This window comes from Diadema setosum, chromosome 5 (assembly GCF_964275005.1).
Source record: "Diadema setosum chromosome 5, eeDiaSeto1, whole genome shotgun sequence".
In the NCBI taxonomy this organism is placed as follows: domain Eukaryota; kingdom Metazoa; phylum Echinodermata; class Echinoidea; order Diadematoida; family Diadematidae; genus Diadema; species Diadema setosum.
In genome coordinates this window covers 27970113-28040195 of record NC_092689.1, presented here as the reverse complement: position 1 = coordinate 28040195, position 70083 = coordinate 27970113, and the positions used below count along the sequence as shown (strand labels likewise).

At 38.8% G+C, this 70083-nt stretch overlaps 1 long non-coding RNA gene across 1 annotated transcript; it reads right to left on the bottom strand.

The window, feature by feature from the left end:
- Positions 1-24458: 24458 nt before the first annotated feature.
- Positions 24459-26407, bottom strand: LOC140228386 (uncharacterized). The gene is made up of 3 exons (XR_011901239.1): positions 26223-26407; positions 25060-25231; positions 24459-24560 (listed from the first exon to the last, which is right to left on the bottom strand). It is a non-coding gene; the product is annotated as an uncharacterized lncRNA (long non-coding RNA).
- Between the last annotated feature and the right edge of the window lie 43676 nt (positions 26408-70083).

The following is a 70083-nucleotide window of genomic DNA, read 5'->3' as shown; positions in this document are numbered from 1 at the left end:
GGTAGATTTGTTGAACGAGTAGCTCATCTTTATAAGTTCAATGACAACCAATAAAATCGTTACAGCTCACCAATCATTCCAATAACTCTTTGTCGTAAACTGATATTAATGTGCCCAGTATTCAACATCAGGTCTATGTAGGTTTCCGACATTATCATATCATTCGTATTTCAAACAAAGACAGTGAAAACATGTTGTTCTATATTCTGCACCGGTAGAATTTTTTATGCATTTTTGAATGTTGCCCCTATATACTCCAAAAGCCTAAAAAATACCCACGGTCTATACGTAAACGAAATTTAGTTGACTCGTGGCGATTCGGCCCGTCATTATAATCAAAACACTGATGTAAGTACATAATGTACCAAGTTTTGCTGTGGCACGTAACTGTTACGCGTTGATTTCTTCATTTCATTTCATTTATTTCATTTCCAACAATGCAAAACTGTTTACATACACAAAATAACACATTATCAATACAATTAACAAATACAAGTTACAAAGAAAAATATGTGAAATTAACAATATTACGCATCACATAAGCAGATGAAACTGAATTACAATTAAAGTTGCAGGAAATGGAGGAGACGTGCTGAAAAGCCAAGCTTGTATTTTGCAGTCTCCTTGTCACATCATGGAAGGTAATAGGGGTTACTGGATATAGCACTAACGCACACATGTACACGCACATTTATACACACATACATACATACATACTGACATACTGACATCCAAAATCACACTTACGATCCAACACATTTTCATGAAGATTCAACATGTTTCAGGAACCTCATTTGCTATTTTGAAAGATAGGACGAATCTACTGCTACAATGCAACGTTGGTAAACGATAGTACCAGACCTCATCATTTAAATCCTTCTCTTTTCGCAATAGCAGCGGCAACAAAAACGGGCAAAAGGAAAAATAAACACGAGGACAACATGATGCATTGCTCTATACGTGTGCAGGCTGAAAAGCCGTCTTAAAAGGTCGCCCCATTTTCTAATCCCCAATGATCTAAGGAGCGAGGGTGGTAATGTGGATTCATAATACGTGAAACGAGAACTTCGGGATAAGCCCATCTCTATTTCTGACTCTTTCAAACTGGGCTTACCTTTTATGTTTTCGTTCCTTTTGTCAGATTTCTCCCTAAAAGCCAGCTGACTCGGGGCGATCCCAATAGCACGACTCCTTTGAGGGTATTCCGCCACCAAAAGCCAGCATTTCACCCGTTTTCTCAATAATGTAGTCATCTGCTTTCTTATCATGTTTGTCGCATATGTGTGTGTGAGTGTTTCTTCCCCTCTTGGCTGTAAGAAGGTTTAGCATGAAAATTACTGATGTCCCCCGGGGGATTTCTGCATTTCCTCTCCTTTTTTCTATTTCTTGAAGAAGAATGCATATCTTTAGATGGCATACTCTGCTTCCTCGATAACAAGAGCTTTTCTTGGTTTTTGTAAATCTCTTTGTTGGTGTTTCAGGAGGGGATTTTGTTCAAGAATATTATCATAATGCCGACCCATGAAGTCACTGTGTCAAATCTGGGGACAGTGGCTGTGCGAGATTCATGCGCGCTCATTGCGCTTTCTAAAGGATGCTTCAACAGGTTGTACACGTAACATTACGTGTATAGATTTAAAATAACATAAGTTTATTAGCCTTCTGTTGTGTTACAGATGCTGCATAATGGTGATGATATAATAAGTGCTCTGCTCAAAAGCACATCAGTTTTACGATGCTTCCAGTTTTGAATATCCCGATGGAATCCCATTTTCTTTGCTCATATTTCCAGTTTAGAAAATCTGAGCTATACGTTATACGTGTTCCTTCTTGCAACAATTCAGTCTTTGATAATGTGTAGATAATGAAGCTATATGACCAAAAAAAAGATTGAAAGACACTGTAAAATAAATGCTTACACCCCATCTGAAAACCTGTGACTGATCTGATTTATCATACCCAATAGCCCGATATCCAGTAGACAATATACTATCTGGATTATCCATATCAGTAAAGCTTAATTAACATGTTGATAGTTTTTCATAGATCTCTCGACATCCATCTTGAAAGCCAACTTGAACATGGTGATGAATTGAACTGTTGAATAAAAGTGTTTCTGACTTGAGTAAGCTTGACCAGAACACCTGTGGCTGCTCCGTGGCTATTTTCTCATGCACGTTCGACAGTAAACTGTCAAAGTAAATGTACCACCACCGTCCCCGTAGCATATTTTGAGAATCCTTATCTGGCTGATACCATTTCCTCCTATTGTCTTCCAACTCCAAGAGATCACTCACCATTTCTGTTCCTGTACGTTGGTATAGCGCTGGGAAACAAAATTTGAGAAAGTGGTACCATATATTTTAATTCGTATTCTCCGTTCCAGAAACAGAGTGTCGTGACTTTGCCTTTAATTCGTGAAAGCTCCGTCGAGCGAGCAATCGCGGAAAGCGACGGAGACGTATAGCAAATGCGATCACGCAGGTGGAAGCAAGCGTTCACTTTATCACAGACGATGAATGTTTAATGACCACTATCCAGGAATGGATATTGATTCTCTGATACGAATACTCCGAACACTCTAAAGCTAAGGCAACGTTTAATGCAACGTTAGAAAACTTCAGGATGGAAATTTCTGCCATATGAGACGTTTTTGTTGTTGTTGTTGTTGTTGTTTTATCGCAGTGATTTCTGTACAAACAAATACGGGTGGAATACCATAAAACGCAACTGAAATTCCATATCAATCCGGGAAAGAATTTCGATACATTTTAACATCATCAGATGATGAATGTGGATCTACGGGGTATGTTTTTTTGTCGTAACAAGAATAGATCACAATCGACAGTGCTTTTACTCATGTTGGAACAAAAAATTGATATTTTATGTCTTTTCAGCATCAGGTTTGTTCTCGTGATAGTGCTTTCAGTCTATACGGCATGCACATTTTCTTATCCCGTGACGAGGCTGATGCACCGATTTCGTGTTTTCGTTATCTCTTCCAACTGTTGGCACGGCTCAATCCTCCGAACAGGGACATCCGTCACCATCATTCATTTCATTTGCTGCTAAGGGAACGATTTATCATCTATTCACAGACGTTGGCACGAGGGGGGAGTCGCGCCGAACCAGAGCCTTTACGGGACCAAGTATGGAACGCTATTAGGACAATCTCTCGGCGATATTGAAAGTCGCCATCTGGGTAGATTGGGCAGAGGCAGCGCGGAATAGACTTAAGTGACAGAGATGTGCCCACGAGTAAGAATTCGGCTATAAAACCACATTTGCTCCAAATCAATTGATGGAGAGGCATAGAAGATTTCGCCAAGGCTTTCTATACCCAATGACAACGGCGGAGCTTTATATCGCTCGTCGATATTGTCCGAAAATAAACTTTCAAGTCGAAAAGTGAAATGTTCGCGTTCTTATTACGAGATCCTGTTGACCGGTCGAGCCGCGCTTACTATGTCTTGCCTTATATTTCTTTCTTTTTTTCTTTCTTCGAGCCCAGTTGACCATAAGAACAGACGGCTTCACGCTTGATGTAGTCATATGCAATTTAGTCATTAACTTCTGACCTTCTAAACTCCATCTACTCTCATTTCTTTTCTTTCCCCCCCCCAGTAACATATATCACAATATTTATGTGCATTGCTCCAGTTGCAAATAGTGTGGCCATCCACCTACTGGAAAGCACGATTCGAGCTTGGCAAATTGTTATTTTCAGGGAGAAAAATGTAGGCTAAGTCTTGAAAATAATATGTTCTCATGTTCTCATATCAAGATTCAACAATCTACAAAATCCATAAAGTACACGAATATTTCAGTGTACTTCGTGGTTAGTATCCAACAAAGCAATGAACATATCTATCTTCAATCTTGAAACTTGTCTTGGAGTGTGTTCCCCTCCTCTCTCCCTCTCTCTCTCTCTCTCGATCTCCCTCTCCATCTCTCTCTCTCTCTCTCTCTCTCACTCTCTCTCATCTTCTGCTCATATGTCATTTCAGGAAGATTCCGATTTCATTACTCAAAATATTGTTACATGTTTCAGGTATCATCGACAACAAAAAAAAAAAAACACACACACACAAAAAAAAACACCACATAACTTAACAATAATTACTTTAAAAAGAGATCAACCTGCAAATGGAATGTTGGATTTTGTGTATCATTTTTTTTTTTATCAAGCTGAAATTCTTCATTTTCTCAAAACTTATCCGGTACGACATGGCAACATCGTAACACAGCTAGTATGCTCCCATAGCTTCCGGTGTGAAGTTAAGGATACACGTTGGTTGAAGTACCATTGTAACCACTGCACGAGTTTAACAGTAAGGTTAGAAAATTATGTAAACTGGTATTATTTTGTGAATGTTTGATGTGCTACCTGCCTTAAAAGAAATGGCGTTATTCACAAAAGTTGTGCACTATTATGAGACGGAATTGGGGAAAAACAGGAGGGAATGTTGAGAAAGAGGGTGCGGAAAAACGGGAGAGAGAGAGAGAACAAAAATAATGAAATACGCAAGTTGGTCTAGCGCCATCTACCGTCCACTCAGACGAACGAGTTGTCATCAGTCGTGTCAATGTGCATCATACAACTACATGTATATGAGGACTCTTTGGATGAACTTCTTTTCTTTCCTGTGATTATCCTGTACTCTGATGTAAAGATTGTTTCAGAGAAAGTGCTTTTAAACAAGCTTTTTAGATTGTTCTTTTAAATAGCTGGCTTTTAAATAGGAACAGTTCAAGAACCCATTCCCCTCTCCCACCACCACCACCACTACCGGCGGCCGCCGCCGCCACGACCACCACCCCTTCCAGCTCACTGGTATTACCCCATCTCTCGCCGGATCAAGTTCATTGCGGTAGGTGGCCTCATTCTGTCCAACTCACTGATCTGTATTTATCGTTTGGAGATCAGTGCTCTAACTGCAATCAAACGGACATGTGATGGAGGCAAGTGTATGTACACAGTCGCGTAGGAAAAACACAGACAAACAGGCAGGAACATCCTACATACGGACTCGAGATAACAACTGGTATTGGAACCGTCCGTTTTTTGTTTTCTTTGTTTGTGAGTCTCTTGAGTTTTACTACATTCAGTGGTTAGCTCAAGACGGATGTGCAAGACGGATGTGCATTGCAATATTGAATATTCATAGCTACAAGTAGACCTAATATACAAATTTGCATGAAATGTCAAACAAAGAGTATGAATTTCTATTTGCTATTTGCTATTTCTATTTGCAAGAACTATGGCTATTTTTTCCTCTTTACCGGAAGTTCATGACGAAAGAAGGCGTCATCATGGAAGTTATTATGCACCTACCACTGCTCATCATGCGTAAATGATGAAAAGAAAATTATGAATGGATATTCATGTATATGTCAAACTCTCTTTCTTGGAATTCCACCTCCCTGCCCCCCCCCCCCCCTCCCAAAAAAAAAAAAAAACCACAACCAAAAAACAAAAAAACAAAAAACAAAAATGAAGCCAACAACGCTACAAAAAAAAGAAGAAGATGAAAATGTGAGTCATGATTATTGTGACGAGACAACCGACGTTCAGTTTATGATGTCAAATTATCTATCAAAGCTAATACCACAAGTTGGGAGGTACATTCAATTGTTAATTAATAGAATAGATTAAGATTTTCGTTATACGCAAGGAAAAGAGAACTCGGTAATTAATAATGCTAGAAGGTATTTCATGTGAATGCATGTGATCACTGATGGACTTTTGAAGATAATAAAGTAGTGTTCAATGTTTTAGTACTTCAATTACTACTGAAGAGCATTCTCTTTTTGTGTGTAATCTAATATCAAACACATAATTATGCACACTGAGGTGGGCTGTCAAAGTGATGTTGAGTTCATGACATGCTTAAGACGTCATTATTCCTTTTGTAAAAGGAAGAAACGAACAATGCCTTGAAGGCATTATTTGCCATTTGCAGATGAAACAAAAACCCAGCTTTCGTTCTTCAAAATAGTTCTAAAATGCGAGTTAGGGATTGAAACAAACAATGTAAAAATTTGAATCAGTATAATCAATGTTAAGTATTGTTGAATATAGAAAATGTGAACAATACTTCACATGATAGATAGTATCATATAATCAATGTTGAGTATTGCTGAATATAAAAAAAAAAACTGTAGACGGTTCTAACTAAACCGTCTACAGTTATGGTTTATCGAGAAAAATGGTGATATCTCCTTATATTTTAGGCTTTATTGCGAAATTTTTATATGTAGGATGTTTTGCGATACTGATCTGCACATAGTGTATGCATCAGATGAGATATCTGAAACATTTTTTAAATCACTGCTCCCGATGGTAAACAGTACCTTTAAAAACACACCCACACACCCACCCCCCCCCACATACACACGCGCGCACACACACACACACACACACACACACACACACACGAACCCACAAAGACGCACTCTTCATATAGCGTTGTTCTCCTTATAGTATTGAAGGTGTCCTCAACACGGCAAATAACTACTTCATTTTCAGATCCCTTGCCAAATATCACCTCTGTTAGTATATATTTTCACAATTCTTTTTTAGCACATTAACCCTTTATCACTATCAATCAAACAGCGTCTTTGTTACCTTCAAATATTTGCATCAAAATAACAACATCGCTGGAAGCAAACGCTGACCGAAAGAAGCGCACTATTGATGATTGCTTCGCAGGCTGAAACTTGAAGATTGCCAGATTACATCCACATGCAACATGGTATGATATCATATATTATGGGGTGTGATCGCTATATAATCAGAAAACCAAAATCACTCGCAGCCCCAACGATGCAAAGACAGCGTGAAAATCTGGTCCGATGTTATGAACATATCGCGAATCAGATTATGGGTCAAAAGCGTTTCTCATCTGTATATTCGCCGCCTTTCTTCAAGAGCCTCCATCTTGTTGCGTGCGACGAGGAAATAGAGGCGTAGTAAATAAGCACTCACATATGCATCAGTTACTCACACTCGAATGAATAGCTGCTATACTATTTCGCGATACAGATCATAGTGCCGAAAGCGCTGATGAGGACCTAGTAAAAATTTGATAGCGGGTTGCCTTTGATAATCAAAGTAATGCTTGAAAGATCGAACGATACAACGTATATAGGTCTACTCATCTACATATTTTGAATCAAGAAAACAGCGGATAAGCACAGGGTCAGAGTTGAACAAGTCAACCGCTATCTCAAGCCAAACTCGACAAGACATCATCTATAGGCCTATACTTCTAGTTTTTCCTGACCTGCCTCGTTCCGCCCTTTATACACTAAAATCTGATTCTGTGCGAAGTCACACACTATAACATGGGCATTTTGCCGACACCATTTCAAACCTTGGTGAATTCACGTAACTATCATGCTATTGTTCTTTTTTTTTCACTGTATCGTCCATGGAACCCTAGCTGTTTACAGACCGACCTGTGAACAATTGAAGAAGAATATATTCATTTTTTTAAAGTGAACTGTCGCAGATTTTGTCCTTGTCTTCAAGCAAAAGATGAAGAAGAAGGAGGAGGAGGAAGAGCAGGAGGAGGAGGAGGAGAAGGAAGAGGAAAACTCGAGGATACGAGCTTAGACTACGGTGGGGGGGGGGGGGGTGTTGGATTGAGGGGAAACCGACACCATGGAAGGATGGAAGAAATATCGTATCTCCAGTGGCGCTTGCGGGTTTGATGCTATTTATCGTTACGCTATGGCGGCAGACAACAGAGGACTTGCCGACAAGCCCCGTTGGGGTTAAGGCGGAGACCGGGGGTCAAGTCCCCTGTAGTGTCCCGTTGCTCTGCACTGGGAGGCCGCTCAGCCGCTTATCTGCTACCGCTCTGCCAGTCCCATGCTCACAAGGGTTTACTGTTGGCTGTGAGGCAAATTGTGTTGAAAACGGTTTTCTACAGTTTCCTTCGGATTCCAGCTGTGTTCATGTCAAGTCGGTAGATGGTTTTATTAATATTTTCGTCCCTTTGATATGTGGGTGGGATATCTTCAGTTTGTGCCGTCGAATGAATAAAAGTTGACAGCGAGCTGCGCTTGAACGAATCGTTTGTTCCTCTCCCAAGAAAAAACAGAAATGTATTCGGAGAGTGTCGTAGTTTGTTTGTTTCTTGGGGACATAATTTGTTTTTCAATAAAGATGACAGCAATATGGAGGAAGGAAAGTTCTTACTCCCACGGAATACAAAGAGTCAAAATGCAATTGACATGTTAAAGGGATGGTGTAGCTTTGGCTGAGATAGGAGATACAGATTTAAACTTTGTGCGAGATAATTAGAAACCGCTTATGAAATATTAAAGTGCATGCAATTCTAAGAGGCATTAAGAAATTATTAGATGAAAATCGGTTTGAAAATGGCTGAGATATCGAAAAATGGATGTAAGGGATGTGTTCTCTTTGAACTCACTCTGAGCAAAGATAATCATAAGAATAGCAAAGTTTCACATGCGTGACAATGGGAACTATACGTGAAGCATGCAGAGGCATCTTCACCCAATTGATTTGCAAGATTTATGAGGATTACTGAGAGTCAAGCAAAAAAACAGACAAAAACAAGTTAAACTCAAGTTTCCCAAATCTTAACTACATGTACCATTATTCTGTTCGCTTTATTTTTACTCTATGCTTGGAGTGAAATTGAAAACAGTTTTTCTCCCTATAGTTTGACCATTGACTGATACGAGTCTTGACTGGCACTGGTTTTGTTATAGGGCTATATACATAAAACTATCAACTCGAGATATTTCAATGCATCGAATTCAAAACAAAGTTTTAAGAATTGAAAACAGCCGATGATTTTAAAATGGAGAGCTATGAACACATTATTTTCAGATATCTGGTTGTTCAAAAACGGCATATTATAAACATGTGATGACATTCCGTGTGTTCCATGAAGTTAAGTTCATTTCTTATTTTCTCCATCGCTACATAATCAATGACATATATGTACAGTGTACGTGAAAGTAAAGAATTTCAACATAAGTAGTCAATAGAAAAGGGGGTACATTATACTTTAGAAGGGATCAAATCATACAAACAAGCATTATAATGATAAATAAATCAGACGATGGAGATGGGAGAACCCATTGAAAACGAAGATTGTAAATTGATTGTCCACGAGTTGCAATAGACAACGTACCTACGAAAAGGAAAGATATTCGTGGTCGTCAAACCCAATTCATGTTGCTTGAACAATCAACCAAATTAAACATAGATACATACATAAGTTTGTATTATTTCATACAGGGCTGATACACTTAATGAAAAGTAAAAACTCAGCAGAGACTACAGCAAAAACAAGCAAGATACAAGACAAGTATATCAACTAAGACACACTGAAGTACGAACAAGAACACTACAAATGCAACAATGCAACGAAAATCGGGACGGGTGTTGAGAACGAGAAAAAAAGAAAGAAAGAAAGAAAAGAAAGAATGTATTACATGTATGATAATGCACACCATCTACACTAGGTCTACCTGCGAGAGAAAACTCTTTGTATAATTTGCATGGAGGAATTATGAAATCTCTAATTAGAAAAAAAAAGCCAATATATAAAAAGTTGTATTTCCAATGAATTTAGTTCATGGTCTATTTCATACGTATAAAGGTACGTACAGGCGACATCTTAACTTGATTCTGCCCAAGTTTAATTGGTTTCTATAGTACCCCTATAGTTCAGTGCATGTCTCCATGAGCAGATGATTGACTGAAGTATGAAAGATCTCGTGAATCTTCTCAGCTCTCAAGCCCTCCCCCCCCCCCCCCATTTAAACCCCAACTCACTTTTTTTTTCGTATTCCCTTTTTGAATTTCGTTCAATGATTTTCATCAAGGATTTCTTTTAAATCTAATTTTTTTTTTTAATAATTTCACATCTCAAAATTCAAATAATTTTTGTTGTTTATATATGAAGTATATACATAACGCTTACAGGAGTATACATAATTTTTAAAGGAATTTTAAGTCACACAAGCAAAAACAATGCATTGTATACAATTATAAGTAATAAAAAATTTGTATTTCGATAAATGAGCAAGTAAGCAACTACTATTTTTTTAACTGTTTATAGAAAAGAGGAATTCATAAGAGGGGCACAGCTTGTAAATTTTGTGAATTACTCTGGGAGATGAGGGCATCTCAAGATCCGTCAAGACGAAAATGTTGATATCATGACGTCAGGCGAAACGAATAGAAAGTAAGGACTATGACAGGGACAAGAACAACAGCAAGGACGGAACAGGCAGGTCAACAAACTAAAATGGGCGTAAAGATATAGGGAAACAGAAACAGGTGGTCTACAATCATTATTTTATTTTTTTTTTTTACGAAGGGTCGCAAAGGCAAAGGTAAAAACTTGAAATTCAACGAAAATTTGCCAAATAATGAAACGCGCACTCTTAATTGATATTGTTGAATGAAAAAGAAACAACAACATTACTTATTATCTATTTATCCATCTATTTATTTATTTATTCTTTGTGAGGATTTTCAGTTTTGATTTGAAGAAAGGAAAAGTCAGAGCTGTTCAAAAACCTCGGGCCAGTGAAAACAAATGTATTTTGAGCAGAGGACGTTGTTCTTAATAATGGTAAATGTTATTCACTTGTTCAAAGGTCGAGTAGGATTTATTGTGAGCTGTATCGGTGAGACCAAAAAAAGAATGATCTTCTATTTGTGGTAGTTTTTTTTTTTTTTTTTTATGGCCCCAGCTGAAACAAATATAAATCATTTACCTTTAGTACTTTATCATCACAAAACAAAATCTCAGATTTAAATTGAAAATCATTCTCAATGACTTTTTTTTTTAAAGTAATAATTGAACTTTTTTCCCCACACTGAAATTCAATAATTTAAATGTGGTATAAAACTGGAGTAAAGCATAATTAACGTGGAAGATGGTAAAGAATATTATGTCATGTTTAAATAAAACAAATTAATTTGTGTAAGATCTCCTTTTTGCCTTCGAAGAACTTTTGTAAGAGTATTCTTATAATTAACGTATTTCAATCTGGTTTGCTCAGTAGAATCATGCTTAAATTCATTAAAAATATATATATATATATATAATTTTCTTGTTAATTGATCTAAAAGTCGATTTTGTATTACAAGGAAGTCTCGGAATTTTTATCATTTTTCTCTATCTTACGTATTGGAATAAATCTCAATTCAAATTTATTTTTTGCACAAAATTGTCTTGTAAGTTTTTTTTTTTAATATTAAATTATCGAAATGTTTGTTGATACTTCTTATATTTGACTGTAAAAGTATAAGATTTTCAACTGACTTTTTTTTTTTGCTTTGTTTAAACTGATTTTCTGTTATACAAGATGGGTGATGCATCAGAGTCATCTTGGCCACGATTATAGTAATCCAGATCGGGTGAGGTGTCAGTTGTTGTTGTAATGAAAACTTCAAAGCTGGATAAGTCATGACAAGTTTCGGTCGTAGTGGAATACTGCCTAACTATTTCAAAAAAAAAAAACCAACAACAACAACAACTTCATCACTATTCAAAAAAAAAAAAAAAAGGGGGGGGGGAATTTAGGGCTTGAGCCATGCTGGAAGAAAACAAATATTATAGTCTATATTGTGCCATTGGTGCGAGTTCGATGAACCAAGATGTAGACCTAACGAGAGACACAAAAAGGAACAACAACTTGACAAGACAAAACATGTAACAGAGTAGTCAAGATGTAGAGCAGTGGCAAGGGAAGCCGAGAGAGAAACACGAACAACACATGCCGGACGTTAGGTGCTAAAGTAGTGAAATAAAGAGGTATTAGCATATAGTTAACGACATGGATAATGGGTAGGCCTATACTGGTATCTTGCTATCTTGTAGTAATATGACTGGAATCCTCAACGGAATCCCGAGACACAAGCAAAAATACACACACACAAAAGAACAAATGGAAAAGGAGTAACATGATACATAATTGTGGTGTTTGCTCCAGTGACTAACTGATTGGAAATTTCAAATCGAGTATGCACCATTTGGTATCTTGACTGAACTAAATCTAAAGAACAAGCTCCATCAAAACCAGCGTGTGAGCATATGATACAATCGGTAGAACATACGACAAGATATAACGTCGTAATCAAGAGAAAAGACAATTTTTGCGATCATGAAATGTGATCAACCTTCTAAAAAACAAAGCTTGTATTGTTTAGGTCCCTTGTAGAGGAGAATGTCAAAGTGTTATTAAACAAACAATATATAACAGGAAAGGAAGGAGCGGGACGTCAAGAGAGCAAGAAGATATACAGGACAGAATTAAAGCAAAAACGACGATCAGTACTACGCTTACAAAGATTCCTCGTCATCCAAGCAATATAGTTATGTAACAATGTGCAAATTACACACAAAAATGCAAAATACATTCAATAAAAAGAAATGATAGCAGGTAGATATCCACTCTTTAATGTAGTTGGATTACATAGATGTGTTCATGCAAGAAAATAGATTATACAGCAGATTTTTTTTTTTCAAAGAAGGAGTTATCCAAAGACCTGAAACCATAATATACATGTATTATGTTTATAACTCCGCAATAATTCAAGTTCATCAACTTGATCAAATTCATTAGCTCCGCTTGATCACACAAAATGCATACATGCAAAGAAGAAATGCATGTATGTATTAAAAAATGTTATTAGTGGAAAAATGCGCAATGAACATGAGATTCCATTGGGACTCGAACCCGAGACCTCCGGATTCCTTGGCAGAATGGTCTGAAGCTGTCATCGCAGTGTGTATGTGTGTGACACACACGCACACACTTAAACATGACATAAACCCGAAGGATAATTCAACGTGAGGGATCACCGAAGTGATGCAGCTTTTTTGATTATGTAACAAACGCAAACAGAAGGAAACTGACTAGAAATTAATATAATTTATTAATGGGAAAATGAGCAAAGAAATGAAAAATTAACCTATGCTTGTCGTAATTTAATTGATCAATCTAAATACTTTTTATTCTATATCATTATGTCACCCTTTCCCTCCCCTTATCTCTTTAGATATTTTATTAGAGATAAAGATACAATGTTCGTATGCGTGTGTGTTTGATTATTACTTATTTATTCTGTCATATTTAAACAGGGTATAGTCCCCTCAGTTTCTCTACTGCTTTCCAGGGGAGCCCTTTGTACAAGTACATAATAAAAAACAGATGAAACAAAAACCCAGATTTAGTGCTTCAAAATAGTTTTTTGTTAGCTTCAAATGTGAGTGAGGGATAAAAACAACGAATGTATTGTTAAATATTCAAAATGTAAACAATAGTTATGATAAATGCTTTGCATTAAGATTGATAATAAGTGGGTGAGTTTTAGGATTTTAATGTTAAAAAAAATACTGATTTTGTTTGATTAAGTTCAAGTATGCTTTAAGAGATTTTAGTTTACTGCAGGTTTTCGTGTCATGCTGTCCTTTAATTTCGTCTATTTTGTGTTTTTAAAGAAAGTTGATGAAGGTGATTTTTGTTTTATTTTTATTGTAAGACTAATTATGTCTAATTTTGTATTGTATCACCGTTGAATACAGATTTTGTAGATTTTTGTATAGTTTTTTGTTTGTTGATATGAATCTACCCGAAATCATTGTTTGTACATGTATTTGTTTCATTTTGAAAACGCTGGTGATATTTAACGAAATTCGAATGAAAAAAAAAAATCATTAAAAAAATGTATGAGCGTGCGCGTGCGTCTGTGTGTCTGTGTGTGTGTGTGTGTGTGTGGGTGTGTGTATTGTAAATTATGTCGTTGGTGGTGGGGGTTTGTGGTTATGTGTGCTGTGTATGTGTGCATGGGTTGGGTTAGAAAGGTGCCTTGACGGCATTTCAGTTTGAATATGCATCATTCGTAAACTACAACATACCTACATGTACATAGCCAGCTGTCCCCTCCAATGTTTTCGACAGCAATATTGTTTAGCGTACAAATAATTGATAGGGCACGCGAAGAACATAGTAAGAATTGTACCTCTTTTATTGTAAAATACTATCAAACAAGTAAATACATGCAATAGCCAATTACCTAATTCGAAAAATTGAAGTACTAAATTTTAACGAACATTATTTCAAAAAATGTCCTTCGACCACGGTCGCCGCCAGAGGGCAGCGCAGAACTTTGACAGCGTGCTTCCGCCTCGTACCAAGTCGCGTTTTGACTCAAGTGTCTAGAAACCAAAGCGAGTATTTTCCAGTGAATATTAGTCCTTGCAAATGGCTAGCTTCTCGTTCGTTACAGAATGATGTGTTCAAAAGGTATGAATGCTTACAATTGTGGTTATTTCAATGTGCCCCCTCTAAGAGAACTCTTCAATAATTCAAATTGTGACATTTGAGAGTAGGCATCTACAATGTATTTCACTAATCTTCTGTTTTTATGAAACGTACACCTCCCTTGACTTGTTATTATGATGAGGATATAAATTACAACAATTATTGCCTGTATGCTTCTTAAAGAGTTGGAGAAAAACCCCATAGAAGTGAAAATACACTCCAGAAAAAAGCAAAGGAAAACAAACAGAATGGTGAAAAATTCATGAAATCCGTAGAAACGAATAAACATACATTATTTTGGATAAATTTCGTTCACGAGGCCTTTTCGGAAGCCTACATGACAAAAGGAATTCCACTTTCACCTGCACAATATTACACGATGGGTATACTGCGCGTTTATCATAAAGGGTACTCAAGCCCTTGCTCAAAGTGAGAAAAAAATACGAATTCAGGAGTAGGCCTGTACATAAATTTCAAAATAACTATTATGCCCCACCATCCTCTACATACTTGGTTAAAGTCGTTATCTCAACAAATGAAAACAATTTGAGGAGAAATATGAAAAATAAAGACTTATTTTCCACAAACCTAGTTTAGTAGATTACAAGACATCAGGTTAGTTATTTTTTATCATAAAAATGTACCGTTAGAAGCTTCCGAGTTCAACGAGTTTATTGCTCTGAAACTTATTTGCTCATGCTCATCCGTGCTTGTCTATAGAGTTGTTAATTAAAATTAGGTTAAATGTCAAAGAAAAACACAGAGAATCCAAATTTTTGGAGCAGTCTTGTAGTATAACACATTGTCTTAGTACAGAAGTATGACAAGTTTCTTCGGGGTCACGAGACCGACATCAATAAAAGGTCCATGAGTCATACAGCCCACGAGTTATACGGCTCAGGAGTCATACAGCCCATGAGTTCGACACTAAGCACAAAAGGCTCACGAGACCGACACTAAGCAAACATAGCCCACGAGATCGACACTAAACAATAAAGGCTCACGAGACCGACATTAAGCAAAGAAAGCCCACGAGACCGACAGTAGGCAAAGAAGGCCCACGAGACCGACACTAAGCAATAAAGGCTCACGAGACCGACACTAAGCAAAGAAAGCCCACGAGACCGACAGTAGGCAAAGAAGGCCCACGAGACCGACAAGATAAACAGCGCCATCTACATGTCAATTACCTGTACAGGGTGTTCCATGAACGGAAAAATAACATACTGGCGGGTGCAATTTCGTCACGCTATCAAGTGAAAGATGGCGACCATCTACATTACTATGAACGACATCAAATATGTATTTCCACATACGTCCAGGGGGCAGGTCTGTCAGGGAGCGACATTGTTATCAATCAGAAAAATAAATTGCATTCTTCATGCCCTTCCCCCCCCCCCCAAAAAAAAAAGAGGAGAAGACAAAAAAAAAAAAAAAAACACACATGGTCAAATGAATTGATGAAAGAGGACAAGAACGACGTATGGATTAATTTTAGAGCTTTGATAATGCCACCGTGCTGCTTTTAATAGGCTTTCCTAGTTTTTAGCTAGAAGATGGACAGGATGTACTTTTTACCTCTTCTCTTTCTCTATTCACTATTTTCTTATGCTATATTAGATATCCTACCCCCGTGCTTAGACGTTTTGGAGAAAGATCTATTTGTAATTTTCTCTGTAACTATATTGTATGTAATTCAACTGATTAAAACGTTTTACATCGCAGGGAGTCACCTCGATTTGTGGCTTATGTTATTCTCCTCCAAAACAGAACATTTTTCGTGAAATACAATAGCTGTTTTCATGGATGCATCTTTTTTTTCTGAATCCGAATCGAATATATATATATTATATAGGACCTATATGAGAAATTGTCATTTTTTAATCATTTACTGCCATCACATTTCCGTGATATTTTTTCCTTGATAATCTGATTCGTCGAGCCAATGCAGATTAACATCATAGTACAACAGTATCTCATAAGATCCCAAAATTCGTGAAGTATAGCTAAAACCACTTATCTCTAATCAATCCAATGTATTGTATTTGCATTAAAAAAATGTATATGCTTTATTTTCTTACTAATTCGTTGACATGTATTAAATTCGTGTCTGCAGCTCTAATCATGTAATTTAAGTGATGTTAATTTGCCAGTTCTGTGACGAGTTTTCCACAGGCAACCACCTACTAAGAATAAAAACGTACTGATTTTGGTAGCCACTTTGTTTATAGAGATTACATTGAATTGCACTAAAAAAATTTCTTACAAGCCGTTTTTTTCTCTATTCAACCCATAAGCATACTCGAATCATGCCGATTTTTACTCTATAAAATGCCTCCCACTAGAATATAATAACAATCACCAAAGGCAGATCTCTTTCTCTCTCTCTCTCTCTCTCTCTCTTTATTTTTTTTTTGGGGGGGGGGGGGCTGGGAGTAGGAATAAGAGGTCAAAGGGTTAACATGCAAACGAGGGTGTCTTGGCATCTTTAGTTAATGTGGAAAGATCTGCTGCACACTTTTACTGAATTTTGTTCACTTTTTTTCACAAACACACACCCACGCAAACACAACTAAAGATCCTGATCATTTGGGGGGGGGGGGCAACTGATGGGGTAACACCCTGGCAACTCTTCTTTTCTATCTCTCATATCTTCCTTATGCCATTATCAGGACACCCTATACAATGTATTGGTATATAGGTGGCGCTGTTCATCCTGTCGGTCTCGTGGGCCTTCTTTGCTTAGTGTCGGTCTCGTGAACCTCTTTTGCGTAATGTCGGTCTCGTGAGCCTTGTATGCGTAGCGTCGGTCTCGTGGGCCTTTTAAGTGTAGTGTCGGTCTCCTGGGCTTTGTTTGCCTAGTGTCGGTCTCATGAGCCTTTTGTGCGTAGTGTCGGTCTCGTGAGCCGTTTAACTCCTAGGCTTATTTTACTTGATGTCGAACTCGTGGGCTTTATTTACTCAGTGTCGAACTCGTGGGCTGTATAACTGGTGGGCTGTATGACTTGTTGGCTGTATGACTCGTGGGCTGTATGACTTGTGAGCTGTATAACTTGTGGGCTGTATGACTCGTGGGTGTCGGTCTCGTGACGTGCACCCGTTTCTTCAGTCTATTTCAAACAAAGTAATAATATTCATGTGCACTTCCTATAGTATTTTCTTTCGATTCGTACTTCCATTTTATTTCTGAAGTGAACACGTAGAACTGGGAGAACAGTGCCAGGTCACTGAAATGGCTACCCTCTATGAATGAGACTAAAATAATGATGATGAGATCTCGAATTTTGTCATCTCCACATTCTGTAGACGAGATGAGCATAATATTATGAGATGTTCGATCTCGTCATCCGGATCTTGTAAAACAGATGACAAGATATCGAATCCCGACATGTCAATATTCTGTAGAACAGATAATCAGATGACAAGGTCTTAGATCTAGTCATGTCTACATTTTTTTTTATTATTGTTCCACATTCCACATTTCAACAAATACATAAAACATAAACATCACAATACAAAAGTATGGATAAATAACATTGTCAAGTACAGCTTATAAGACAATAAAACATGTGAAATATGAGGAATCTACATAGAAGCATTGCTTGTAGGGTGTAGATTCCCAGATGCGGATGTGCGAATATTTCTTACTTGGTATATGTAATCAAAGGAATGACAATTTGTGGATTGGAGAAAAATAAACGCCAAAAAGTAAAAAAAAAAAAAAAAAAAAAAAAAAAAAAAAAAAAAACAATGTCCGCGGCGCAAGACTTCTTGAGAGTTGCGTGATCACCCGAGCGAGGTACAAGTCAGATGCAGTGTACAATAGCAGAGATACCAAATGTATACAAAGGAAGTTCAGGAGATAATACAGAAATCGCGAGCGAGACACATGTTACATAATCGATAATGTCAGTAATGTGAAGTATGAACAGAGAATGTCGAGGAGGATTGAAAAATAGCTATAGATATTAATTCAGAAAAACTAGTTTAAGTTTATGCTTAAATGAATGAAGAGACTGAGATTGGATTATTTCTCTATCGAACTCATTCCAAAGTTTAGGTCCTGTAGTGGCCATTGCTTTTAAAGCAGATACGGTCCGTGCAGGAGAAAGATGAAAAGAATCTTTTTGTCTAGTAGGATAAGAATGAACTTCAGTATTTTTGACAAACATCGAAGAAAACACATCAGGGAGACCACCTGAGTTTAATTGATACATAAATGACCCGATATTGAAATGATGTAAATCCTGGATCTTAAGTATTCTACTGGAAAAGAATAAGACATTTTAGTGTGTTCCAAAAATGTGGCGAAGTTGATTATCCGTATAGCTCTTTTCTGTATCAATAATAAGGAATTAAGTCTAGTTTTACAGCAGTTTCCCCATTATGTAGAATAAATGATTAAGAAAAGATCTTTGATCTCTATTTGTCTACGTCTGATAAGATATATGATTAGATGACAAGATCTTATAGATCTCGTCATATGTATATCCTGCACAATATACTAGTAGGTGATTAGATGACAGTATTTTGATATTTTTATTCTACACACTAAAAAATAGGAGAGCAAATATGTACCCCTAGAGGTACAGATGCTTGTCCCTATACAAGGAACCCTAGCGGCACTTATATGTACCCCATACAGGGGTACATATAAGTACCCCTACCTGGGGTACAGATATGTACCCTATGGAGTACTTATTTGTACGTTTAAGGGTACTCATTTGTATCATCATAGGTACTTATATGTTCCCTTAGGTGGTACTTATATGTTCCTCTGTATGGGGTACATATAAGTACCCCTGTATGGGGTACAGATGAGTACTTCTAGGGTTCCTTGTATAGGGACAAGCATATGTACCACTAGGGGTACATATTTTTACTCCTATTTTTGGTATGTGACTGCCTAAGTAAACAATATGACACACACACAAACACGCACACAAACACATGCATGCAATCTATGAGAGTAAGTTCACAGCATACAACTGTATGTATAAGACATGCTAAGGTGTTTTTCCTTGATATACAATGTACAAATTATATGCTTTATTTACTGGAAACTTATAACAAAGCAAAAGCATCCACGTGTTGAAATTGCACTACAAACACAGAGGGCTATACATACGAATTGGGGCAATTCCGCGGTTAGTAACGTTACATTTGAACAAATTTAGATATTTGTTTTTACCACTAAATTACCATTTATTCATTTCCAGTCAAAATTATGTCAAAAGCATGTTCATCCTTCCCAGGTTTATGATACAGAAAAGAATGCACATAATCCAAGAAATATTAGAATTGCTATAGTAACTTAAAGGGCTGGTTAGTAACGTTACGAAAAAAGGACATGACAAAAAAATCAATGTTTTGTAACAAAAAGTGTGCAAAAATTCAAGTTACTTCAAACAAAGTGTTGCATTAATTTCAATTATTGCATCATGACAAATGTTCATGCAAATTTTTTTTAGCAGTTCGACTGATAATTTTTTAGCTAGACCCCCAAAAGCATGGTTAGTAACGTTACGGTTAGTAACGTTACATTTGTCCGGAGTAATTCCGCAGGTCATTTCACCCTTTTGTAATTGACAAAATGTCACATGACTTCTGGAGTATTTAAATGTATTCATCTTTTACCCTTTAGCAAAAACTTTGAGGAAAAAAATTCAAAGGAACCCACTGTAATTTGCATTTAAGTGAATTTCAGCGTCCCCAGTCCCACATGTACATTTTAAATGATGGTTTTAGATCTCGCAAAATCAATAAATACGAAAAATAAAATCTACAGAATTTGAAAGACCCTAATGATTGGTGAACATCCATGGCATTAGTTGATACCTAGATTAAAGGGTAAGATAAAGAGGCACATTTCTTTTATCCATGTCATGTCCACCTAACTGCGGAATTGCCCATAGGGTTGTTGCATTTAAAAATATACATGTACACGATGTAGTAGTGCATTGTACCAAATAAGTTGCCATTTTTGTGAATTTGTGAATCATTTTTGGTTGGCAAATTTACCAAGCAAAATTCTTACCAAGCGCTACTGGGGTATAATATTTAGTGCATTTAAGATGGTCTCAGTGTCAATTCACGAAAATAAGATCTTGTGACAATTCCTGTGACCTTCTCATTCACAAAAATATTTATGTAAGCAAAGACGAACAGCTTATGCAGTACAGGTAGTTGAGACTGCTTATCTTTGGCACAATGTACAACAGTGTAGGTACCTACAGGAATACATAACAATTGCACAACAAAGAAATATGTCATAATATACACTCAAATATTGAGATTACACAGCCATGAAATCCATACATGCTCAAAATTCACATTTCCATAATTTCTCATGAATCATAAGTTGGCTTGAAGAACATCTTTCACTTGTCCACACATTGAACATCCTACACAATCATATCAAATGAAATATCACTTGATTTAATTTGTTTGTAAATCACTTCAGTTAAAATTATAGAAACAGCTGTTCATAATCTTTAAATCAAAGGTAAAATCTTTGACAGAAAAACACTGTGGCACTTATAGGTAAATATGGAACGAAATTTGGCATCAAACGGGCAAAATGAAACAAGTATATCAGAATTGCTCTGAATTAAGAAGGGTTTTGTTTTTGAAATGGCCTTTTTAAACCTTTACCTTTGAATTTCAAGAGAAATGGAATACATGTAAAACTAGAAATATTGCTATGGTAAGTGGTATACATCCACCATAATGCACGCTTCTCCCAATAGGTCTATGTTATGTCTTGATGTGTGACGACAGTTTCACATAAGTGGCAAAATAGTAAAATGAAAAATGTTACAAGTGTCACAAATATGTTGAGTGTTTACTTTCCTTGAACTAATTTTAATTGGATAATAGCTAAGAGAGAGTCTTATAGTCTAAGAAAGCAGGTATTTGGGGATCGAGGAAAGTTCTTTGCTTTCATAATGCACATGAACAGATTTTATGTCCCATGTGTATATCCACTTCTTCGCAGTAATAGATACTTACTGTCAATACACTGTTAATGTCTGTCTACCTGTGCTTATCAAAATTCCTCTTACTCTGTCACGAAGAAAACTACATTCAACTTGACGCATTATAAGACAATGTACAGTGAGTTTTGATTAAACCAAAGTGATACCCCTTGCTCTTCACACAAGAAACACATTTGTATCTCAGAAAAAAAGTAAACAGATTATGCACCATTAAGAAATGGGTAGGCCACAGATATGAATTGGATGGCGGTAGTAGACATACTGCATGTACATGTATTATTATCGCACTGTTTGTCACCATCAATTATATTTTAAAGTACAATATTTCTTCCTATAGAACACAATTTTATATACTGGCGCATTTAGTGAAAGAGATTTGTATCTTCATTATGTAACAGCACACTGGTCATATCATAATGTAGTATCAAATCCATGTAGTGAGTGCTTGTTTTGCACGCTGCGTAAATACAGCTTTATATCCGACTGGAGAGAAGTCATGACCCCCCCCCCCCCAAAAAAAAAAAAAAAAAAAAAAAAATGAAGATGTGTGAACCCGCTGAAAAGTCGTGAGTATACTGAGGCAAATGTCTATGGGAAATGTGTGTTGTAGCAAAATCAAACCGTCCTCAATGGGTTAACATGGTCTTCTCTATCAGTTCACCACTGAACAGTAACTTTTGGATGAGGATCACATTTCTATAAGTAAGTTTTGACCATCAGGCTAAATCTAATGGCAATCTCCTTACAGTTCTCCCATCTGTTGAGGTAATCTCACTTTGCACAACACTGCCCACTGGCACTGGTAAAACAGTCCAGGACCAGTGAAAATCACCGTTGGACCAGTAACTGTTCGGAATGGACCATTAAAGATGGACAAACTGGGTACCTACTGGTCAAACAGATGGGTATGGCCAGTAAAAAAAGAAAAGAAAAAAAGATGGGTTAGTGTGCAGCCATGTCATGCAAACCATTCAATTGTCTGCTCATGTCTCGTACACCGCAGGTACTACTGTATGTACATGTATATCAATCTGTTCGAACATACTACAACACACTGCTCAAATGTAGTGAATGCTCTCAAGGAAATAAATAACTTAACAGAATATCGCTAGATCTACGCAAGGTCAACTTAAGCAAGGTTGATTGCACTTCATATTCATTCTAAATAAGAAAATATAGATTTAGAAACGGCAGTGGCAATGACAGGAATCTTCATGAAAGTAAAGCTCATGCTCATGTATTTTTTCAGATTACTGGGAAACACGTAAGATCCTATTGTACATAGAAGCTATGTTGAAGTTTGTGTTTTGCTTTTGTGTGAGCTTGGAGATTTAACTTCAATATAAGTAAAGAGAGGGCAGGTATATGATTCAAAGTGACCAAATCCTCACCCTGTTACTCACAATGTAAAAACCTCAAGAGTGATTTAGTTTTCCACTACCATCTGAACCTTTAGAAATTCTTGACTCTCCTTTGGCTGTAAAAATATACACTGCAGTCAACCTATATTTGTATGGTCAGCACTTGGGATTAGTATCATTTTGGTGAACTGCTTCAGTTGCCAATATTCCTGTATCAAGTTAGTAGGCTCCGCCTGCAAAGAATATGTACACTACAAACACATTTTATAACAGATTTTTCAATTGATACTGCATCTGGTGCATGTGTACCTCAAACGGGGAAGGCAACCTTTACTATGATTTGCAATGAATTCAAGTAACATGAAAAGATTTCCTTGCTCATAACTATGATGGAAATCACACTTTAAACTCAGTGTTAAGAGGCCAGAGACATACAATCATTGTAAGCAGCAAAACAAGAATTGTATTTAAGGATATTCTTTTAAATTCAAGTTAACATACTTGAGACATTAAAGCTCCAAATGAGAATTTGTTGCCTAAATTCAGCGGAGGTAAAAGGTTTCTGTCCTATCAATGGGCCAGAAGAAGTAAAACCACCATGAATTTATTGGGATATAACGTTAATCAACTTTCCTATCTTAAAGAACGAATTGCTGGAAATATTCAAAGCAATTTCCAGAATCGACCTGAATCTACTGGGATATTTAAGTTGATCAATCTCTGTACCTGGAATGGTAATTACTTGTAATATATCCTAATCTTGTGAGACAGGGTTGGATGAAATATTGGTGCGCTCTTCGTGTTGGGATATTCCAGCCCAAATGTGCACTACACAGCCAAAGTTGAAGCAACCCCTGCAGAAATGTTGGTGCAGGTGCAGACGCGAGAACTGTTCCTTCCACCTCCATGAGAAGGCCATCTGGTGCAAAAGGAATCCCACATATTACTAATAGGGACTTTCTGATTGTGTGGACATGGCCATCTTTCTTGTACAAGAGTGGTTCCAGATTGCTACAGTTCGTTTGTCACATCTGGGATGATATTGCCCATTTTGATTTCCAGTGCACGTCGTTCACTACGTACTGCTACGACGTCATGGCTCCCTTCCCTCCAACAGGCTGGCGAGTGGTTGCACTAAGTGATGACATCACTCGTGTTCTGAATATAGGTGGCCATGAGATCCTTGGCAGACGCGTTTGCAATTCAGGCGTTGGGATGTACTGGAGAACATGGAGTATGCACAGTTCCTTAAAACGACGTCATTACTTCGACGTCGACATTCAGGAGGGGAAATCGAAAAGTCCCTATCGTTGGATGTGGTCCCGCAGGTTTCTGGGCAAATAGTGAGGAATGAATTCACAACAAATTTGTTAATAACAACAAACAAACTTTTATTCACATTTTATTAACTGCAATCAAAAGTGCAACATTCAAAAACATTAAATTATCAGTTAGTTTCAAACCCTGGTTTACATTGAAAATGTTACTATATGTATTATCTATGCTCAAAGTAACCATCACCTTTTATATTATTTGAGGTTGATGTGAAAAAAGAAGAAGCAGCATAATTGCAAAACTTATCACATTTGCTTCAATAATAACTATCAACCCCTTTTTTTTGGGGGGGGGGGCGCAAATAGTTAACTTACAACTCTATAAACATTTACTTTCCACAAAGCATTTGGAATGTACAAAGGCTCTTCTTATTTTGTGACAAAATATCCAATCAAATATAGACTCATTCCCTTTCAAATCATATTTCACTTTACACAAACCTGTGGTATTACAGCCAGGGTCTTCCAAGATGGGGGCCCTTTTGATGAGAGTCCTTGCAGCTTCAGAGTATTGTAAGGGTGAAGAGAACCCAAGTGTGAATCTATGGACAGAGAAAAAGAAAACAGGAAAAAAAGGGGACAGTTTACCTCATTTGAGATAAAGGAATTGGTCACTTTATCTGATTGATTATTCATAGGAATTACAATCATGTCATATACGTCCTACATATAATCTAATAGGAAAATCATAATTTACAATACTTGCAAAGTCATTCTTTCTGCAAAGGTATTATAAGAATTTATAGTAATTCACAGCCTATCATGGACCACACATACATGTATCTTGCCACTTGTTAACTGATGCTACATCCAGCAGTCATGGGGCCATCATGCCACTGCCACACAATCAGTAGTGCTGATAAGTATAGGCCCTACCCAAAAATGGACATGCATCTTCTGGTGTTACAAGTCACAATTTATCAAATGATAGCAAGACCCAGGGCTGAACTCATGTAACTACGTGTACATCATGTAGTATTGTGCTCTGCATGGTTCTTTCTCGTTTTAACTACAGTACTTATGTGTCATTAAAAGACTTACCATTACCAAGTATGCTTGATAACGTCCTTGAAGAATTCTTGAATAATCTTTGCTCTCCACTGACTTCCAGATGGTTAGAACAGATGTATTCCTCACCTCTGTCACATCCATTCACATGTGACATGAAGTTATCCACAGCTTGGTAGTGGAACAGCTGCATTTAGCTGCTTGTCTAAATAACAACAACAACAACAAAAAGAAATGTGTAACTGGTAGCGTTATAATGTGAGGTTTAGGTCTTACATCAGTTTCTTGTAAGTGTTTATTGCCTTGTAAATTCAGAAAGGGAAAATGTTCGCGTCACAACTGCTTCCAATAAGAATAAAAGTTTGCGAAGGTAGGAATGCACTGATGAATATTGCAAGTGACATCAACAATAGGTTCATACATTTTACTGGAACTACCCTGTCATGATCCTGAATGCCACAGTCCGCAGCCCCATTACGCTATGCGTATGGGGCTGCCGGTCGCAGTTAGCACAACCCTAACCCAACAAGACGCCAGGCAAGGCATGGCGTTGTGTAGACTACAGCGACAGGACTGTACTCTACCTCACCGATACATTTACTAGTATTATAGCAGTCCAGCCAAGTCTAGCTGTGTGCAGCTGCTACATAGGATTAGACATGTTTCAAGAAAGATCAAGGATTGATGCTGTGAATTGAGATCAACATAATTAATACTATAGGTTAGTCATGTTTGTTAGTTGTCTTTGTTCTGACATCAGATTCTATACTAATCTAACAAAACAAAACAAAAAACTGTTAGATGTCAACTGGCATAATTTTCAAGCTGTGGTAGTGGTACCATTATCATGTAGTACCGGTAACTCACTAACCTAACTTAGTAACTGCTTTAAATTTGTGACATGCACAATTGTCTCGATAATGGTGTACTGTCACATAGACACGGACACTATACAATACAGTACAGTGCAGTGCACTCCCTCTGACATGACCTGTATAGTTTACTAGTTTGGCTGTAGTAGTGTTATTGTTGGGACTTAGTATAAACAACATTTCGACAAACAGGCCTTAGAACTGTTAGTGGTCTGCACACTATATACTAAGAACATTCTAGCTAACAATGTTTTTAGATCCTCAGACAGACTCTAAGTCAGTTGTGATCCGTCAAGGCGTCATGATCACCATACACTCACTCACCGTGACATTACGAGAAGTGGTCAACACGTCTGGTCTAGTGCCGAAGTTGTGCATCAGTTAATGGCCTTCTGTCGACTGCGTGCTTGAATTGAAGATCCTTACAGTTGCACGTTTTTTACCAGCTGAAGCGCGATAATAAATGTTTAATCTTGCTAGTCAGCTTGATACACTTGATGATCGACACATTTTGGATCAATACAAAAGTTGCTCGGTTACATTCGGTTACGTGTAAGCTGTATGCAGCGCGATCATCCTGCGTGAAAATCTACCGCTCGGCGACACGTACGTCGTCGCCGCCGCTCCAGACATTTGAATGAGTGGCCAATTTGGCTAGTTGTACAGATGAGGGAAAAAAAAGAATAACTAAAATAATCATACGTAAATTTTTAAGTGAATAAATCATTATAAATATTTTGTAAACATTTTTATTAATTTTTTATGTGATTTCGTCCATTAATTGGGTATATCATTCAGAAAATTACACTGGTGTTTGATAATCGCAGGAATTGATTTCTTTCTTTTCGCTTATTGGTCAACCAGTTTGGCGGTAGGTATTCTCGTTATCAGAACGTGAATTTAATAATCGTAAAGCCTCCGAAAAACAGTTCCAAGATTACAGGTGTATTGACACTTTGTCTTAAAACACGTACTTGCAAGTTTTATGTATACCAAGATATGTAAAATGTGTTCTTTGAAATAACCTTTGTATCCACTACCAAGTCTTCCAAGATGTAATGTAACATGTACATGCATAATTGGTCTTTGTTACAAGACTATTCAGGGTAACGACAAGTAGGAAGACCTACGCTCAAGGATACCTACCCGTTCCCGCACCAACGAGTACTCCTAGACGAACTTACTTGCTCACAAGCCCGATACTGGCACACAGGCAGAAACGCCTACCCCAAATGTACCGCTAGTTTTTAGTGTGTATGGTAGGAGAGCGTTGTTTTGCCCGACATATCCCATAACTGAATTGCTTGATTGAATTGCTCGTCAGCCTAATGATTTGAACAGATGTTTTGTGTGTTTGAACTTGTCTAAGCGACTTAAAATCTACCTTGCCAGGATCGTGTACCTGGAAACTTTGCCCATTCGACGTCTGACCTCCACGGATACTCGCTGAGAATTCTACTCTTTTCCCCCTACAAGCACAGTGCTTGCTCACTACAGGACCTCGTGGCATGATAGAGATGCTAACTTTGGTTAGATCATGCTAGGTCCATGGTTAGATCAACTTTCTACTACTTGACTACACGTAAGTCCCTGCACGTAAGTTCTTTTACTTCTCGATGGCGTTTAGCTACCAAGAAAGATGTAGTCGTACGCACACATTCAAACTAATAACAACTTTGATGTCTGTAGATCACGACTTCGTACGACATTGCATCCTATCGTTTTTATGGCTGTCAAAGATGTCTCAGCTAAGTTCATTGTCAGCAACATAGTTCAGTTGAATTGATAATGATAATGCATGTCAATCCGCCAAGCAATGTTGCTCTCTAGAAGTGATTTTTCCGTTAGTTACCACAAGATAAACTTATTTCACGACTTTCCTTGTATGACGGGGCGCAAGCAAAGTGCGTCATGTCGTGCCATTCAGTTCTACCTCAAGAGGGCGGTATATTTGGCAGGCTGTGTCGTACAGGGGTCAGAAATTGGAACACTTGTGTCAGTGTCAGAAATGGGACAAGTGAATGCCTCCAAACCAAATGTGGATCATCTTAGTCTGTGTCAGAGATTCATGAATCACAGATTGCTATCGTGAACATGCTTGTTACATAAATATGCATGCAGCTTTATAATAAAATGACAGGCCTTTCATTGTTTATAGATATTACTATGCACTATAATAATGCACTCTTGTACGATATTTGGCACTGATTAACAGAATAATCCTTAAACTCCGAATTTGCGTGGCCCTATTGTAGTGACAGTGCCCCTTCTTTCCTCTCGCTCCGCCTTCATAATGTCGAATTCGATGAACTAGTCCTGAGTCTGGCAAGAGACTAAGACGGAAGAGGAGGGAGTGTCGAAGAAAGATGGCGAATGAATTGCGGGCGGAGGAGAGAATGTGACAAATTAATGGTGGGTGATTTATTAGCAGACGACGGTGTGCAGATTGAAAGCCCGTAAGTGTGTTTGACGGGTTGCTATGTTCCCAATCGCTTTTGATGGCAGCGCTATGCACAAGAAGCATGCTGGTTGTAGGATAGGGCACAACGGTGCTCTTCAACTTATGGCTCAATCCGTCGTTGGCGCTCCGCGCAGCTGTGAGTTTGACGAAGCGACCGACTGCGTCGCGCTCGTTACCAATGGCGTGGGATGGCGCCTGACTGATTTTCATCGGAATTGGGCGAACCCTTAAAAGTCGGAAAAAATGCTGGATAGGATTTATATATCCATTAGCGTTCGGCCGCGATGAAAGTGTGTCGGTGATGAACGGTAAATGATGCTATCATTCTTCTTGTCTGGATTACGCTTTACAATCTTTGCGACGTGCGAGAATACACTACTTGACTTACACATTCTATCTGCCAATAAACAGATGTGCCCACCTCATGTCTCTCTTTTGAATCCGCTTACGGTTGCAATATAACGTGTTGCTATGACAGGCGAATCACCTTCCGATGTGATGTCACAACAAAACTTACAGATAGACATTAAACAGTGCTGAGAGAACTTGCTGTCTTTGCGCAACTTCCGGGTACAAACGTCAGACTACATGACGCTGATCGACATGGTTACATAATTTTATTTCTCAACAAAAAGCACGAGAGAATGATACTTAGGAAGAGTACAAAAAATTATAAGATAAAATAAGGAGAAAGGGGATGCACATTGAGACTATAAATCCAATTTCATATAAATGAAGTTTTCACATGAATGAAGTCACTAGACACTGATTATACCCGGGTATAACGTCCTCTGGTTTTATCATGTCACAAACATAGTGACAGTAATATTGTAATGATAACAACAATGGATTGGTGATGATAATATTGATACTGCTGCTGCTTTGGATACTACTACCAATAACAATGATGATGATGATGATGATGATGATGATGATGATGATGATGATAATAATAATAATAATAATAATAATAATAATAATAATGATAGTAATAATAACAATAGCAATAATAAAGAAGCGTTACTCTTTTTGTTTTTAGCATTGTCAGTTCTGTTGTTGTCATTTTGATTATCATTTCTAAAAGAAAAAAAAAAGATGTACAAGGAATTGATGTTGCAAACACCAGCTACGTCAGTCAATCAAAATAAAAAATCACAAAGCTGTAAGTCTGGATACGTCATGAACCAAAACATTTAAAGGGATGGTACAGTATTGGTGGAGATGAGAATTGGGGGTTAACTTTTTGGGAGATACCAAGAAAACACTAATGAAATAGTACAGAGCATACCATTCTAAGAGGAATTCATTTAGATTATTTGATGAAAATTGGGTTTGGAATGACTGAAACATCCAAAAACAAAGTAAAACAAAGCGATCATAAAAAGTGTGGGTCCCACACTATCTAGAATCGCTCTGTTCTTGATATCTCAGCCATTTCAAGACCAATTTTCATCAAATAAACGTTGGATTCTTCATGGAATTAAATGCTCTTTCATATTTCATAACAGGCTTCTCATTATCTCACCAAAAAACTAACGGTTAGAAACCTGAAATTAGGTCTCAACCAAAACTATACGATCCCTTTAACGAGCATTGGCAAGTACTGTATTGATCCCGTGACAGTGCCTTGGTCAAGTGACAGTGATATCCTTTGCTTACTGTGTGTCATTTTCTTGCATTGAAAAAAAAAGAAAAAAAAAACTTTGAATGAAAGAAAAGGAATTTTATGTAGTTTTGTGCTTGTCCTGTCTGTTCGAGAGCAGAAAATTCCTGCGTTACAATTTTTCAATCGGAATTGGAGTCATTGGGCATTTTTTTGTCTTGTATTTCTATTGCCAGCAAATATGGCGTTCCTGGTACATGAGCAAATGATAATCAAGGCTTGTGAGACATTATTGTACCAGAAATGTTACAGTCACGTGATTTCTACAGCCCCCTCCCCCCCCCTCTCTCTCTCTCTTTCTCTCTGTTCTCGATAGGATGCTTCCAACTTCACACATTTTTATCTCCCATCTGCCTCTTTAAAATCACAGCTTTTTATGATGTTCGGTAATCTAGTTTTGATTTTTTTTTTCCGAATGAAAATTACACATTCTCACGATGTAGTTTCTGGCATGATAACCTTACGATTATATTTTTACTCGGCTCTTTTAAGGAGGAAAGTCAAGAACTTTTTTGTGTTTTTTAAAATAAGAAGAAATCTCCCTTGATTTTCTTCATATTGCTGTGCTCCTGTGATATTTTCTGGCATAATTCAAGTCCAGATTAAACCAAAGCTTTATAAAATCATTTTTTTTTCATTCACTATGTATCATTTTCCTTCAATATGAATAATGTGTTCTACTGCTTTTGCATTCACTGAGTCACCTTAGATTAATGTGTTTGATAAATTTCCCTTTATCGATTTCTGCCTACATATCGAGGAAAGAGCCTTGAATTGAGACTAAGCCCGTTGAGGGTTGATTCATCTGTCAGCGCAGTCCGCAGCGGGAACACAGGGAATCTGGATCACCTGAGTAAATTGAGGGAGAAAGGAGGGATAGGTCCGGATTTTTTGTCCGCATTTCTCGCGGAAGTGTGACGAGTGACGCCGAACCAGCGGAAAGTGTCCTCGATCAAACTTTCAGCCTCATCAGGCTTTCATCATCATTTTGCATGAAGAGAATCCGTGATGATAACCCGAGCCCGCGAAATTCCACCTCCCTGCACTGACCACAGAACTTTTGTGTAAGAGTTCTGTGGCACTGACGTATAAATGAACACCACCAGATTACACACGTGGAAGACGGGGCCCAGTGCTCTCGTAAGTAGTGGATTAGTATATAAATGGGGATCTGGCAATTTGCAAATACTATTTGATGGGTTGGTCGTGTGGAAAACTAGTGCGACCATAACAGCGGCGATCTTGGGTAAATAGACCCTTTATATAGTTTCAAAGGATTAACACGTCTGAATGGGAGAATGAAAGCTATAGAATGAAATGTAAACATCAACCAAAAATCCGAAATTTCTCACTGCTAAAATATTTCGGCAGGTTAACAAACTGTAATGATTGTAACAAGCGGTACACCCCCCCCCCCAAAAAAAAAAAATCAACAACAACAACCCACATACACTTACACACACAAACACACACACACACACACACACACATACACACACACAAGTTCAGGAACTGCTTCCCCTTGAGAGGAAGAGCGTGGGAATTTCCCATCTAACTATCTTGACATCCCTACAGTACAGGGATGAGAAACAGAAACAAAACAAAATAAAGGACAGATACCATAATGATTTTCTTTCTTGTTTTCACGACTTTACTGAATCGAACGGAATTTGAATAGTTTTTTTTTTCTTCTCATAATTCACAGCAAGATAAAATATCATTATAGACGAAGCAATACTAAGATCATCAAAAATTCAATTTACTGAAATGAGAAGGGGCAAGTGCACGTTTTCTTCATTTTTTTTTTTTGGGGGGGGGAGGGGGCTGAGGCTAACCAATGGAACATGCTCTACAATAGGAAGCACAGTATTGAGGCAATTTTGATATATTTTTTACTACAAAAAACTACCCATTGAAATATAAAAAGAGACATGGAAAACCTTGATACATGCTATCGACATGTTCATATAGGCAAAGTCGATTGTCCCAACGACCTATTTCTTGGTATTTTTGTAATTAATTCATTTGTTTGATAAATTATGCATCTGTCTACTCATCAGCTTGATATCATATCTAGGCACATAAATTATTCACTCAATTATTGCCTACCCCGACTCACGAAACACTCCGTCAATTGCTTTGGAACTGAACAGATGAAAACAAAACGAAATTATGATAGCATGGCACTGAGTGACTAACTAATCTGAGGTTCATCGTTCTTTCTTTTCTTTTGTCATTACATAATAGTCCAGGATCGTCCATTTTCGATTCCAGTTTTATGATTCTATTCCGATTACTTACCTCTTTGTATCTATATTATTTTCCTCGACATTCATAAATCGATTTGTTGCTTTTGTTTTCATTTCCATCTCTCTTCATGGTCAAAGTTGAGCCTTCGTTTGATCTACTGTATCTCGCAAATGCCTACCAATTCTTTGTTGTTTCATATCCTCTCATACCGAATAGTTATTGATATAAGCCACACAAGCAAAATGTATCCTCAACTAGCTTGTAATTTATCGTACGGCACCCAGCAATTGAGAAATGGCTTCGCGGGGGATATCGCTGTGTCCAATCGCTGCGTGGGTTGTATCATGACTGTTTGCTTTTCAGTGACATTCTCCAGACAAAGCGCACGGTTTCTTTTCACGGTAAATTCTTCAAGCGCCGCGCGAAAATGACCACATTGCCCTTTCACATGACGTTATGGTAATTGCCATCTCTAATTGATCGGCACGGAAGCTAATTAGCATCCGTCGTGTGAAGTAGACCGCCCGTATGAATAAAGAGCTCATTGCCTTTTGAAAGCAAAGATGATGTGTGTATAGGGGTGTGTCTTTCCCCAGTGAGGGAATGCAGAGAGGTACCTGAAAGGTGTGTGTGTGTGTGTGTGTGTGTGTGCGTACGTGCGTGCGTTGTGTGTGGGTTTCTGTGCATATGTGCGTGTGTGTCGGGTGTGAATGCACGAACTAGCTCGTTGACACGATACATAATGCTGGCAGTAAGTTGTCGCACACAGACTCCATATTACATGTATTACCATGGAGCTACATGGATCTGCGGTAGCTCCACGATATTACTCAAGAGTACAACTTTGATTTTTCTCTTTCTTCTGCGTGAAAATGAACAATTAGATTATGCATGAATATTCTCTCACTAGTCATCACTCGGGGGCAGAATTAGTCATAATGTCTCGAAACTTCAAAGTTCAAAAACACATCTCTCTGAGGTCTGCGAGAGAAGGACTACGGACGAATCTTGATTGGCAGTTGTGGCGGCTTGGCGGCGATTGGAGAACGCAAAGGCCCATGGAAAACAGCGGCACCTTTCTTCTACCTTTGAATGGCAGTAGTCAGCGCGCCCTCATAAAGGATTCACCCCTTTGGCGAGCGAGTTCGGCGATAATGACCAGCTTAGGTGATTAGGACTGAGACACAAATTCACGCTGCAGCTTGGCATGAGGGCCTTTCCGGCTGAGGTGAAATAGCCACAGAATATGGAGGTAGATAGCGCCGATAACTACTTCATCGCGAATCGGATTTACTGTACATATGGCATCGAAGTTCCGGTGACAAGCACGATTCATGAAAGAAACCACTGTGAACACCTCGCTAACGAAGACGGGAATAAGGGCAAGCAGGAAGCAGCTACCCTTTCATGCCACCGAATCACATTTAACATTGTATGATTTAGCATAATGATGTCATATGTTTTAATAATTCTACAATTACTAAAGCAAAATGTTCGACAGCAGGCTATTCATATAACCAATGATGTACTGGGCGAGTTACCTCCTTGATATAACTATCTCACGGTACATCATGGCGGTTCGCTTTGGAAAATGCCAATGCAATTATTCGGACACTGGAAGTGAATGAGTATACAACACAATCACAGAATGTAAAATCAAATATACACGATATGAAAGGTGTAGGCTATACTCAACACACAAGAGGCAACGTACGCCTTTGAAAACTTATACAAGTTTGATATGGACTGAACTCAGTGGCAAAGGAGTTGCAGGACGACAAAAAGAGAAAGAGGAGAACGAAAAAGAAACCACGTTTACAATCAGCCAGTTTCTGAGATGAATGCTCTATTTACGACAGCAGTGGGACGTGTCTTCAATTTGATGTTGAAAGATATCTGAGTGACTACTTTTAAATTTTCTTCCGATAGAATATAATCTTTCAGTGACGTAGTGCATCGATGGTTAAAGTAATTCTATATACAATTAATATCCCATATTATCTGGTAACAGTGTGACTAATACTATGTAAACATAAAGGTTTAAAGCAATTATGTTAAAATAACATGATACCTATGCTTTGGACAGCGTTAGGTGAAAGGTAAGTGACTGAATTTTTCATTAGTATAATGGCAAGTTAGGAATGCATTGAAGACCAATGGTTTAAACGATTTTACCACATTGAGAGATCCGAGTTGCATGGTCAATTCGATTTACCTTTGACTAGTTTTAAGGTTACAAGAATTCATAAACCATTTCGGAAGAAGTTTAAAGAAACGTTTCATATATACGTCGGTATAATGACAGCACAATTTTCAAACCATTTGGATGCTCGATTGTTTCTTCACCCATTTATTACACACGTCAGTCAGCAAAGTTGAATAATTTCATGATTGAAAATCAGTGTCTTTAACTTTGGTGATATTGGTAGCTGTTGATATCGTCTCCTGATTCGTGATGGTCTAAACACGGGAAGTTAGAGGGAGATAAGGAGAGATGAGGCTGCAGTACTGAGGCAGAATTGTCGAGAGTTGAAAAACATTCACGCAAGGAACAGCGGAATGTGGGCGGGAACATGAGTGCTTGTCATTACAAAACGTGGAAGTGCGCTTATCAAAAGAAAGAAGAAATTGACGTGAATTGAAAAAGTGGGAGGTGGTACAGCCACAACCATCATTTGCGAAGCGCCCGAGGGAGGAAGAACGACCGACCACAGATCAAAAAAGAGGCCGCTCTCTACAAAGAACTGCGCCACTCGGGGAAAACATTTGCACAACTAATTAACGCAATCCACTCCTTTCCATCGCGGCGAGGTCCTCGTTTTAACGTTTGGTCACGAGCCCCTCGTAATTCGTAGGATAAGGGCTCTGACGTCACCATTATTCGCATATAACTGATCTCGAGAGATACGCGATGTTGATGGATCAATATCTATCACCACAGGAAAATGATGCTGGTCACGATAGGGCGAGCATCCAACACGAGGCATCAGAATCTAATGCCGCTCTTTGTGACTTGTCGTCTGTCTATACCTAGAAAACAAAGACTGAGCGAGAATACCATCAGAGTGTACGCTGGAGGAAAATAATGGAATTAGGTGATGTCTGACGAACAAAGAAGCGCTGTGGGCATATTTTGCCGTGCAAGAAATTGAAAGTCTAGCCTGCATGATTCTTCCTTCTCAAGGATTCTACAGAGGCGAAGTGCAACGTACTTGCAAACATCGTTGTTTGAGTACGTTTTGCAAGGTACTTTGAAAAGCAAGGCAAATTATGAGTGATGCGCATTACGGAGATTGAGGATGAGAGGCTCATTTCCTTCCTGTAACGATAAATTAAGTTTGCCTGGTGTCAAAGTCTGTGTCAGGATAATCTGTAACTTCATTATTTTCCTCCATACTTCAATTTAGCACTCGCGCTACTTGTGACACGCTCCTTTTAACAGTCACATGAAATGAAAACAGATGGCAAAATGCTGTCTTGTCCACAGAGTGCAATGGTACCCTCGTGTTCGATGGTGCACGCATGGCGTTTGTACTTTTCGCTCCCAGCATCTTTGCGAAAAGGGATACCGTCACGGCTGGTAGACTTGTTCCCCTCGCGGCGTCTTCAGAATATTGCTAATGATATTAAACATCTCGCTCGAAGCTACTCAGATGTATCTCATATCAAAGAGTTGTCATGACAACCCAGCCATGTCTCATGACAGTGACTCAAAAAACATTTCATTCTCTTCACCGGCTGATCACTTTCCTGGTTGGTCTCCAGTGATGGCAGACAGCAGTTCGAATGTGCATTGGATGCGAGAAGAGACCATCAGTTGAGTCGTAGCCGTGAAAACTTGCAAACAACGCCCTTTCCTATGTTCGTGACTCCTAATTTGAGATTGTCTCATGTGCATACGCACCCGAGTGGAATGTTTATGTAATATCGTTAAGAATGATGGTTTTAATGGCAAAGTGGTCGGTGCTACAGTGGATCTCTTGCTGGAATCCCTGTCCTGCAGTACGCATGTTTCATGATATTACCACGCCGAAATCCATTGAAGTGTTTGACGTTTGACTAAGGCCTTGCCAGACTAGGAGTAAAACAATATTGCATTTGACATACTTGATGGGGGAGTCCTACCTGGAAATTAGTTTGTGTGAATAGAAGCAAAAACTGAAATGAACAGGATGGTGAAAGTTTGAGCAAATTCTGATGAAAGCAAAAAAAAGTGTTTTTTCGATTTTTTTTTAAAGTCCTGGTCAATCAAGCAAAAATCGGAGCTCATCTTCTATTTGCCCCGTGCATGAATTCCATAAAATCTTTCCATTTTCTTTATCAATGACGGAATACATTTTGTGCATGCATGGGTTGTACAGAAATGTATCTATAATTTTTCGCATCAAGGGAGCATGTATATTAATACGAATGGAAATTTACTTGATAGGAAATTAAAATTTCTTGATAGTATACCAGAGCAAGCAGGGGGTGAGCTCGTGTGTGACATGACAGAATTGCCAATTTCTTTTTGATTGATCACAACTTCAAAAACGCATAACTTATACAAGTAGTTTACATCGTAATTTACTCAAACTTCCTTTATCCTGTTTCTGTAATCTTTTTGTAACTAATCTTAAGATGGATTTCCCCTCTACCAATATACTTGAGGAAAGAAAACAATAATGACAATCACTCTCTGACTGTTGGGGGAATATTGATTGAGGGTTCATGGTTTATTCTTCGATGATGATAATATCACGTGTATATGCGCTGATACATGATTCCACCATGACGTTTCATTGTTTGCTGCGTAATTTGGGCAAATAAGCTGAAAAGATGACTGGTGACTTCCATAGCATTTCGCTCGACCACTGCTAAGATTTTGGGGTGAACTGTATTGATACTGTATAGCCACAATGCTAAATGGAACAGCAAAGGAATATGGACTCTCTAGCCATCTTCTCAGATGGAAATGAAACAGACAAATAAACTAAGGATAGTACACTGTTTAGGGTGTACATGGACTCATGGAGACTTGTAGCTGGGTCTAGAAACACACTGATATCACGGCTTTATATAGTAAAAGGCCGGTGGTAACTAAAACACGAGAAACTACTAAAAACAACTATCCCACAAAAACTAGCAACCTCACCAATCACGGAAACAAACGAAACAACAACATCCACAACAACCAACCAACAACCCAGCAACAACATCATCGTCAACAACAACATCAACAACCAACCAACATCCCAGGAACAACAACAGTAAGCCTATCGAGAAATCATCTTACTTGTCTCAAGCCGTGCTTCATGTTGAAAACTGGCGACTGGATACTAGTAGTTACTGGTTACAGCAGTTATGTCCCAAGTATAATAGGAAAACCACAATCGTTTTCAAGTCATGGATTCATATGATTCACATAGATTGCTTTACGATTGAAATCATACACTGATTTGATTCAAGAGGCCATTTAGATAAGATTTTCAATGCATGCGATCTCCCTTCAATGTAGTCTCAACTAAGTTACCGTTATTATATTCACTTCACCGTCCATATTGAATGCATTCGATACTCTGAATCCGGTTTGCATGTATCACTTTTGTTGCTCTTTAGAGAAGAGCCTCAGGCATGCTATGAAAAACATTCTGTTGATAAGGTGGGCATGAATTATAGTGAATATCGTCAGGTGAGAACCAGAACGGTGCTATCGCATTCTAAAATTTGAGCACGCATAAAAACTATAAACAATCAATTTCACGAAATAAAAAGTGTACTTTAAAGTGGGTAGACTTATAAGCATTGTTCCAAATATAGGGTATAATAGCGTTCTTGTAGTTGTCATCTTTAACATTTTACTGAAATTGAAAACAATTTTGAAATTGACACCATTGCATAACGTAGAGGTAATCAAGTTCTACAACGTGATACCAATATCTCAATATCCCCAAAATTGCAATAACGCCCTTCTGGTTCTCAGCCGACGATCTAGAGTGTCTGTAGACCGCCTGTAGTTTTTTTCCCGCCAGTTAACTCTTTGTCTCCCAGTCATTGTAAAGCTCATAATGTTGTCGTATGAAACACCGGTACATGTGTTAAAGGGAGGGTACAGTATTGGTGGAGATGAGAATTGGGCTTTTAACTTTTTGTGAGATATCAAGACAGCACTTCTGATATAGTACATACCATTTTAAGAGGAATTCAAAGTTTATTTGATGAAAATTGGGTTTAGAGTAACTGAAACATCCAAAAACAAAGTAAAAAAGCGATCATAATAAAGTGTGGGTCCCACACTTTATGAGCATCGCTCTTTTTTGGATATCTCAGCCATTTCAAAACCAATTTTCACCAAATAAACGTTGAATTCCCCATGAATTACACGCTCTTTCATATTTCATAAGAGGTTTCTCATTATCTCACCAAAAAATGTTAGAAACCTGAAATTAGGTCTCAACCAAAACCATACAATCCCTTTAATAGTATGGATTTAGAATCTACATGTGTTCAGTGTGACATTTGATGATGGCGTGCGCGTGCGCTTATTTGGCAGATGACTCGGAAAAGAGTGATGGCAAGAGCGAATACAGAGATTTCATTATATGATTATTACGTCACATGTTACGTCTCTGAGTATCAAGTGTCATTCATGTATAGAGATGAGCTGAAAAACAACAACAACAAATTATATTGATGATCTGCAAGCTTTCTTTACATCCTAACCACTTGGACTAGCAAAATAAAATTCAACACTTACACTTACATACTGAATAACTATACACTGTACGTATATCATGAATGAGAGACTTATTCATGTTTGTTTTTTCGTTTATGGGGGAGGGGTGGGGTGATGGGGAGGGGATTAGCTTTTTTTTTTTTTTTTTTTTTTTACTGAAGTCTTTTTTATTTTCTATTGAAGATTTATCTTTTCGAAAGAAAATGACGTTTTTCTTTTCAATAATCTTCTTTCAGTGCGATTTAAAAAAAGGGGAAAAAGCAGTGTTTTTAAGAAAATATTTGGCGAATGGTTTTCAAATGCTAAATCTACCATGTAATGAGACATTGAACCTTTCTCTCAACATGTACAAGGAGTACAGTGTATTAAAGGATAACGTCACTTCATCACGTTCAAGTTGACCTTTATAAAGTTAGATAAAGAGAACAATGAAAATGTCAATGAAATTGGACCGAAAAAGTTATACAATTTTCACGAAACAGTAATTATAATCATGTGCAAATGGCGGTGAGGGTGTCATCTCCTGATACTTGCTTTTTCCATAAACTCTATATCATAAGATAGTTCTCTTCACTAACTTGAGCTGCTAAATCATAAGAATTACAAAATATGATACGAACAATAAGATTTCTTCTTCTTCTTTTTAGAATTCAAACAGTATGGGCCAAGGGAAGAAAAAAAAAATCGGTTTTTGATAATACATCACAATCACTTAACAATGCTATCCTTTCAAGTAGGTCCTATACTTTCTTTCTGTCAGAAAAGACGTTTTGAGAGAGAGAGAGAAAAAAAAAAGAAGAAGAATGTGTTATGTAACTTCAACAGAACAAAATCATGGATTTCTCAGCATTCGCCGACTGTGGATGGGGTTAAAGGGTCCAGCATCTTTGGACTGAATGTGAAGAAAAGAAGCCAGAAAAGTTGTCTTCATCAGAAAATAAAAATAAAAGAAAACGAGTGTTTTACTAAAGTGGAAGGCACATTGTTTAAAAGGATTTCCAGTCCACATATGAATTGGTCTGATAAGAAGGGGGCAAGATCTTACCAGTGCAACGGTGAAAATTTGGATGAAAATTAAGGAAGTTATGAAATTGAGAAGTTTTGCTAATTTCTGCATAACAGTTCTAAAACAGTAACTGTTGATATAGAACATACAAATGAATGAGCTGATGCCGTCATCATCTCACAATTTTCCATTGATAGTGTACAACAACAACAACAACAACAACAACAACAGAAATCAGTGTTTCTTCTATTAAAGTGTAAACCGTGATGCTGTTCCTGGTTGAATAACTTCAGAATAATTATCAGTTAGCTATATCAGGATTTGAGACTGGCGGTGTAATTGCGTATAAATGAAAAACCTGGGTATTTCAAAATCTTCTTATAGGCTCCTACAAACTAAGTTGTAAGTAAGTAAGTAAGTATGTAAGTTGTGAGGGAATGACACCATCACTTCACTTTTTGCATATTCACATCGACTGTTCAAGAAGTGTTTCCGGCAAAATTAGCGAAATGTTAAAACTTCAAACTTCAAACTTCAAACTTCAAAATGTTAAAACTTTTTTATTTTTTATCCGATTTTAATCAAATTTTCATTTTTGTGCTAAGAAAATTTCACTCCTTCTTTTCAAACTATCCGCCAACTGAACTGTATTTTTTCCTTTTAAACTCACACCATGGAGCTACAAGCTCCATGCTCACACTAATAATATTTTGGTATTGTTATTGTGATTGGTGATAAAAAATATCAAATATGGCCTGCCCTTCCTTCCTGGCTAGCTGTTGGTGTTTGCCCTTCAATTCCAGCTCACGTCTCCATCCCTAAACCATGTGTGTGTGAGAGAGAGTGTGTGTGTTGTAGCTCCTTCTTCCTCTTTCAAATACGGCGAAGCTGTCAACGGTCTGCTTTCTACCCGACGGGCGCCCATGCCAATACCAAGGCGCGGCGTGATCTGAGAGCCGTTGAGTGACGTGGAGCGAGCGGGACGCTCAACTCAAACGGCTGCCGACCCTCCCGCCGTGTCAGTCATCGCTGTACGCTGGTTCAGTCACTCAGCCGCGAAGACTGCGAGTCATCTGTGTACAGGGGAAGGAGCCGGGTGAGAAGGGGGGAAACTATTACTGGGAGGGGGCGGCAACTCATGCACGGGAGACCCTCTGTAAGCTCTCAATGGCATGATGGCCTGCATGTATCTGGTAAAGACCATAAGAGCGCATTACCAAGAAGGTATTAAGTATGAGCACTAACTGCAGCGGGAAGTCTACCATTAATTACAAAGAGAGGGGGTAGAAAGGCAATGCGTGAAATGGGTAGTAATCCTGTAAAGATGAGATGAAGCCTACTTCCGCCAAGAAGCACTTGACGCTCTCATGATAACAGTTCAAAAGCCTAAATGGCCTGTTAATGTTGTTACGTCCTTTATAAACGTGTTACGTACACGAAGAAGGACTCTGGCATAATGGTGTGAAGAGTGCCGCCGTAAAGTCCAGACGTCGTCAGAACTGTTATTGTCGTCCAGTCCATATTCATGGTTCTAGAGACTTAACATTACCCGTTTATGTCTGCTGAAGGTTGTTCTGATTCTTATGTTTATTTGCATCAAGTTCCAAGTACTAGTAGTCTAAATAGCGAGGCTTCAAGAAAACAACAACAACTAATTACAAATATATAATCAAATACGAATTATACAAACTTCACATCAATGATCTTTGATAAGATTACTGCTGCGAAATCGGACATAGAGGACCGACAACTACAAGAGCAATTGGTTGGGTGCGAGAGGTGCTCTTTCATAATTGTATTGTATTTTAGTATGATTCGTTTCTTTCCACGAGGCAATGCAGTAATGAGTGGTCAATCCTGCAAGCACTTGCGAGCAAACCCACTGCTGTCTTTCCCATTAGTACTTGCACTAAGAAAAAACAACAAACAAAAACACCCCCCCCAAAAAAAAAAACAACAACAAAAATAAACACCCCTAAACTCTGGTTCTTTCTTTAATATCTTTCGTGCATGTATGTATGTTTGCTTGTGTGTGTGTGTGTGTCTGTGTGTCTGTGTGCGTCTGTGTATTTGTATGAAGATACATGTATGTGTAGATTTGACAAGAAAATCGTGGAAATCATCGTCTCAAGAAATTAAAAAAAAAGTTATTGAGTAATTTTGTTGCTGTCCTCAAACATCGTGTGCGGGTGGAGGGAGGCGCTGTCCCCTTGTCCACTCCCTTCTCTGTATGCGTCTTCTCTCGTCAGTTTAATGAGAATCAACCACTCCAAGCAGTATATTAACGAAGTACAGGACCCATGTATCTGCAGCCCTACAAGATAAAAGTAGCCGAACCCTATTTCCGACAGAATGAGATAGAAGCCCTTCTTACGAGGCACTGTACTTTCTCAGCTTCTATGTGATTTCCCGAAAAAAAAAATAAATAAATGAGGGTATTTTGAACCCGATTATGTGTACTTTGTGACTCTAGCCGAATAAATGCTTGCTTAGATCTTCTCGAGGGATGGGGCACTCCGCGCTGAAGACAAGCCAACAAAGAATGAGTACAAAAACTCGTAAATCGTTATTAATGTGGTTTCAAAAGTTTGTTTCTTTCTTCTTTCCCTTTCTTTCTTTCTTACTCTCTCTCTCTCTTTCTCTCTCCCTTTTCTCTGGGAGATTTTTATCAAGTCTGGCGATCATGCTCTCAGAAAATGAATGGCGGTAATTTATCTCTCAGCTAGGCTGGGGCTGGCGGCCACGATAATGGCCTGCTTAAAAGAAAAACGCCGGTCAATAACTGGGCTTGTTTTGATACCATGTCTTTTAATAAATTATCCTTTCATGGCGACGCACAATAAATACATTAGTGGTATTTTGCCCTTGAAAATCCGCTTTATCGCTTACGGACCATTGTGATTTCCCTCCAGTAAACACTTCCTGCTTTAATAGAATCGAAATAAATGATTGAATTTCGGTGAATTTCGTTTCCGTTTACTCGCATCACCTTAAGAGCCTGCTGCAATTTTTCATCTTTATCGGAACCGTCCAGCGAGCGAGACAGGCCGCCCGTAAATAACATGTGGTTCAGTGGAGCCGCACGATCGCCCATCACTGATCCATCATTACGATAAACAGCAGACAGGGTATTAATATTTAAATAAGATCACGCGAGTTGACCAATCGTAGCTCGTCACGCGGCACGGTGACAGCTAGAAGCGACCAATCAGCGAGGCGGATCGCGAACATGTCAGATGTTTTTGTTCGGGGCAGACCACAGACAGCGCGAGAGACGGACAACGCCGATGTTAGACTCCTTTCAAGTCTCCTACGATGATGCGTGTGATGATTGATGGCGACGAAAGCTGGGACGGGTTGTTTGTCACATTGCAGATTTGATGAGTTGTCGCATGTCTCTAGCCAACCCTGGAGTGGGACAGAGAGAAAATGTCAAGGCAGTTTATAAACTTGAGTTATGACAGTCAGCCCTTCCAGAATCTACGAGCAGGGACAACAAAACATAGCATGTCAAGACAAGAAACAATTATTTTTTTCTCCCTTCTCTCTCCGAAGTTCTGGAATTTTTCATGTCTGTGAGAAGCACGAGGAAAGCCTGCACTTCGAGCAATTACTATAGTATCTTGCACACAGATTCCCGAGACCGTTATTTCCTGATTGATTGAAATAAAATGCTTATTTCAGATCTCGCGCTGCCATCATACATTTCAATTAGCCTGCAGAGTATAATATCCAGTTGCTGCAACTCATCCAGCGCATCTACCAATCCTACTTATGTCGTTCAACGACCAAAGAGCTCTTCTTGATTTCCTTGGTTGTTGTCTGGACGTGCGTGTCTGCCTCCACATGAAGTCACAGCTTTTTTTACAGAGTAGGGCCTACATAATGATATGGAGGGGGGGGGGTGGAGACTATACCTCTCCGATGAAATCATGTCTCTCAGACGTACGTACATGAATGTATAACCTACTGTATGTGCAAACCAAAAATTTGCAATATAACATGAAACTATTGACATCTGTACTTTCCTGTCTAGCTTGCATGGAACTAGAATATCGGTCATCTGTGAATATGAAGTATGATCTGTACATCTGTCTATTCTACCCGAATATATTGCTAATGTAGGGTGCTGCCGGGGCAGTGAAGATCAAAGGTGTATGTTATTTCCTTTCGCCTAACTGAGAGTACCCTGTCAAGCATGTTTTCAGATGAGTCCGCATGAAGATTTCGTTGCCTTCGGCTTGAGAAAGTAGGAAGTACAACGCGGTCACGACCAGCGGTTGTTTTTCATCAATTTTCTTCGAGTCTCGTGGGTGTCAAACGTCGTGTGTTTATTTATTATTTCTGCAACGACTGGATTGTAAAGTCTACGTCTCCAAAATAACCCACACTCGCCGGAGAGTAAATAAGGGGCAGGGGAGGCGGTGGACTCAAAGGGGGAGGAGAAACAATATGCTTTCTGCGTCTATCACTTCACACAAGTCATCAAACGCGTTCATTGTGCTCTTTGCGGAAGGGGGGTAGCCGCCACCGGGCCGTTGATATACATTTTCCATTCTTTTGGCGAGCTTTTGAGTTGTACGACTGACAGCTCCGAGGTGTGAAGTGGAAGGCTATGGAAGGCGGAGTGCAACACGGTGCGCCTAGTAGGCCCTATAGGCAGCAGTCTTGGCCAGTCTGTGGTGTGTAGGACAGGGGTTCGATTCCCCCCGGGCTCCACTGGCATCTCCTTATTTATCGAAATGTCTTAAACAAAAATGAAATAAATAAATACAGAAAAAAATAACACCCTTATGTAGGAAAAAATGTCGACACCGCCGTCTAAAAAAAACAAACAAAAAAACAAACAAAAAACAAACAAATTTAGACGCTTTTGTTTTTATTGGACGCGGGAGCGTAGCACTTCATAATACATTATGGAGAAATCAGTGTTTAGTGACGAAAGCAAGAAATCGATTTAAAAATGTTAAAAGGGCGATATTTCGCTTAACATTATACACAGTCTTTGATATCCAAATGTACTGATATTATATCACTCTTACATATGTTGCCCCTCATGTGTAGCAACGATCACAGTGAGCAAGAACCCGTCTAACTACTCCACACCCCCATAAAGTTTCTCCTTGACATATTGTGTCCAACATTGTCTAAGGTGTCGAAAATTCTTCATCTCATATACGATATAACTTCCAAAAACAACTCTTCCTGTTCTGTTTCAGAAGTTCCCCGTGTATACGTCATGTTAGCATTTAATTACTTTTTTGGTTACAAAACCCAGAACAGGAAAAAGCATAACAAAACTGCGATTCTGTCAAGCTGTCGGTTGAAGAAATGTTGCAGCTTCCATTATGAGAACATGCTACATTCTTAACCATGTTGCATTCCATAGTTTAAGCGTATTAGCAACTGGGGGGGGGGGGGGGGGGGCAGATAATGCACGATCGGCCCTTCAAGAGTTGTTGAGAAATGACCTGAAAATTTAGTGTAAGGATTTTAGTTGTGGTGGTGGTGGTGGTTATGGTTGTTGTTGTTGTGATACAAGATCAGACCATTAGCATTACCCTCTCCCTCCCCAATGATCAAATACTTCATTGCGGGACAAGACAATCTCGTAATTATGCGATCGACTTTCAGACTGCATGCAGCTCGAACAATTTTCATCTCCGAAATACGAATCTATCAACATATTCCTTCAAGGCTTTTTCTAAAAAAATTCACAGGCTGTAAGAGATTCTGGTAGCCCTCACATTTAGACACTTTCATCGTTTCAAAATTATACATTTTCTTGTAGTTTATAAATTTTAGTTTCTACGACCACTGTATACTTCGTACTCAGTGACTGACTATACGGGGGAACAGTTTCCGGTGCCAAATGTTAACTGGTGATGGTTCGTGGTATCTTTCATTGGTTAATGATGCCAAGATGATAATTATTTCGCCAAAAATTTTCAAGAAGTTGATGGAATAGCGTGTAAATAGTGTGGGGGCACTGTGGCATAGTGGATAAGACTCCTGACTCTTAATCGAAGGACCCGAGTTCGATTCCCGCCCAGTGCTTATACGTCCATTGGAAAAGATGTTTTACCCGCTATGTCCCTCTAGACCCAGGTATATAAATGGGTACCTGGCAACGCTGGGGTAATGATAATGGCAGGGCCCTCTGGTAGAGCAGTGGCAACACTGAAGATGCTACCTTGGATAAATAAGACATTATTGTTATAATAATAATGATAATAATGATAATAATAATAATAATAATAATAATAAAAATAATAATAATAATAATAATAATAATAATAATAATAATAATAATAATAATAATAATAATAATTATTATTATTATTATTATTATTATTATTATTATTATCATTATTATTATTATTATCATTAACTATATACTCTTCCTTTATAGTCTAAAATGAATTCCACCTGTGTGGTGTCGACTCTGCTTCGCAGCACTTGTCAATCATATTAAGAAATGAGTAATGAGTGACCCAATCGAATAAATTGTTTCATCAATTTAGATTTTTCTTGTATCAAAGTTTCTGACTCTCCTTTGAGAGCCCCTACAGTTTCCACTTTCATCGAAGGGTTTAGGTATGTCCTTTATGATAATTGTCAGCCAAACACTTCCTGCTGGTTTGATAAAGAGATAAATGGAAATCATATTTCACTAAAATTCACTGCTTTATTTCCTAATAATAATTCCTAATTCAAATACGTCTTCCTGTTCAGCAAACATATCGAATTCTTCATTAAAACGTTCGTTTTTGACGTGAGATCTTTACATGGACAAACGTTAGTTGTGTGTATAGCCATTAACAACCTATATCAACGATCACTTTTAGGGGGAAATAGATTGAAGTTGCTATATCGTCGACAAAAAAAAAATATGAATTTTGAGATACGTTTTGTACAAACCACTATAGGAGATTTGTTAAGGGATACCATCGCCTCGCCTCTTGCAATTTGCATGTTTGGTTGCGACCAATATTGATATTTGGAAAACATTGGAGACTTTAATTAGTCCTACACTTTCTCATCCCAGTTAGTGCTAGTTGTCGACTTTGAAACTTCTAATATTATGTTCGTCTGATTGCACTTTATCAATAATGTAGTCAACTTGAACGTGGTGTTGAGTTGCATTGTTTATGTGAAGTGACTTGGTCACGTCACCCTGTGGAAGGACAGTCGTATTTTGCAAATATGACTGAAGGGGCGAATCCCCCGTTTCTTCATACATGTATTTTTCTTGCAAATTGTGTATAATTATCTTATTTGAAGGCAGAAATAAAAACAACATCAACCGTTGGCACTTTTCTGCTCAATAAGTCATCTTATCTATCATAGCACACATTGAGAAAGGAATCCGCCTTGGGAATGCACACTGTTCTTAGTTGCACTTTAGATATGGTGTCTTCAATTCGCCCAAAATAAATGAGTCTACTTCACCAGGTAACGTGTTGTTTATAACGTCATCTTAACGAATATAAATTGAATGTTGCGGCGTCGCTTCAACATGAGTTGATATGACTGGAATCACTGAGCCGATTAGTACGTTAGGAACCACAGAGATTTGCACAAGAAGGTTTGTTTATAAGTCTAAATTTGACACTACACGTATATGACATTATAGCGCTCTCGTGCAGTAGTCGGCTTCACACGTAGGCCTATTCCATTATCTGTGTGTGTAGATCCTCATGAATATTCCTGGTCAGCATCACGTAAAAATACAAACAACAACCAGCCGACAAAAACATAAAGCTTACATCCTGTTGTGGTTTGAAATGAGATCTGAGTTTGGATTAGTATGGCAACTTGTACACTCATATCAGTTCAACGTAGAGCATAAATTGAAAGTTTCCTTTCTGAACATACACAACTTTATTTTACCAGTTCATATTTTGATTGCGATAAGCTGCGACTGTATACACTGGTCATACAAAGTCATACAAAGTTTACCTACATGTAGCATGACTCATAGGTGGACTTGAATTCTGAACTCATTTTCTCCAACCTTTTCTCTCACGCAGTCGTGTCATGATTCTGAGCTCGGGCTCGCCATGGTCGAGAGACTTGTATCGCTTGGCGGTGCGAGGCAACAAAAGGAATTGGAAACGTCAATTTGAGGTTTCGCGCCACATGACTCTTGGCATGATAACTCAGCTATGATATTGGCCACCAAATCGTCTGCAAATCAAGCCATCTATCAAAGTCAAAAGGGTGTGAAATTATTTCGACATTGGAAAGGAGAATACCGAACCGTTCGCTGATCAAGGTGATGATTTTTATGGCCTGTTGGTTTGCAAATCTTGACAGTGTTTGCGGATTTGAAGTGCGTCATATCAAGGACTTGTGTAGTCTTTGGCGGTGTGTATTTCCTGTCCTTCGCAATATGTATGAGGAATATTTGGCTGTGGGAATATAAACATTATTTTCTATTCTCATTAGAGAGTCGATAGGAGGCAAAGAAAGCAGTGACAGGGACTGACTGGAAGTGACAGGCACGTATGAAACAATGGCACTAAATTGAAGACCCTAAATGTGAATCAAAATTGTGATTGTCTGTTGGTAGGTAGGTGAGTCTCCATAAGTTGTAGGTGTTTTGAGTCACAAACGTTAATAGCAGTGAAGAATGAATCTCCTCATGAAATATACATGCTTCACTGCCAGAATAATCAGAATAATCATAAGTTTGAATTGCTTGGCCTTTCGTAATTTTTGCATATAAAACTTCGAATGTTTTCCACCATCTCCATCGTATCCGCCCCCCCCCCCCCCACCACAAGGTTACCCAAGTTCTTGCTCTGTTTAAGAGAATAAGAAGACCGATCAATAATTTGAAGAAATAGGCTGAAAAGCAGGCTAGCTAAGAACCTGCTCATCACGCTGCGCTGCCTGTGGCACATTGGACTTGACCGAGAGCTGGCACAGTGGCACACTGAATCGGGGTGTGAGGTTGGTAAGTAGAGGGCGGGGGGGATAGGGCATCCAGTTCACAACCTACAACACAATTCGATCATCAGTAGTGACTGCGCGCACTGAAGTCGCGAATCGCGTGTCCTGTAATTTCTTTCATGCAAACAAAAACTGACAATATATCCAACTGGAGTATACTAGTATATTTGTAGCTCCATGGTACCAGGGAGGTCTATCACCTCCTTGATTTAGCCATGGAACCACATACTATAGGGCTGCATGATGATTAAACTGCGGGTGCCATCTTGTGTGCATGGACTGAAACTCCGATGGTGACGAGATGCAGAAGAAGGATGGTGAAAAGATCTACAGAGCCAAAAAGCTTTAACTCAAATCAAGAAACCTATAGTCACTTATACTGTCAGACTCAAAGATGTGTAACATTTTTTAGCAGACCCATATGTGCCTCTGATAGTAATAATGGATTATCAATGTGCCAAACATATTTATGTCTTTAATTTCACTTCATTGTGTCCTGCTTGGTGATTTTATCAATTAGTATTTTTATTGTTGTATTTCTTTTGCATTAGCTTTAGCTGTCGGCGTAATTGTGTTGATGGGGGTATGGCAAGGAAGTGAGTTGCCCAGAAACAACACACTATCATTCTGTTACAACTATCTGCGCATGGGGTAGCTCCATGATCTGCGTGTGTGTCTGATGGTGTGCATGTGTGTGTGCTCGCGAGCATTCCGTTATGTTACATTTTTTTTTTTTTTTTTTTTAGGACACGTCTGTTTCAGTACGTAGCGGTGTGCCGTCATTCCAGCACATTCAATTTCCACCGAATTGCATGCACTAGACTGTATTTTACCGTGCTAATGGCATATTCGCATCATCCTGATCGACAATTTATGAGCTTGGGGGACAGAAAAGGAAGGGCTCATGTGTGCGATGTGAACTGGTGACCAACATGTCAACAGCAGGCGACTTGGGTGTCGAGCCGTTTGAAGTCGGCCGACGCGCCGGGGCGGCAATTAGAGCCTCGTTGCACGACGCTGCGACGAAAGCTGACAGGGGCGAAGGAAATATGATTATTAGGTCTCCTGCCTCTCGTGAGACGACAATAACAACATACAATCGCTGGACTGTGGGACGGCATGTATGTCTTCTACCACGGGCGTGCTTTGAGAAGAGTGGAAGGGGAGCTGACGGAGGAAATAGGAAGAGGAGGGAGGAGGATGCGGTGGTGTAAGAGGAAGAGGAGGGTGTATGGATGGGAGATGGTTAGATGAAAGAGAATTATAATAGGAGAGGAGAAAAGTGTCGCAACTGCTACCAGAGGCGTCGGCGTTGCTCTCCTTGCTGAAAAGATGAAAATATAACGAAAATAGAGATAAAGATTGCTGGATAAAACACAGAGTGACGCACACAACACTGGTGGTCATGGCAGTGATGATTTTGATTACGATGATGATGATGAGGGGGAGGAGGAGGAGGAGGAGGAAGAGCGGGCCTTGGGTCTGGTGAGAAAACGTGAAGAACTTGTACATGGAAACAGATGCAAGGACGAAACTGGACGATGCTGCCGTTGCATAATAAATACGCAAAGGGGGCGTGTCAAGAATGTATAGTTGAGGGAATATGGAGCAGCGGAAATGAAAGTCATACACCAATCGCAGCACTCATAAATATTGAATGGACCTTTAATGACGGAAGAACCAAATGTCTAAATTTGATCAAAGCAGGTATATGTATAAGCTAACAAATTACTTTACTTCGCCTTCAGGCCTACAGCTTATCATTTTCTAGAAACGTAGCCATGATGGTGAAACACAAAATTACTCATTCACTGTATACATGGATATGTTCAGTTCATTATGTAGGTTGACTGTGATCACATTATAATGTCATATGTCTGCGAAGAAGAGCTCAGTGCATAAACATGCCTTTCTGGAGTGACACGACGACGACTACTTTTTGTTCTTTTTTTCTTTTTGACCGATGATTTCTCTGTCCTGCCAGCCCACCCCTCCCCCCCCCCCCCAAAAAAAAAATGATAATATGACTGCAAACATAAATAAAAAATTGATTCAATCATATTGAATATACGACTCTGGCAGGACTGATGTAAGTCAAAACCTGTGGCAAGCCAGGTGGATTATATATTTGATTACCACTTCAACGTTGCTTGGAGTGGACCAGTTACCCGAGTGATAAATGAATCAATTGATGCTTTAATCTCTATTTTCGCAATCCTTCAATCTGCACTAAAATGCCAATTTATCATACAGTTACAGAAAGAAAAGCGTTTGATTGCACCCTCTTTTCGCGACCAGCAACAGCACAATTAATTTTTTCCCATTATTTCATCATAAATCATATTGTATTTACCTGACGAAATGATTTCGTTGACGTGGCGTTATAAAGTCTCGTGAATCATTCAGTTTTATGTTTATTAACCTTTATTGCGAACTACGCACAGTCCTGGTCGCTTTATATTTTCCGGTCTCGTTTTGAATACGATATCGCTCGCATACAGTGACATAGGCAGCTTTCAGAGGACTGATCAAAATGTGTGTAGTTTCGTGGTTTTCTTTGAAGCTTTTGAACACGTTCGGTTTGTTTCGAAGTGGTATGTTATCACTGAGATATCATGCCCACAGCTAAGAGATAACCAAAACATTGAGTTGGTGACGTGGCTTATCATACTGACAATAGTATGCAGTGATTATAGGTTGTGACGGTATTTATAATGACTAATTGTCGCATGCACAGTGGCCATGATAGGATCCATATGCATTGCTGTTGAAAGAGTAACGATTATGGTGAATTGCTCATTATGGGTGAAATATGTTGTAGTTGTTGTTTTAAATGCATGTAGGCCTATAGGTCGTTCAGAGAGTCACTCTCCCTCAGCAGTTGACCGTGTTCGTCCAATCCTTGTCATTCCGCCTCATCGAGAGCGCATCGACGCATTGGTTTCAATAATAGACATGGACAACTCGCAACGGGCGAACACACGCCAACTCAATCGTATACATCAAAAAACAAAACAAAACAAAACAAAACAAAACAAAACAAAACAAAACAACGAAAGAAAAATATCACCGCTCCACATGCTCATAGTCCCGGCCAATAATGATCACATTTGATCCCTTTTTATACAATCGTCTACCCACACATGTACAATGTATTTCGTCCCTATAACACTACTATAAAATATTGTTGTTTATGGATATCGAGGGTAGTGTATACAATAATGTCAACCAACTACTATGGACAATAGTAGAAATAATGACATTTCACTTTTGATATGTTGTTTGCCTGATGGACATTGAGTTGTTACTATGAATGAGGTTGCCACCTCAACAGGATAGCTTACCATTTGGCCTTAAACAGGGAAAAGTTAAAAGACAAGCAGGGATATCGTTCATGAAGAGTAGTTATCATTCAAATACCGTAGCTATAACTTCACGCTTGTTGATTGACTGTTATAGATGTCGCCGTGTTTTTTCTCTAATAGCTGCTATCACTTTGATTTAAAACTGACAAGCCGCGCCCATGAGAAACAAAACTTCTTACAATACATAATTTCTTTGACTTTCTGTTGTATTCAACTTAGATTTGGATTTGAATTCCACTTTAAGTCACAATGACTTTGAATCCTTGTTCATGACGTATATGCAGGCTACCAAATTGTATCCATGCATGTATCATGACAGAAATCATTCGCCATGTAGGCTAGTCAGTTTACAATAATCAGTATCCTACTTCTCCTATATCCGCTGTTCTTTCTCATCGACGTTGACAGTTGTCACGTAATACGGCATCCAAGTAATTCACTTGATTTTCACCCTACCACACGTGATTCATCTTTTCTAAACCTAATTTGATATCTGTACTTCTCACTCCTGTGACAGTATATCCCGTCTGATATGAAACAGTTCTGCGTTTCTGGTCGGAATAGGTACTAGTCTTTGCTAAAGGCTTTAGAGTGCTAACTTGCGTCCTTAGTTCATTTTTTTTTTCTCCATCGCAACATACTCAAAAGCATAGGATTATGCACAATGTACGGGAAAGTAAAGAATTTCAACATAAGTAGTCAACACAAAGGGGGTATATTATTCTTTAGAAGGGGATCATGCAAATAAGTATTATAACGACAAATCAATCAGAGGATGGAGCCCTTACAGCCCTTGTGGAATATGATGAAATCTAGGAAGCAGGGTACGCGACATGTGGGCTTGCAGAAGTCTCCCTCGGAGACCGATTCATCAGTCTTTCAGCGGCTTGAAATCTGCTCGATGTTGCCACAACTCGTCGGCGATCCTTGGGGACTAGCTAGTCACATTCGATACGATTGAGCCTTTCCGAAGGGCAATCACGGCAGTGAGGGAGCGAGGCATTCCCCAACGTTCACTCCCTAGGCATCTTGAAAAAGGAAAGGAGGGATTTCACACCACCACTACTACATGAAGACAAGTTTAAGGGAAATCTATTCCATCTCAACGTTTATTTACAGAACAAGAGTGAAGTCAAGGAAACAGAACACTAAATCTTTCATTACAAATGAATTAAAAAGAAGAAAATAGGGACAATTCAAATGTTCACATTGTTTGCACAATGCAGTGATACCCATGACAATCATGCATGCAAATAAGGGTTCCATGACCTTTGCTGCTGCGACAATATTGCTCCAGTGAAATATCTGCACCCTAAGCGAAACATGAATTCTACCCACAAACATAGCCCTATAATAACCCTAATCCTAATCCTCACATCAATCAGACTAAACATGAAGCCCTATCATAACCCTGACCCTAACCTTTGGAGAAAATAAGACCGGAGCATATCGCATAGAGCTCTCCGAATTTGAACGCGTGTGGCGCTCTATTTTTTTTTTTGTAACCTTTATAGGGCTCACACCCATAAATATTTTCCCATAGGGATGTGTGTTAAAAATCAAATTTCAAAAAATTCTGTAAAATAGCTGGGAGAAATGAGGTGTTTCAGCTTCACTAACCTGGATAAGTGAGATATACCCTTTCATCCATCAAATTTTCAGGGTGGATTCTTCAGTCCAAATTCTGTCCAGGGGTCCGCAAAGCCAGACTACGAGTTCTTGTCACTCAAAAAATCACCCATTTTCCGTGCACGTACCCAATGAAATATAGTCCCCTCAAATTCCACCAGAAAAGCTTTCATCTTCCAACCAAAATGCAATTTGTAGAGGAATTCATACTCAATATCTACAGCTATTCAGTTTTTTGCCAAACTACATCATTGATTTTTAATTAATTTTTTTCTTCATTTATTTTGGTATCTTTGATACGAATTTGTGAAGGGGTCTGGGACATTCCATTGTATCTACGGGTGTGAGCCCTAATTCTTGGGATATAAACTTCCGGTTATGAACGCGCGATGTGTAAATGTACAGTTTTATGCACATTGTACGCCGAAGTACTGGTATTCATAGATCGTATCAAATTCTGTCTTATAATCTCGCGAATAATAGAGTTATTTTCTACTCTGTAACTTTACATTTGTTAAATGGGATTCTTCTGCGAAGCGGCCTAATACTGGGCCGATGATGCAAAACGACGAAATTATGGAAAATGTCCATGGGTGAAGGACGTGACGTGGGTGAACCGCAAAACCGAAGTATACGTCCCAAAAGCGATCGATCAGACATCGGTATCGCGAGGTGATATCGCTTGATATCGGCTATATGCGATCGGGAGCAATAATGTCGTGTTACCGCAAATAAGATATCGAATGAGGTAATTGTCTCACAACTCCTTCATAGAACTAGAATATTTTAAAATCATAATCGACTATTTCTTACTCGAGATCTGTTATCAAGTCAGTATGAGACTTATTAAGTTTTGTCAATGAATAATATGTTTACGTGTGACGAGGGAAATCTGGACTACACAAATTGTAGATTGGATCATGTTCAATGAAGATGCTTTCTAGCTTTTAGTTTTCTTGCTTTTAACATAGCAGCTGTTCTTTTGGAGTCGGGCCGTATGATGATCAACTATTCACCAACTGTTCAGCCAAAACTTCACAATTTCATAACTTCCCTTATTCTTATCCCTGTGGTGCATATACAGTTCTATTATTTCTTTTCAGGCTAATTTTTAAATGCCCTTTTAATGTCCTTATGCCATGTCACGTATAATTTTGTTTGTCTAAAAATGTAGACATAAAGTAACACAACAACAAAACAGACTCACGAAGAAATCAAAGTTTCATGTGACAACCCTCTAGCTGCGGGTGCTGTTCGTTATTCCGAAGGTTCCCTTTTCCGAGGGCTCGTTATTCCGAAGGTTCGTTAATCCGAAACACACAAGTTCCCTATACCCAGAGGTTCGTTAATCCGAAAATGAAAAAAAGGGTTCGTTAATCCGAACATTTGTGGCGTTATTCCGAAGGTTCGTTATTCCGGAGATTCGTAAATCCGAAAATGAAATTCGGAATAACGAACCTTCGGAATAACGAATCTTCGGACTAAAGAGCCTTCGGAATAACGAACCTTCGGAATAACGAGCTGTAACCCTAGCTGCTTACTCCTCTTGCATGCAATCAGGTGCGGGAGGGCCATTGATAAAGTCTATGGCCCGAATTCTCAAAGCTGGAATAACTATTACGCGGATAGTTATTCCGGGGAATAAGCTATTCTACCTTTGAGAATAGATTCCGGGGAATAAATCGCGTCATTTTACGTCACGAGGGCCTGATTTGCATAAGAGACGTAATAAATCGGCGGAATAAGCGGTGTAATAAAGTTATTCCACCTTTGAGAATTCGGGCCTATAGGATTTGGACGGCGTCTGCAGTTACCACGCAACCTCGATCCCAGGAAAAGCCAACATTACAGTGCGCCTCTAGATTAGTCGTTGAGCACTTGTTTCCAGTCCTTGCTATTTATATAATCAAGTAATGTTTCAAGCTCTTATAAAAGTTGTTGATTATTAGCATTATATTTGAAACTAAAGTTGGGCAAGTACATTTTCCTCAGAGCAACCAAGATGGTGTGCACCTCCCTGGAGCAACAACAAAGCGAATGCATGAAAACTACATGAACAATCAAACGCTTCTCAATTTCCCACTGCCTTTCTATCATCTGGTCGTCTGTCATTGGACTGACTGTTTGCCGAATCCCAACATGCCAGCGCTCCGCTTCGCTCTCGTTCTGAATGCATCTCGCATTATCCGAGAATGGACGTGTTGAGCTCGTGCACATAAACTTGGCCGCGTTTTTTCACTCTGTTTTTCCATCTGACCGAGCCTGTTGATTTCAACATGATGTACTGAGTGGGAATTCACTGTCCCTTTCGATGGCTGCACTTGCTATAGAAACCCTCCATTTCAATGTGCTTATTCCAGGCTTATTCTCCGCTATATGCACGATGTATGTTAAAGGGATCGTATAGTTTTTGTTGAGACTTAACTTCAGGTTTCTATCATTTTTTTGGTGAGATAGTGAGAAACCTCTGATGAAATATGAAAGAGCACGTAATACCATGAGGATTTCAACGTTAATTTGATGAAAATTGATTTTGAAATGGCTGAGATATCCAAAACAGAGTGATCCTAATAAAGTGTGGGACCCACATTTTATTACGATCGTTTTGTTTTACTTTGTTTTTGGATATTTCAGCTATTCCAAATCCAATTTTCAACGAATAAACTTTGAATTCATCATAAAATGGCATGCTCTGTACTATTTCATAAGTGTTTTCTTGGTATCTCGCAAAAAAATTAAAGCCCAATTTTCATCTCCACCAATACTGTACCATACCTTTAATGCCCACTGGATGCGAATGTGTGTGTGCAGGAGGGTGGATGTTATTTTTTTGGTGAATGCATTCTGTTCTTTCTCCTTTTCTTTGAAAATGAAGGTGAATTTAACCAAGCGCTATTTGAAAGCGATGTAGATTAAGTATATGCTCACAAACAGATGCCGCATTTCTGTGACCGTATTCATGGTATTGCATCTTCTAGAATGGCTAAAGTGACGGAACGTCCCCTCATTACATTATTCTATGACTTCTGAGCTTCTCATTGATGTCTAATTGCCATAATTGAACCTTCGCTTTGAATTTCTACTCAAGTCATCATCCATCAAATGTGTTTTGATATTCATTCATTCACTCCATCTCCAACAGAAACATACAAATATGAGATTTTACTTACAGATAGCAAGTGCGTATCTCAACATTATAATGTACAATCCATTTATAGGTATGCAACTATAAAGGAAAGTAAAGCCATTTCCTGAGCATAATGTGAAAATGCTGAAAACGAGGAAGAATGCTAAAGAAGGGATGGTTGTTGAGGATACATTCCCTTTGTCATAAAAACAATGTAGCTAGTGTAATATTCATTTCGAGTACGAGCAAACTGGATTGCACTTTTATAAATGTAGACCCTATGTGATAAGAAACAAAGAAGTGAATAGCTTATCATTCATTCCTCAGAGAAACATTACCGTCACTATGAAAGCAGTTTTACTGGCCTATAGTCATTTCATAACATGGAAAAGAAAATAAGCCTGCTTCATTGAAGCGGTTAAAACGACACAGCCTTTCAAGTCAGCGTGGAAATTTTCAGAAAGGAAAAAGAAAATCTGCATAATATTTTACATCTTAAGACCAAAAGTCAATTGCAACGGGCTACAACTTTTGATGCTGGAAATCAACCAATAATGATTACACAATGGAATGAATTAGGCCTACACTTATTCTGATGTTTTCAACGATGACTAAATTTCGGTAAATTGACCTTGAACCCCTCTCACCTTGATTCGCTTCCCCTGCCCTGATATTACTACTATACTACTACTGCTGCTACTACTACTACTATACTACTACTACTACTACTAATACTACTACTACTACTACTACTACAATTACCACTACTACTTACTCCTACTATTACTACTACTTCTATGAATATCAATATCTTCAGCATAATGGTATTCGGGCTGGATAACTTTAAAATAATGATCAGTTAGATAGTGAGGATTTGAAACTTGGCATAATTGCGTTTTGACAATAAAAAAATGAAATTTCAATATCTATTTGTACAAATGATATTGCAGCTTGTTGGGCAATGACGTTATCTACTCGTTCTTGGCATATGTATACTGATTTTTTTTTGAAAATTAGCCAAACTTCACAAACCGTAACTTCCTTTATTTTTGTATGATTTTTATCAAATTTTTACTGTTGCGCTTACAAAAATTGTCTCTTTCTTGTCAGACTACCATTTAATTGGTCCAGAATTTCCTTGTAAATATCGTCTATCACAGAGGCTGAGACATGTGGAGCATATTAGCTTGTTTATATTTTTCAACAAAAAAATGCCCGTACGTTAAACCATGGACCCTACCAATGGCGGCTATACAGTATCATCGACGGTATCTTGAAGCTATATCGGTCTTGAAAGGGTTAACTTAGGAGCATGACACGGTGTAGGTGAATGACCACAAATTTCTTCCGAACTCGACAGCTGGTTGTGTCATGGCTTTCCTTTCCTTTCACCGCCTACGGCTGGGGCAGGCACGACCCATACATCACACGCCCCATCAAATCATCGCCGTACCTGCAGCCCAGAAGGAGATCCTCCCTAGCCTTAACTTCAGGCGTCGACTTAACAGTTTAATTCACGAGACTTCTTGTTTATCTCATTCGTGCTTTGATCGGCCCCTATGGAATATGAATGATTCGTGGAAGGCGCGGAGGAGACGAGAGCCTTGGTGAGATTTTAGCGAAGTGAGCATGTCTGATTATCGGGATGATATCGCTGAATCTCTTAATACCCAAGAGTTTTAGGGGCTTTTGGCGGATGGAAGAAAGACCATTACAAGACTTTTGCAGATTTACCGCTTGCGTTGCGAGAACGTAAATAGTTTCAAATGAAAAAATAAGATTTCCTCTCTTGGTGGTCCGACTCAAAAGAAATACCCATTTGCATTCCCAAAATTCTGCAAAGCATGACCGGGAATACATCATCTTGATGTAGCGTGCAGTTGGTGATGACAAATACTCATATTTTGAAAGAAATGAGAGAGCCTGATCTACCGGCGTGATTAATGAGTGTATTATAAATACATCATTACCGACATCGGTTTGTTTTGAAGATGAAATATTCCAGAAAAGTGCAGAACCTACCCTCCTGCTGCACATCTGAGATTTGATGGTACGATTCCTCATCTCCCGCTTGTCTCCCGAGGCTCCTCTACAGCGGACTGCCAGACACTTCACCCTAATGGACAGCGGATGTCTCGTCATAAACAAAGTGTTTGCAAATGCATCGACTCTGTGCCAACGGAAGATGATAACAATAATAATAATGTATGATCACAGAGCTGACATTTTCTAGTTCCATGTTGACAACATATCACTGGGTAAGAAGTCTATTTGACATCTCCGTCATTAAATTGTATGGAGAAGAAGGTAAATCGTGGTCACCATGATGATGCAAAAACAAAAATAAAAACAAACAAACTAATAGCTTTGAAAAAAAGAATAGGTCCTACTATACAATAACAACGGGCAAATAGGTAAAAAAGTTAGGCGAGTTGGCCCTGACTGAGAATACGTATTCTCAGGTCCTGGGTTCGATCTCTTTGGAGGGACGCGCATTTCTACACTGCAAAAAGTCCGGTGTTAAATAGTGAACACCGAGCTGGTGTTAAATTTTCGGTGCTCATTTATGGTGTTAAATGAACACCCCCGGGTGTCATTTCCAAATTTTAAACTGTTTTTTGGAGAGTTTCTTAGTAACTGCACTTCTTGTTGATTTTTAATTTAAACAAGACGATCGAGAATTTTACATTAAAATACTAGATTTTTGAAAAAATGTGAAACTAAATTTACACCAAAGTAACACCAGCTGGTGTGGTCTATTATTGAAGCTGGACGGGTGTTAAACCATTGATATTAACACCAACAAATATCAAATCAACACTATGTGATGTCATTTTTGAATTAACACCAGTACAGTGTCAAAATAACACCAGGTACAGTGTCAAATTAACACCACGAAGTGTCAGGTGAACACTTTTCAACACCATCACAGTGCATTTTTAACACCTGTGGGTGTGGTCCTTTATTGAAGTTTGATCGGTGTTAGATTTAACACCCGTGGTGTTAAATCTAACACCGACGTTTTTACAGTGTACCTTTCATGTGTGAGATTCCCCCCCCCCCGCCCTCCTCCATCGGCGAAACACTTGTTTCTTGGATATATTACGCATCAGATCTATAGTGTACCTGTCTTCAAGGAGAAAAATGATATGAAATGGGTCAGTGCGATTATTCTGCTTAGTGTACATTGAGCTCAAATACACTTATCATGCATCAAATACACTTATCATGCAGTCCCCTCCATTTCCGACCTTTTCTTTGTTATGATTCAGTCACATTTTGTCCATGTATTTCTTCAACTAGTATGTTTATTGATTCATGTAAACAAATGACGTATATCTAAATTTCATTTGGAAATGTAAAAGTTACATTGTACTTAATTTGTTTATATGATATTGTCATATTATATGCTTTGGCCGGAAATGAAATAAAAATGAAATGAAATGAAATTATGGTATCATATTTTGCAGTGTTTTTTTTTTTCAAACCTAGTGTCACACCCGTCAAATGTCCCATCCTCTTGATGTTATCAGGGAGGTGAGCCTCTCACCTCCCTGATGTTATATACCCACACACACACACACACCTTAACACGAGCTAACAAGAGAGAGGTGTGGGTGCATTAGCGTATAAAGGAGCATAACGTCACTTTCACTTGACTAGGATTTTTTTTTTATTTCGCAACCCTGCCAGCATGCAGCATAGAGTTTTCTTCACATGTGTATAGGCCCTAATTTATATGGCTTCATCACGTTTATACCCAAAGACATCTGGAACATTAGAAAGAAATTGTTTATGCTGTTTAGGCCTCTGCAGCCCCCCCCCCCCCTCAAAAAAAAATAGATAAAAAAAATAAAGGGATGAATGACTTGAATCTATGCATATATTCATTCACCGAACTCTATACATATACTCTATATATTCTATACACGCTGTCATTATGAGAGGTATTTCCTGCACGCAATGGCATTGCGTTCATTCAAGAGTAAAAACGAAACCAGCAAAGCATCGTCCAGGAGGTCACATCGACTGTTATCATGATACCAAAATATAAAAGTGAATCCCGATAAATAGGCCCTATTTTTGTTCATGGTATTACTTCTAATGTGCTGATAGCGTCACCTTGAAATGTCTCATTGTTACTAAATTTCAGAGGCAGTGGTGATAGTCTGATACCAGACTTTAAAACATTTTACTTGAGTACTTCAGAAGCAGTGGTGATAGTCTTATTCCAGACTTTAAAACATTTTACTTAAGTAGAAGTAAGAAAATCACAGATTGCGTTGTGTAGCAGAATTCGTCAGAGCAGGTAGGTTAGAGGCAGTACATGTAGGCCTACAACGCAGTCGGTAGTTTTTGACTTCCACAAGTAAAAGGTTATAAAGTTTGGAAGTCAGACTAATACTCAATGATTACACAGAAGAGATTTATATCCTATGCTTGAAAAAAAAAAAGCGAATATGAGAGGTTCCTTCTCCCAGCAATGTAACCTCGTCACTACTGTAACTTTTAAGGCCCGTTCACACACAAGGGAAAAAGTGCGATTTAAAAATCGATTTTCTTATCGCGATCAGTGTGGACAGAAAAATCTCACTAATTACCGCGATCCTTATCGCGATCCAACTCGCACTATTAGTGCGATTTTTCAGAATAATCGCGATTATTTTGCCAAGCGTCGTGTGTGTGAGCGCGATCGAGATTCGGAAATCGGTATTTTTAATCCCATCGTTCGTAGCGCGTGCGAAACTCTATTGGGACTGCGGACGGGGTCAGTCTTCGGTCATGCAAGTTTCACGCATGAGCAGTTTGGCCACTGATCGTTCTTTCCTTGCTGCGAAGTGCGATTTTTCCCTGTGTATGAACGGTCGAAAAAAAAAATCGAAATTTGGATCGCGATTGAAATTTCGATTTTCGTTGTTTGTGAACGGGCCTGTTTCGACCAAGAAAAGCACACCCTGCGATGATATATTGTCGGCACTGGATGATTATACATGTTATCATATCCAATAACTAGTATAGTGTAGATCTGCAAAACGCTCAGCTTTACAGACAATTTTCCCTCTATCTCTCTGATGGCACTGTATCCCATGTCTATTGTCTGTTTGTCAGTTTGTCTATCTGTCTGTACCCTTCTCTCTTTCTCTCCCACATAAATACACTCATTACGATATCTGCCTATCAATCTTTTCCCCCATGTAAACTATTGTTATGTACATGTATCTGATAGTCAAATCAACCATACGACGTCATCATCAAAAATTCGTCAAAATTCTGAACAACAAGGAGGCCTCGAAACACTTGTCTGTGGATTGTGGTGTGAAGCGATAGAATACACTACTGTAACAAACAAAAAAACAACAAAAAAAAAAAAAAAATCTGTCGGCCTCTGGAAATAGACTAGCCCGGCGCACTCAAGCGAAGCCTCGCAAAACATGACACGAGTCGAGTTTGATTTACGCAACCCTCGGCCGCCTGAACGAACAAGTATTTTGGGGGCCCAATGATTTATTGCTCAATTCCCGATCATTTTACGTTCCCCCGCTCAACCCACATGGCGATTTAACATGAATTACGACAAGGCAGATAAACATTCGTCGACGGAACGTTTACTATCCTTTGTCTGTTGTCTCGCTACGCAGAAAAAGTAATGGCAGTCATAAAAACTGCTATACTTGAACCCCTAGTGATTTATTATCCCATCTATAAAACGGAGCAGCACATAAAATACGAAGGGAGGTTTATTTGGTACAACAAGAATTATTTTTGAAGGAGTTGCCTGTACGAAATAAAAGACAATGTGACGCACTTGTTACTTCAAAACTGTGAGTCAATGTAAATCATGTTTTGTGGTGATGTGATCAACGAAATTCATACAAAGTAAAGCATTCTTCTTTAAAAAAGTCAAGCTGAGGAGGAGCCGCTTGGCACTTGACTCATGATAGAAAACTGATGAAGTCTTGGTGACCACAAATGGCGTCGAAACTAGCTGACGATCACGCCGTAAGGTGCATAGAATGTAAACTACAATACCGGGAAAACACAGTGCAGTACGGCTAGATTTTAACATGGTACATGTGTTAATTTCGCTGTAGTATTGTTATTTCTGAAAGTATTCTACAGTATTGGTTCAATCAGGCTGACCTGTGGTTATCGAAGCGTCTTTAATTAACTAAACAGTGGATGACTTTGACCTGTCAGCTAGCGTTCCAGGTCCAGTGAGGGGAGTTGTGGTCCTATTCTTACAGGATTGTAGAGGTTCTGTCACTGACTTAGCCTTTTGTCAAGGCCCTCTCGCTGTATGGTGAAGAGAACCCAGCTGAGTGGGGTTCGCGCTCAGCGAGAGGGCCTTGACAAAAGGCTATTACTGACTCAGATAGCCTTCAAATAATCTACGTACCAAGAAACTTTCAATAATCGAGAGGTGGGCGGTTCCCTCACTTAATCTGGCTAACCGCGGAGCGATAGGGTTACCGTCATGTTTGAAAATTTTCCTTGTTTTTCTCCTTCTCCTTTCTCCGTGTCACCTTCCTCATCTTCTTTTTCTTTCTCTTCTTCTCCCTCTTAGTCCTCCTCCTCCTTCTGTTTATGTTTTATTAAATCACATCAAAATCACATTATTTACACAAAATTGGCAACAATTTGAAAAAAGACAAGAGAAACATTTGGGACAATCATTAACCTATGGAGACACCAGGGTAACTACCTTCCATGGTGACTAAATGACACATAATTATTATTTAAACTCATATGATTTATAAACATGACATACACTGCATGTAATACATTTTGAGTACACTGATAGAGAGGTAGTACATGTATCAAGGTACTGTCACTAGCAGCATGAATCTTGATAAGTACACTCTCCTCTTCCTTCTTCTCTTCCACCGTTCTGTATCTGTCTTTTCTTCTCTGTTCCCTCCTTTTCACCCTTTTACCTGTGTTTATCTCTCTCTGAAGATACTCCTCAATTACGATAGGTTTAACATCGATTCTTAAACACTGCCAGCACCAATATGCTAAATACGAAAACTTTGTTCGTTCTCTTATCATTGCAGCGTCTATCCGGTGGGCATTCACCTATGTCGGCAGTGTCAAAGGGCCGCCATAAATGAGTTGGCAAATGTCCTCTATAATCCAGCACTCGGTTTCGATCGCTTCATGGGCGATATACGGGAAAGTGCCCAATTCGATAATAACAAGCGTTTGATGGCCCAGAAAATAAATACATGTAATAGGAGTCCCATGTGTTATTGACCTCGCGATAGTAACGGTGGACGAAGTTCTAACTGCGGCTATTCGAATACATTTGATTTAAAGATTTTTCATTATATCAACGTGCTGTCGCAACGCGGTACTGCAGAAAACTTTACTTGGTCAAAGTCAGACATAATGAAAAATATCACGATTATTATTGAAGAAAAGCCTTGGTGTCCTCTCTAAGTATGTCTACTCTACCTCCACAAAGTATATCGTTACTCAATCATCAATCCTGTCATCGTCTTGTACTGTATTACATGAAAAACCTCACATGTCAAGATTTCTTCGTCTCCAACCGGTCAATAGTACGCGTAAAAGTGAGGTCACTATGGATATTAGGTGGTACAAATTTTTAGGATATTCCTCTATACCTTCGTTCATTCTTCCCCGCTCTATTTATTTGTGGTGACGCGTGCTGTCATGTAAAAAGCTATCAGTCACAGAGTTATACACCGAATCGTGATTGCCATTTCGTATGCTTGACTGACATTGTGAGTGTCACCATGGAGTCAAGCCTGTCATGTGAGCTCGTCCAGTTATGATCGCACTCGGTTTGTGTGATCGTTCGTCTGCTGGGCTATATTATATTACGTTGAGGCTACCTATACAAGTAGGATAACTGTAGCCAGGGGTCACCTCCTTGCTGTAGTCAAGATAAATGGGAGACAAAGCTTACAGTTTTGTAGGCCAGTGTCGAAATTAAAGGGGATGACTAGTAACTGATCAGTGGGAATCAGTGGGAATCCTGGGGGATGATTGTTCCAATCCTTGTGGGATTGTATATCTAGGCCCTATTGCTGTGTGAAAATTATTTGCTTCAGAATGGTCTCATATTCAAGTAATGTGCAATTTAATGTTTCCAGGTACATGTTAGCATGCCTGTACAGTGACGGGGCATTAAACTGCACATCACTTGAATATGAGACCGTTCTGAAGCAAATAATTTTCACACAACAATAGATATATAATGTACTCTTAAATGAATCCCACAAGAATTGGAACAATCATCCCCAGCATTCCCACTGATTCCCACTGATCAGTTACTAGCCATTCCCTTTAAGCGTCCATTTGCATCATGGTCACACCCTGGTGTTTGATTGCTACTCTTTATTGTTATCGGATGTTATTCCTTGTCTTGACAAAATGTAAATTAGAAAAGAAAATGGGGCGAGAATCGTTGCTTTTTGAATACGGTAAGTGAAAGATGGCATCAAGAAGATGACTGCTTTGAATTAAATCAAAAGGATAAATCAAATTTGGGCGAGTATCAGTAATGATAAGGTTTTGTCGTGTTGAATTGTTTTGATTAAAGTTTCGTCATGTTTTGGTCTTATGATCTGCGCAATCGCTGCCATGCTGGGGGTATAGGCCTACTCCTTTGTTGTTGCATTTAGTACGAACATACACATACATAGGGCCTACATGATTATATACGCAAGTATCATTTGAGTGACTTGGTGGAATATCTAAGTAGCTACTCCTCGTTTTGCAGGATGTAATATTTCATTTCGTGATTATATCTGGTTTATCTCAAGCAGATCTATGAAGAATCTGTCACCCGGATAAATAAGAAATGACCAACATCTATATGCGAATAGCCTTTCTCAGAGAATTAGGATTGTGTTTGTGAATATATCGACTTTTTGCAGCGTTTCATAAGTTCGAATTCTCTTTGAGGTACACCTACACTGAACAACTTTTGTTTGCTTGTTTGTTTGTTTCATTCGTCCATCTGAGAAGATGGCTGGATAGCCCATATTCAGGTGCACTGTGTCAGAAAGTGACAACTCATGCACGTATATAAAAGATCCCGCTTCAATCATTCATTGCAACGAGCAGGGTGTAGAACCCGGTGAAGAAGTCAGTCTCACATTCAACTGGACCCCCATGGAAGACACTCTTGTTATGTCCTATGCGAAGGACAAAGTTTTTTGCTCAAATTCATGAAATTTTCCGTCGAGATGCTTTCATTGCAACTGATTGACAAATTGTCCTGCATCGACGTAAATAAGCACTGAATTGTTCAGTATTTTAGTAGTAGCCATGATAAAAAAAAAAAAAAATCATGGGCGTACATACTCGAGCGGGATACGAACCCATGACCTCCTGATCACCGGACAGGCGTCCTCTCCACTAGACCACCGAGCTTTCGCCCTACAGCAAGTGTTGGTTCTAATCCTTATAGCATGCAGCGGGTACTGCATAATTATTCAAATTCATGAAATTTTCCGTCGATATGTTTTCATTGCAACTGATTGACAAATTAATTGCCCTGCATGCATCGACGTAAATAAGCACTGAATTGATCAGTATTTTAGTAGTAGCCATGATAAAAAATCATGGGCGTACATACTCGATCACTTTATCATGGCTACTACTACTAAAATACTGATCAATTCACTGCTTATTTACGTCGATGCAGGGCAATTTGTCAATCAGTTGCAAGTTTTTTGCGTCTTACTAGATTGCTAGAGGTGATGGTAAGATTACACACAACATTGTAGACTTCGGGAATCGAACTCTGGTCTTTTGGACCTGGAATGCAGACGCGCTTCCGACTGAGCCAAATCATTGCTCAAAGTAATTCTGGATGAACCATTGCTAAATAGATATTAGGCCCATTACATGGAAAAAAAAAAGAGAAATGGTTTTAAATTTTACAGATACAATGTTACAATTCTTCAAACTACTTTGATCTGAAGTTTTAAATCTTATTAACAGGCCTACACACATGCAAATATCTTTCATAAGTTACATGATACACCGCAGTTTGATATTTACAACAATACAGGCCATTCAATCAAACGTAGTTACAATGGAATTCAATGCTCTTTATCACTTTCAATGTTCATGAAAAAATGAGTAGAAAGCCTTGTGTATTTTAATATTGATTATTTTTCCGGTATATTTCTATCAATCAGTCTATCTCAATCATATTTACACCAAGGAGTGAAATATAATCAGCATCCAGAATATGCGAGTTCGAATGTTTACCGTTATTTGGTATTTTTTTCTTCGTAACACTTTGGTAGCATTTTAATTTGATTTTCGATTTCGTTTCGATGGTTTTTCCCCTTCCATTACAATTTATCCGTGGCAGAAATATATTGCAAATACTCAATATACTGGAGTACGGAGTTGAATCTATAACGATGTGAACTGCTTAATTATCAGAGTAACTGATGAATGAAAATCGTTAATGTTGAAAATGAGAACAAAACCTTCAACTGAGCTAACACATGTGGTTATCCAAGTTCACATTTTTATTTTGTCTGAGTCTTAAGCAAATAGACATACAGTTGGTACGTGTGATTTACAATAAGATCAAGATGTTGATCATGCCTGTGTCATCAGCGACACCAGGCAAGTGTGACTATCACATACCTTTGACAAACACGCTTCATGTTCATGATATTGTACCGGGCCAGCAAGGTGCTTGTTTCGCCCCTTCCGGACTCTTGATTGCTCGGTTACGTTTGACTTGATCCTCGGAATTGTCGATTGTCATAAGTTAGCTCATGAAAAACACCGCAGACGCTGTTCTATTGATTCGGGCAAGCGCTTCCGGATTCCAGCTTCTGTATGTGCTTGATGTGGGTAGAGTAACCGTCACGTTCTTTGCTTGTTCGAAACCATGTAGTGCTTATTCCTCGAAAGGAGACCGGAATATATTTTGTGAATCGGATACATAGTAACACCTTGACATGCCTGGAGTAGAAATAAACTAACAATTATCAATGTCAGGCTTTGAGCATGAATCTAGTAGTAGCTGTTGCACAATTTTCCCAACAAGAGTCGAAGAGATGACAGAGCGATAGTGCTGTTCTGGGAATACATGTGATACGGTGGGGTTTTTTAAATGCCAAAACTACACGTTTTGTTTAATCTTACATTATCTGTCAAAGTCAAAATGGAAATGGAGTGGATCTAATATTCGTTTATGGTTGGAGACGGTGCCATATAAACCTTGCATGCAACATTTTTACCAGCATAATCTGTAGTCTACCCTCCTGGTGTAGCCGTCTTCATTGTGGTGATCAGGGAGGCGATTGTTTCCTCTCACCTCCCTGTGAATATGAGACACCTTCTTCACACCGAAAAGTCACTTTTTAGCATTCTTCCGGAATTTCCTTCTGGAAAAGGACAAGAACCAAGAGGGGGGGGGGGGGGGGTGGGAGATAAAGGAGAGGAAAAGCGAGCGAGAGAGTAAGGGTGTTACTTAGAAAGTGATTAGTGTCACAATAAGTTTGAATAGTGAAGCTAATTGAAATGCTGATGTTCACCAAGCCGCCGACGACTAATCCATCTTCAAAGGGGAGCCGAGTTCAATTGGGTCTTGTCCGTAAAGAGGTTTCACGACAAAAATTGAGTTTTCAAAAGTCTACAGATTTGCTCGTGGACATAAATACTCTTTCCAATGATAATACTAAAATCCAAGCTATGTACTTACTGCTTCGGACGTTACGATCCCAACACAATCGATTGTTCGAGTGATTATACAACAAAATGGTAGTTGAATAAAGGATGCTGCCTACAGCGAGTACTCATAATGCAGTGTATATCTCTCGCTGTTGTAATGGCGTTTAGGCAAGCGAACTGAAATTATGCGATAAATGCATCCATTCTACCTCTATGTCATTAGAAGAAAGACTTACTCGGTTCCAAAAACACTAAAATGTCACTCTCATTGTACCCTACCATAATTGTTTGCTTAAGAGGCTGAAAAAAAGCTGAATGTTTATTGTAACTGTTAAAATAACAATGTTGCTATGCTTAGAGACATAGTATGCATGTCCTTTGTGCGCTGGTGACCGGAAACCACGCATATTACAATGTATTAATAAACTATTGCACAAGCATAATAAATAACATATGCTTAGAGAAACATTCCACTATTTAATAGTAGAAGGTATATTCAGGAACATGAAGTAATTGCGCTTTTTATCCACAGTCGCGTTTACGTAGGAACACAAATTCCCAAATTCCGGCAATTGGCCACTGGAATGGTGTAACAGCCTTTCCGCGTTTTCTCTTTAGTCGATATACCTCAAACATATAATAAAATGAAACTACATGGTTTGGTCCATCCATGTTGTAGCTCAATGGTCCATCCGATCTTTGCTTCCTTTCCTCAAGCCATGCTCTGGTCCATCGCCGCCAGATGAAGAAATCTTGATTGATGGCTTGTAAATCCACAGTGACACAAAAGACGCGTTGCGTCTTTGTGGCCAAAACGTTTGTTCCTCAAAACACGGTCGGTCGGACGACTTTGATCTCGATCAATGGGCTCACCTCCGCGGAGGATTATCCGATCGATAAGCCCCGGCCTTAATTCGCTCTTTAATTGGTCTGACAAACTGGACTGAAGCCCCTCCAAAGAATCGTCCCTGCGACAACTATTAGAAAGAAGAAATCGAGTTAAATCGCATTTCCCTCGCTATGCCGACGTCTGATCTGTTCTTAGTTCCGTATACTTTTCGAAGAGAAGGAGAAAAAGGATCGTTGAAGCCATTATTGCAGAGCGGCGCGATTTTCGTAGTGTATATAATTAAAGCGGGAACCCTTATTTCTACTCTCTCATTACTGGGGATTATGTTTTTCGCGGGGTCATCAAAACCTGCCTATGAAAACTTTTATAACCAAAGAAAGAGAGAGAGTGTGTGTGTGTGTGCATGTGTGTGAGGAGTTAGAGAGAGAACTGGACTAAAGCTTTCTCTTCTTCCGCTAATTCATCTCTCTACATTCAATAGCCGT